The following is a 59,616-nucleotide window of genomic DNA, read 5'->3' as shown; positions in this document are numbered from 1 at the left end:
AAAAAAAAAAAAAAAAAAAAAAAAAAAAAAAAAAAAAAAAAAAAACAGAACAAAAGACCTTGGTCATAAGTTGTTCGCTTTTTGAGACAGAGTTTCCCCATGTAGCCTTGGCTGTCCTGGAATCACTTTGTAGATTCAGGCTAGCCTTGAACTCACAGTGATCTGCCTGCCTCTGCCTCTCTGAGTGCTGGGATTAAAGGCATGTACCACCACGCCTGGCTCATAAATCTTATTTTTATTGTATTACTTTTATTGAGTTTTTGTGTGTGCATGTACTCATTTGCACATATGTGTGAATAGTGAGGGATTAGCATGAACATAGAGGTCAGAGGATGATCTTAGAGAATAAGTTCTTATCTTCTACCTCACTGAGGGAGATTCATTCTTGCTTTTGCTGCTGCACTAAGTATGGCAGGCTAGCTGTCCTGCGAGCTTCAGGGAGATTCTCTCATTTTGCTGTGTGGGTGCTGGGGTTACACATACAAGCTATCACAGCTTGCTATTTAGCATGGCTACAAGGACTGATCTTGAGTCAGGCTTACATTGCAAGCTATAACCAGCTATGCCATCTCCTCAGCTCGAGCCACAATCCTTAGAGTAAAAGTTTCTCAACCATGGATTGGAAAAATGAATCAGTATTTAAAAGCATGTGCTGCTCTTGCAGAAGCCCTGAGTTCAATCCCCAGCATTCACATAGGATGTTTCACAGCCACCTGTGTCAGGCTGATTTCAGGGGAATCTGAGAGCTCTGGCCTTCATGAGCCCCTGTGGTCACATGTACATACCCATCCCCCACCTCACATACACAATTTAAAAATTAATATATATATTTTAAAGTTAATCAATCCTTGCCTTATTCTTATTCTGTAGTTTGCACCTTGGTAGCTTCTCCCATTGATGCCATTATTCTCAAGTGTAGATGAAGTTCTCCAACAGAGAATGCCCCTTTTGCAGGGATTAAGTATTTCCTTCTAATGGACAGCTCACTAAAAAACACAGGAAACCTTACACCAGATTTTTACGTGAATGAAGATCCTTTCTGAATTTAGAATCTTTAACAGGAGCAGACAGAGTTCTTTCTGGAGCTTAGATCTTTTTCTCTAGGGTGAGAATGGAATAGCAAATCACAAAAATCACTGCATTATCCTAACAATGAGCACTGAAGAAATGCAATGCCTGTACCCCTGTCTTGTGTACAGCATGAAGCATGGAGAGTACTTAACATTTCTGAGTGAGAGACATAATTCATTCCTCCGGGTTTTTGCTTCCTTTCACAGGGAGGTCATTTAGCAAGTGAAATCCAGCTGCTAAGAAAAGGGCAGATGCCTGCAAATAGAAAGAAAGAAGCAACCAATCATCCTGTTCCTAATTCTTTGTCATCGGTGCTGTTCATGGATTCTCCAGGAACTGATGTTTTTCTCTGACTTCCTGTTCATATGATTTTCCAGGGATGTATGCATGGGGATGAGGATGGAATGAAGGATGCCTTGTCATGCTTGGGGGAAGAAATGCATGGGTAAAGGTGCACGGCAGTTCTTGAAGTTGGATGAACAACATGGTACAGAGTATAACTGCTGATTTAACTACCAGCTGTTTCCATGAATTTCTTCCCTTACAAGTTTTCAGAATCAATAGCAGTTCCGGCTGTGAGTTAACCTGTAAAAGGAGATCTGGTCTCACATGGATAAAAATGTGCAAAGTTGTGTGCAAAAAATAAAAAATAAAACAGCCTCCAAAATATATACTGTAGGGTCAGTCCTCATAGATAGGGTAGGACACAGTGAGGAATATTTGAAAACCGAGAATAACTTACTTTAATGCCAGCTTTGGTGTCTCACAAATTGACTAGATGTTTTACATATTAAGCTAAGGAAAGAGAAATGTTAGAAAGGCTGAAAATGTTGATTAAAAATTTTTTCTAAGGGATGTAAATAGCAGGGTGGATTACAGGCTGCCTTGTTATTCTGTGACAGCTACTTTGGGGACCAATTTGAATACTTGAGTCAATTGGCATTGTTGTATCTGCATGACATGATGGCGCTGTCTAAATGGCAGAATGCCTGCTGCCTGGAACAGTGAGGTAAGGATGCGCTTGAAGGTGTGTGCTGTGAGAGCTGCCACCTGCCGTGTGCCCTGGGATGCCCAGCAGTTTTCTGATTGATGAGCATGCCCTCCGCTGTGCTTGGAAGATGGCAAAATGGTGTGTGGGGAAAGTGATGGAGTAGTTCAATCCACTTCCAAATTTCCACTGAAATTGGTCCTTATGGCATTTTTAATTCACATCTGGAGGAAAATAAATGTGGCCACAATTATTAACACATTTTGAAAGAAGTAAGTCAAAAGCTGCTTAGACTGCACAGGTGTCTGTTATGAAAATCTCAGCAGAGGCATGTGTTTAGACCCCACAGGTGGGCTGCAGCTAAGAACAGAAGAGAAGATCGGGAAAGAGATGCTTAACTACAGAATGGTAATTTTGCAAGAAAGGAAATTAGTGATTGAGATCAGTGGAATCCACTGGAGTGTACATTGAGAGACCATAAAAAAAAAGAGAGAGAGAGCAGGAAAACCAAAAATAAATGTTTTATATGAGACCCTCAGAGGTTTTTCTAGTGGAGAACAATGACTTCCTGGGTTTTATTTTTGTTTCCAGACAGATTGAGATTGACTAGTCCACCTCCCTGATTCACCATTATACTCCATGAGCTTGCATGAGCTTTTCAAATGAAATCACTTTGAATATAATGCTATTTACTAATAACCTGAGAGCATCTTTTTCTGTCTGTCTGTCTATCTCTCTCTCTCTCTCTCTCTCTCTCTCTCTCTCTCTCTCTCGAAGTCTTTCTGTTACTGTCTCTCTCCCCCTCTTTCTGTTTTGTGGTCTATTTTCCTCCCCCCCCCGCCGCCATGTATGTGTGTTTAAAATTATAGCAATATTTTTTCTAACCATCTATTTTGAAGTTTTCTGTCTGAAATGCAGAAACTTGGAAATCCATTTTATCGTTTGGAGAAAGGTAGTCTAGGTTATAAATAGGCATGCCTTTGGAGATCTAAGTGATAAAAACATGTTAGAATCATTTAGTTTTCAAGTGAAAATCCTACACCTAAGATATCATGCAGAAAAATGGAAGTACTTGGCTTACCAATAATAGTAATTATTATTAATTATTGTTATTTAAAAACAAAGAAAATGATGCTGTATCTTAGTGCCACATTTAAAATCAACTCCCATATTCTATCACAGTTTTCTCACCTGAAACATTTAGCACTTTCTATGGTATGTTTTGCATCCAGTATTCTGTATTCTAATCTACCAGGAGAGACATAATCAGGACACTTGATGAAAAATTTGCGATCTGTACAAAAATATGATCTTTCTATATATTTCTCTCTCTCCTTCTCTGTTTCCCTCCCTCTCTGTCTCTCTTTGTCGCTGTCTCCGACTGTGTGTGTGTGTGTGTGTGTGTGTGTGTGTGTGTGTGTGTGTGTATGTAGAAGGGTGAACAAAGTTGATCTTCTCTCTAAGAAGGAACTATTTCAGTATCTTGGTAAAATATATTCTGGCACCATTTCCTACCAGATATCCAAGGGGTCTCAAATACTCATGCAGAACAGATGCAATGGAATCAGAGAAACGGTCTTCTACAATGTCTGGTGGCTGCAGTGTTCTGAGTTGTGGCTTCTTCATAAAGGTCTGCACAGCAGTATGTAGTTTTTCAGACAGTTTCAGTGCTCAAGTTTGGTTTCTCAATAGCAATCATGAGCATACCACACAGGGGAGATATACAGGCCTCTGATACAGGAAGGAACAAGGCTAGGGATCTAATGGCAAAGACACCCCCATCAGCACCATTGGGTGTGGATGCTACCCATTGATGGCATAGCCCATTGAGAACAAAAGTGCTTAAGATCTTTAGTGAAGCCCATCTTCACAGAGTATATCCCTACTTCCTGGTAAAAAAGTGGCTTCTCCCTAAAAGGAATTTGATTATGTAATTCTGTTTCTTCAAGTGCCCAGAAAACTAATATACCAGCATACATTGTATGTAAAATATGAAAAACTTCCCAGAGGATAGAATATATCTAGAGTGGCTTCTAATGAGGAAGCCCAGAGAGACTCTTTAGACAAAGAAGCATTGCCGAGAGAGTAGAGATGTGAGATATAATTAATGGAGTCAATTTTGTAGAGGAGAAACAGCTTAATAGGCTTCCAGAACCCCACTAAATTAAATTGAATAATTAATGTGATATAATTTAAAAGGTAGGGCTAGAAGAATACTACATTTCATGATTGTCTACATAATAATTTTATTGAACTATAACATCCGTACTATAAAATGTATTCACTATTTAAAGTACAAAATTTAGTACCTTTTGCTATATTTAGAGCTGTGTAAGTGTCAACATTATTTAATCGTTGCTTTTTTAAGAAATTAATTATGAAGTCGGATGCTTCTATATTAGCACAATGCTCAGGAATTTGGTCAATCCATTTATTTTTATTGCATATTTTTGGGTTTTTTTGTATGAATGAAATATTAAATATCGTCAGCAAGGTGATGGGTACCAATGAGGGAGAGCAGCCACTGCTTCAGGTTATGTCAGTTAGGAGCAGGATTTACCGAGCATTGAGTGGTGCAAAAGAACAGGAAGCAAATTAATCCAAGAGCAGAGCTTTTCAGGGGGAGGATAAAGGGGTTAGTAGTGCAAGTTAGCCTGATCAAACGTGCTAAGGCCAGAAAGAAGCCCAGCAAGCCCAGAGCATGTGCTGGAGGGGGAAGTGGGGCTCTGAAAGGAATCTGGGAAGTTGCCAAAGACTGAGGCACCTAGGGACTGGCAGGCTATGAATAAATCTGTTACTCTAAACCCATTGGAGAGTCACTAGATGACTCTCAATGCAAGATATCAACTCTGCGTTTTAATACGTGAACTCTGTGAAAATGTGAATTTTTGGAAACAAGAAGAAAAGCAGGAAGATCAGACAGAGCTTTTGCACTACTGCACTCAAGTTGTGCCAAAAGCTTGGGTTAGGATAGTAGCAGTAGATGGGGAGTGGGGAACTACCTTTCTTTTCACTATGTATTTATCAACCAAACACGGTGACTCACCCTTTACCAAAATTCATCAGTACCCAGTAGTTCATCAGGGGTGAGTGGAGCCACATGAGGCCCTCAGGCACCCATGGCTAAGGACTGATGGGCTCTTATTGTCTGATTGACATGCAGTCACACCTGCTGTGAGCTCCTGATTGCGATGGCTGTGTCACACCCAGAAGCTGGCATTCCTCAGCCCTTGTCCATATCGTCCAGAGCTTACATTCTGTCAACACCTTCTTCACCAATGCTTCCTGAGCTCAAGAGAAGGTGAAGGAATGCAAATAATGTTGCAAATACGCTGCCCAATGAGTTAATATTCTTCTATCAAGTACCCCTTCACTTCATATTTATCAATAATACTCATCACTTGTGGGGTGATAACTCATTGTAATTTGTATTTGTATTTCCCTGATGATTAGCAATATTGATCACCTTATTGTATCAGTTAGGTTAGCTGTTTATGTATCTTTGAAAAAAAGATTATTGTGGTCAATTCCCTGTTAGTTGCGTTGCTTATTTTCTGGCTTTTGAGTTTTATGGATTCCTCATATATTTCACATACTGATCACTTACCAGATTATGGATGACAATTATCTGAAGATTGCCTTTTCATTTTGTTAACTGTTTTGTTTGCTGCCCACAAGCTTTTAAATTAAACGCCATTTCTTGTTTGTTTATTTGTTTGTTTGTTACCTGCGGCTTTCAGACTCTATCCAACAAATGTTCTTCCCATTGGAACAGTAAGGACTTTTATGGTTTTAGTTACAAACATGCCTTTAATCAATTTCAATTACTGTCTTTATTTGTTGCAAGATGAAGGTGAATCTGCATTCTTTTGTTTCTTTGTGTGTGTACAAAGTTTTCCCAAAGTCCCTGATTGAAGAGATTATCTATTCACAGCATTGTGCTTGGCATCCTTGCCCAAGGTTAAGTGGCCCTAATGTATAGCCACATTTATGTACTGTTTATTCTATTCCATTGATATATGTGTCCTATGCTACTTTTTAAATTTATTATTTTTTATTTATTACAATTTATTCACTTTGTATTCCAGCTGTAGCTCCCTTCCTCATCCCCTCTCAACCCCACCCTTCCTCCCTCTTCTCCTCCCATGCCCCTTCCACAGTCCACTGATAGGGGAGGTCCTCTTCCCCTTCCATTTGACCCTAGCCTGTCAGGTCTCATCAGGACTGGCTGCATTGTCTTCCTCTGTGCCCTGGCAAGGCTGCTCCCCCCCCCAGGGGGAGGTGATCAAAGAGTCAGTCACTGAGTTCAGAGACAGTCCCTATTCCTCTTATTAGGACACCCTCTTGGAGACTGAGCTGCAATGGGCTATATCTGTGCAGGGGTACTAGGTTATCTCCATGCATGGTCCTTGGTTGGAGTACCAGTTTCAGAAAAGACCCCTGTGCCCAGATTTTTGGTTCTTTTTCTCTCCTTGTGGAACTCCTGTCCCTTCCAGGTCTTTCATCACCCCCTTCTTTCATAAGATTCCCTACACTCTGCCCAAAGTTTGGTAAGTTTTATTCATCAACTGCAAACATGATGCAAAGAGAAAACAAACAGAAAGTGAGACAAGGTTTCAAAGGTGCAAAGCCTGCCCACAGGTGCGATAATTCTTCTGGCAAGGCTGAAATTCCTAAGCCTCACCCAAATTGAACCACCAATTGCAGTCAAGTATTTAAATATGTGAGACTTTAACTAACAATAAGTTAACTTCAACTCTTTCATTTTGAATGTCTTTTCTTTCTTTTTCTTAGTTAGTTGCTCTGGCTAGGATTCCCAGTACTATGTTGAATGGAAATGAATAGTGTGAGAAGTTATGTTTCATTCTTGATTATAAGGAAAAATATTTTTGCCTTTTCATTACTGGGTATAATGAACAGAACCTTTGAAATTATGGAATGTCTTCAGTTAAGTATTAAATAACATCTACTCTACTCTCAAACAGTTCTGAGCCACGAAAGTAAAAATGTGTAATAAGAGCAATATGTAAAATAGTTACAATGATCCTGTTGCTAATCAACATCTACTGAAGTCTTACCACAAGTCATAAAATATTCTCTTTGATTAGTAGTTTTCAAATAATTTATATAAAAAAGGATGTGGAAGAAATAGGCTCAAGGAGTGCAAAGAATAGTGCTCTGACCATCTTTTATTGAAGAATTATGTCTTCTCCACAAGAAACTACAGTTTTCTCAAAACATCTGAAAATAGATATGTCAGTCCATTTTATAATTTCCAGTACAATCACTTGTGAACTCACATCAAAAGTAATTGATTAATTTAAACTTACATTCATGAAAAAAAAAAAAAAAGATTTTTAGAAAAAGTTGAATTACTTTCCAGAGGAACTAGCATTTATTTCTTCTCCTTACCAGGAAATACTGAGATATTTTGATGCTGCATTTGTTAATGTAGTGGGTATACACACACACACACACACACACACACACACACACACACACACACAAACACACATTTATCACTGAGTTCATAGATAGGTTACCCCCAAAAGATAACATTTTATTTTAAAATCAAGGGATATGCAGCTTTACTTACTATTTTTACTTTAAAAGGCTATCTTTTTTTTTTTTTTAAATGCAGAAACTGTGGTCCTGATAATTTAGGTGAGTATTCAAGATCACCAATCAAATTTGTATTGAGCTGTATTTGAAATTTTGTTCTTCTGACTCATACGTATCTAGAATTCTTCACTCATTTCATTATTCATTCACTAAATCATTTATTTGTCCACACACATATTAATCTACTCATTAAATTTTTATTGAGTATTTAGTATGTTTTTCTCTTGTGACTTTCCTTAGAGAGAAAAGAATAAACCTTTGTTTACTTTGGGTAAGGTACCAATAGCTGACAATAAATAAATAAATATTCTTCACAAGTCTACCTTAGTGAACCAATGTGTTTATTGATATTACTTGGATTCATGGGTGAGGAATTACTAAAAGGAATATTAGTGGCTCAAAATCAGCCAACTCACTGAAAAGCTTATCTCACCATTTGTTAAAAAAAGAAGCTTATTTGACCATTCATAAAAGCTCTCTCCATGAAGTTTTTTTTCAAGAATGTTCTCCTCGCATATTGGTCAACTATGGTTATATATTTTATAATTTATCTCAGGGGCTGAGTGAGTGATTCTCTCCATCAAAGGGCAGGTTGGTGTGTCTCTTCAGGCACCATTTGGCTTTTCCTTAGAATGGTACCACACACTCCCAAAAATGGTTCTATATAAACTCACCTTGCAGAAACAATGAGTTTGTTCATGGTTCTTGCAGGAGAATGGGTGGCACAAAAGAAGACGCTTCACTTAAAACTCTACCCCAGATGTGTGACAGCTCATGAAATCTCTGTCCGTGGAGATCTTTGTCTAGTTTTCAGCAAGGCTCACCCAAGACACTCTCCTCTACCAAAATTGTTTACTGTTTATAGAGCCTCAGAAAAGGACATGTTGAGTGTTCTGCTTTTGTGAGCTTCAGCGTGAAGTACATGAGTAAGTCAGGTTAATCTTAGGAGCCTGTTTCCTCTCCCTAGGAGGGAATGTTTTAATTAGGAAAAGGTGATAACAAACCAATTTCAAATTCTTCTCTAGGCACAAGAAGAATAAAACACAAAACTCCGCCACCACAACCGCCACCACTGCCGCCACCACCTTGGAATTCATGTGGTAACAGGCGAGATAGGCAGCGCAGACAAATTCAGAGGCGAATAAACATTATACCAAGAGAAGTAAGAAGACACTACATAAATGAACACAATTAAATTTTTATTTTCAGGGAAACATGATACTTTATTTAGATTGACCAGGAAATAATCTCATTGAGAATGTGAGTTGAAAAAGTTCCCCATGGAACTAAAAGAATGAGACTTGTGGACTTATGGGTCTCCAGGCAAATAGAATCACAAGGAAGCAGAAAAACATGAGCAAAATCTCAAGGCAGACATGTGGCTCTGATATTTGGGGGAAAGCACAGAGGAAAAGATAGCGGTGGCAGCATGAGTGTGGGTGAGTGTAATGGGAGCACTTGTCAGACATGTCAGAAGGGCTAGTCCTGTGCGGCTCTGAAGGCAATTGGTAGAATTCACGTTCCCGTGTGAGAAAGTTGCTCATGGGCAGCAGTTTTCCTCTCATTTATATGATACCACGCCACCGACCCTTTATAGAACACAGATTCTCTTTTATCAGCAAAAACAGCATTATCCCAGTTACAGAAAATAATAAAGTACATGGCTTTTCATTTTGTGAAGCTGATAGCTCCATGAATGGCAGGGAATATTAACTAGAAAATAAAAGAAGCATGTAAAATTGATTGTGAATCTACCTCAGCACTTCAATACAAGGGTGATGTGACTTTTTTTAGTTATACCTTTGAGGGAGGCATGGAAATACATTACTCAAAGTGGTAAAATAAATAGCATCAAGGATATATCTTGAATGATTGTAGAATCAAAGCAAGATGGCATTAAGTCTTAAATTTTCATGCCTTTATATATTAAAAATGCTGGAAAAACTTAGTTTACATTATATTCCAACAAAATGAAATATGACATTTTAATGAGAAATGCCATCATCCTGGTTGATAAAAGGACAACAAAAAACAATGAGAACAGTCAACATCACTATACCCTCCCCTCCCTATACCCAGTATTTCATCTTGATGTATTTGTCATAGTCTTTTGGGAAGGAAGCAGTGTATGAAGAAAAAAGCATTACTCAACATTTATCTATGGTTGTCATTCTTCTCAACATTGAACAGATAAAGAATGAAATTTTGTCTTTGTGCCTGCTGTCTTTAGTAAGAATCTTTATAATAAGACACTGCATTTCTTTTCTTTTTTTGCATTCTAACTAGTTACCTTTTAAATTAAACATTAAGTCAAGCTTCATTGATATCTGGAGAGGGTGACGTGTGCTCTGTAAAAATCTTCTACTTACAATTCAGTTAAGAAACCAAAATATTTTCCTTGCTACCTGGCAGGACAGTGGCCTGATAGAGGCAAACTGTGTGTGCCTTCTAGACTTTCCTTCAGTATGGAGTACAATCAGTGAGCAGGCAGACAAGCCTGGTAGAAGTAAGTGGCCTGGGCTCCTGATGGGGAGTTCATCTGTAATGGACACGGCCAGTCTTTAGTTCTAGAGCACTGTTAAAGGAGATGAATATGAGAGTGAAGTAAAGCAACTTTCCTGTAACAGGTCACCCAGGATCTCATGGCTGACTCCCCTTTTGATAATCTGTCCCATTAAAGCCTTGGGATGATTTATACAGTCAAATCTGTCACTGGGGAAATTTCATTTTCACCTCTATAGCCAATGAGCTGATGCAGAACATAAAATAGTCAAACAGGGGTTCACTTCTTCTTAAGATTTATGAAACTTCCAAAAAATAAGTCTCCCTCTGCCCAACACTTTCCACTTTCCTCTTATTTCAGTCCTTTAGCAAAAAGTCACAGCTGTTCTCTTATAGAAGGCTGTGGGTGGCAGGTATGAATAAAGAATAAAATTATCAGGACGATAAATTTCAGATTTTAGACCACAATCACACAAGTACACACACATACTATACATAGATGATAAAAAGAGAGAATGAGAGAGAGTTATAGACAGATATATATTATCTCTTAATCACTTAAATATCTGCTAATAAGCACCAAAGATTTGGGTTATAAAATCAAATATTCAGAGTTCTACAGGTAAAACATTTCTAATAAGAGAAACACAAAGTCTTCCGAAAAGATGGTTGTCATGTTGTGGCTATATCTGATAGATAAAAAGACATGTGCTGAGAAATTATTAAATTGCTTTCTGTAAAATGGCAAGCAAGAGAAACAGGCCATATAAATGTGATTCCAGATTTCTATTACTTGCAAGGGGAGGCATAATCATAAAATTATACCCATATGTGTTATTTCAATTTTCCATGTTTGGCTTTCCCCACCTTTACCTGGTAGTATTTTCTGTTCTCTCATGCTGACATTGATTGAATTTAATGTTCACCTTCAAAAGCTGAGGTGTAGACCATTCCATCCCATTTCATAAGTGGTTGGTGGATAACCTAATTATTCAAGATAAATTTTCATGACATGGCGTGAAATTACCCATGAACACACACACACACACACACACACACACACACACACACACACTAGCCTTCATTGATTTGTCATAGTAAACATTTACAATTTATCAAATACTGCATATTGTTTGAATATTTGCTGAGTTTTCTCTATTCATTATATGAAACCCAGCTAATGTTTTATTTTTATATTTTAAATCTTTCTTATTTATGGTGTGTGTGTGTGTGTGTGTGTGTGTGTGTGTGTGTCTGCTTGTACAGGGGTTGATGTTACATATTCTCAATCACTTTTCCATCATTACATTTTTTTCTTTAGATAAGGTCTCTCTGTGAACTTGGAGCCCATCATTTTGGCTAGACTAGCTGCCAGCAAAATCCTGGGCTCTGCCTGTCTTCACTTTCTTGGACTGGAATTGCAAACATACCACCAAATCTGGTTTTTAAGAGGACGCTGCAAACCCACATGCAGATCTTATTTGTACACAGCAAGAACTTTGCCCATTGGGACATCTTTTCATCTCTCCTGCCCTCAATTAATATTTTACCATTTGTAGACTTTCCCTCCAACTCCCCGACTGATCTGCCAATCCCTCTGCTCCACAAGCACACATCACAGCATTATCTCACCCACGGGGTAGGAATACATCCCCTGAGGTGCTCCTGTTTCCTGCCCATACGGCTGTGTTCTCTCACAGACCCTGAAGATGGGACATCTGTTCAATACACCCCTCCCACGTGACAGGCCAAGGGATGCAAACTTCATTCTGGAATAACTAGAAAGACAATGCAGACTTTTATGAAAGGGAGTGACGGGAAAAGATTTGTGTTCCTGAATTTATCCTGTGACGCAGGCTGTGGCATTCATGAGATAGTGATGAATGGAAATAACAACAGTTGGATGATCATTTTAATAATCCAGGATATGAGGAATAGAGTTTCAATTGTGGCAAGGGATTGATATTAAGGAGGTAGAAAAGAAAAAAATTACATTTTAATATCAAAACATTCAATATTTGGAGACAGAATCTACTCTTTCCCTCACTATTCATATTTAATCAAGAAGGTTCTCTTAGGTTTCTGGTTTACATTTTTGAAAAGATAAGGATAATATTTTCTCATACAGGGAAAGAGTACGAATATGAACAAAAGATACATTCATTTTTAAAAACGCTAACCTTGAATTCTCTATTTTAACAACCCCCACCGTGGAGTCTTCAAATAGATGGGAGTGTAACACTATCAGGAGAAAGAACTAATATGGCTATAAGGACTTGAAGTGGAATTTAAGAGGATCAAGAATGATAAATGACAAGGTTGGGGAAGAAAAGCCAAAGTTGAGCTGTTCAATCAGATGCAATGCAGACTCACACAAAATCAAATATGGGCTAAAATCAGGTCAGCAAACATGGTCTAACTATAATAACACTGGTTACAGATATTAGGCTCTTCTATCCTAGGTCATCATTAACAAACTGTTCTCCTGAGGTCTGAACCAGGAAGAGTTCATCCCTCTCATTTTTTAATATGCAGCCCAGATCTGATTGGTAGCTATTGAAGAAGAACTGATATTCTTCAGAGAGCAAACAGCAAAGACCAAAGATTAGGCAGGCTCACTGTTCTCTCCAGTTCCCAGCATGCTCCTCTCATAACAAGCCATTCCTGCTCTCATTTTCCATCTGAAAAATTCAATTCACTGTAAATTGAAACAAATAAAACCCTACATACTACAAATGCATTTGAGGTGTTCGGTGATTTGCCGGCTGATGATATTGAGAGATTGTTTTATCAGCTATGAAGGAAATATTCATCACCATTTTGGCAGCTTTGTCACTCAGATTTGGAAGCATCCTTTAGACTTAACTGAGTAGAAAAGACAGGAGCAAGTTCTTCAAGTAATGGTGTAGAAGTTGAGTCACCTGCGTTTCCTTGTTCAGCTTCTTACATTAAAAATAAAGAGTAGTGAGTAACCCTAACCCAAAAATGTCAATGTCAAGGCCGCATTGTTATCTCATGCCCTGTAAACATGTAGGTGATGATTTTTGCTTTCCCTGAGGCAGAATATAGAAAATATCAAGTCATGCTAGTGACAAAGCTTGGTCCAGCTGAAGTTGATGCTTCAGTACTCTTGCCTAGCTCACTCTCAGGTGAGTGGGAAACTGATCTGAAGGCATTTCTTCTCATGAGGCAGGTTTTGCATCAAACAAACTGACAAACTCATTTAGATGCATCTCTTATACACTGGTTACAAAGTGAGATTTTTGTGTGCAAAGTTCACAGAAGTGTTTTTAAAATTATTGAAAATACATTTACAATCTGGAAGCTATTTCTCAATTCTACAGTTAACGGCACTATGTGGTTTTATACAAAACATGAGTTTCCCATCCACGCCAAATTGTAGTTTAGGCAAAAGTGATAACAGCTACAGGTCACCTTTCGGTAAACAGAATTGTTAATTAGAGTTAGCTAAAAGACTCCTGTGGAACCTGGGCTGCTAAGAAAAGAATTCAGAAACATTGCCTCATGCCAAGCTTAGAAGAACTCTGCCTGGCTCCCATCTATCACACCTGCTGCTGTTTAGCCAGCATGCCTAAACAACTCATTTCGCCAGCTGGTTTCCTGCAGAGCAGCTAGCTACAAGAAGCCCAAAGCATCCTGTTTTGTTTAGCATCCACACCTCATATTCTTCCTTTAGCTACCTAAACTTCCAAATTGCTAAATACTGAGGTCGAAGAAAGTTACCCAGTTTTTGCCTCCGTGAAGACAAACAGTTGCTCATCTTATGATGAGCAAGATTCATGTAAATCCATTTCCAAGGCTGCATATCTTTGAGGAATTCGAAGAAGGATTAAAATAATCGGTTCTACTATTGTGGTGTTATGGCATCACTGTTGTTGCTAAAGAATGCAATGTGTCTGCAAATAAGGGAAGTGACAGGAGTAGGGAAACGGTGAAAGGGCAGGTTTTACAAATCTTCCTCAAAAGTTCTCATGTTCAGCATGTTAAAAGTGGTCATGTGACTGTTTCCTAATGAAAATTTGACAAATGCAATATATATGTTACTTTGTGCTGGAAGCTTTAAAAGTCATATTGAGGAGCCTTTGGTTTTACTCATCCTCCTATCAAACAAACTATTATAAAACAAGAAGAGCAAGAAGTATAATTCCTTGCCACCATATTCCTGTTTAAGAAAAGTGGTTTAAAAAAAAAAAGCATCCTTGTTGACTGATAATGAGCAGGAATGGGAGTGATGACTAAGCCGTTTATTCTTTTAAACCATACAAATTCTGTGACTGTTAAACAATCTCTTTATATCATCAGCCTGCAAATCACCGAACACCTCAAGTGCATTTGTAGTATGTAGGGTTTTATTTGTTTCAAATTACAATGAATTGAATTTTTCAGATGGAAAATGAGAGCAGGGATGACTTGTTATGAAAGGAGCATGCTGGGAACTGGAGAGAACAGTGAGCCTGCCTAATCTTTGGTCTTTGCTGTTTGCTCTCTGAAGAATATCAATCAGTTCTCCTTCAGTTCTGTTCTTCCTATTTTTCACTATGTTTTCATTACAACATAATCTAATTTATAGTGATTGATATGCTTATGAAACATTATAATATTCAAGAACAGAATCCCAATTTCATTGTTGTGGTGTGTTTGTTGTTATCCCATAGAAAGGTGTACTAGGCAAGCCCTCTCATGAATCCAGTCACCTGGGTTGATAAATAGGGCAGTAAATGTATATGCTTAATAAAAATTATTCATGGCTAGTTGGTAATCTGGCTCCAGAAATCATGCATAGCTTTGCTATAAACATCTACAGCTTAGATGGCATAGAGAAGAATGACATGTAGGCTTAGATTCCTCAAAAACCACTTTATTAGGGGTTCTTAAATGCTTCTACCTCCCTTTCCAGTCACTGACCAAAGTTAGGGGAGAAAGATGGTGGTGGGCCTTTTCAAGCATAGTTCCTTGAGGACTTCCACTTTCTGCTGTTCAGATACCAACAGTCCAGTCAAACAATAAACAGCAAACAGCAAGACCAATGAACAGCAGAGGCACTATTTGGCAGAAAGAATTACCACAGATCAGCAAAAGTGCCACGACTCTGCCAGAGGGCCAGGAGAAGTTCTCTGGAGTATTTATCTCTGTGAAGTGGTGTGTAGAAAAAGGAAGATCAGCAAAGCTATGTGAACCATTCGTTGCACAGCATAGCTGGGGGAAAGCATTGTCTCTGTCCGTGGGCTAATATTTATATTCTTCTAGTCCCCACAAGGCTGTTTCCCAGCTGGCAATAAACACAGCTCTTGCACAAGACAGCTTCCAGCAAACATCGAGGCCCTCTCATGTGTCTGTGTTCAGCTGACCAAGATCATGTGCCTTCTCATAAGTTTGTTTTCGACTGAGGATGAACCAAAAAACATTTCCACATACCACATTTAGACCAAAACAACAACAACAAAAATCATACAAGAAATCAAAACTTTCACTACAGTGACCTTGTCAAATTCTGTGATCACAGATAGCAGTCCTCTATTATTTTATAGTTTTACATTAGGTTCTGCTATTGTCTGAAATGTGTATCACAGGCTGCTGTTTTGAATGTTGAGCTTCTGGTTTGTAGAAATGTTTGGACAGATGTAGATGGAGCCTTTTAGAAGTAGTAAGTGGGCTACATCTGTGCAGGGGTTCTAGGTTATCGCCATGCATGGTCCTTGGTTGGAGTACCAGTCTCAGAAAAGACCCCTGGGCCCAGATGTTTTGGTTCTGCTGTTCTCCTTGTGGAGCTCCTGTTCCCTCCAGGTCTTTCTATCTCTCCTTTCTTTTATAAGATTCCCTGCACTCTGCCCAAAGTTTGGCTATGTGTCTCAGCATATGTTTTGATACTCTGCTGGGTAGAGTCTTTCAGAGGCCCTCTATGGTAGGCTTCTGTCCTGTTTCCTGTTTTCCCCCTCTTTCAATGTCTATCTCATTTGCCTTTTGGCAGCTAATTCTCCATGTGTGTTCCTTAGTAAGGGGAACAGGGGCTGTCTCTGACATGAACTCAGTGTCCAGCATTTTGATCACCTCCCTCTAGAGGGAGGGGGCATCCTTATTAGGCCACAGAGGAAGACAATTCATTCAGATGGAAGGGGAGGAGGACCTCCCGTATCAGTGGATTGGGGAGGAGTATGGGAAGAGAAGAGGGAGGGCTGTTGAGATAGGGAGGGAGCAAGGGAGGTGGCTACATCTGGGACACAGAGTGAATAAATAAAAAAATTAAAGAAGTAGTACATGATGAAAAAATAATGGGTTACTGAGGACAGTCCTTCAAATTATGTATATCCAAGTTCAAGTAGTGGACTCTACTTCTTGATCCTCTACAATGTAAATACTTGCTGTCTCTCACTCCAGCCATCAGGGCAGAGACCCACTACCATGCCTTCTTCATTATGAAGGACTGAGACCTCTGAAACTGTGAGACTAAATAAATCTTCCCTTCCTTAAGTTGATTTTTGTAAAGTAATGTGAAAAATAACTATAACAAGCTGTGAAAACTCAGGTCCAACCTTCCTTTACATGTCAATTAATTTATCTGCATGAATATACTTCTGTTAATATTGAATGAAATATATACAAAGAACAACCAGACTATTTGCATTAAATGAATTACCTTCCCCGATGAAATTGAAAGAGAATTTCTATTATTCACATATCAAACCTTTGGAGATTAATGGATGAGTGACATTGCTGAGGTCAGAATCCTTTTTCTTTTTTCTTTAGTCCTGAGCTTATATTCTTCCATTTGAGCCATAATGTTTGTTTAAAGGCTGTTCCATTTTGAGTTGCCACAAACCCCATTAAGGAAAAAGAAGGAATTGAGGAAGAAAGGATGGGGGCTTGGGCTAGTAAGTGAAATTTTTTCTTATAGATCAAGATGGTGAGGTAAGAATTTTCCTCAAAGCCAGAGCAAATTGGTGAAGCTGAGAAGCTGTGAATTGGAATTTTTATGATGGATTAAGATGAGTCCATTTTTTTATAGTGAGTGTACTCTCTCCCAAAAATAATTGTCACTCTTGCCAGAAGAAAGAAGAAAATGAATGTAACATTTACTATTCCACTGGCTTCTGTTCAATCTATGTTGTGAGATGAAAGCTGATGTTCCTTCAGTGTACCTAATAAAATTGTGTGTTGTCCAATACTCAGCAGAGGTTAATGTAAGAGTGTAGAAATAGGATGTACTTTAGGTCAATAAAAATTGTTTATAGATTCTCTGCTAGGTGGTCATGACACTCTAGATACTTTTGTTTTTATGAATGAACACTCTTAGAATGAAGATCAAGAGTCCTTGACTGCACAGCATTTTAAAAATCTGCAGAAATATACTCAATGAACACGTGGCTCATTAACTGTAGCTCTTGCTAAGCACACTTGAGTAGCAGCACGTGCCAGGATTTGGATACATTTAAACTTGAGTTTGTTTCAAGGATTTTCTCTTTGGTTACTCTTTGGCAGCCATCTGATTATGTTCTTAGGTAACTATCTCACTGAGTTTTACTTTTAGATGTTAATAATAAATTTGACATATTAGGGCTTCCAAATAATTTAAATAACAGCAGATGAGCAGCATTTATTATTATTACTCAGATTCCTCACAAGGTCATCTCACCAAGAACAACTGTTTCTATTCAACAAGAGATACTGAAAAGTTTCACTTCTCAATAATATATTCTGACACCATGTTCTACGATGATTCTCATCTTTCTTTACTATGGCAAGGACTCTACATAACTAGCATACAAAGAAAAAAATCTGAAAAATCTCTCTTCTTTCTTTCAATTTCTCTGAGACTTAGCTATTGAGTTTCTAAGTGATTCTTTAAATTATTCTTTATGCCATAGTATTGTATAATTCATACAGAATGCACTCCCCTGTCTTGTATTATTTAATTCTCCAAAGTGTTTGGAGAAAGGATTTTATGTGAAAGCACTGATATACAATAAAGCAGCATTGTTCCAGTGTCTTGCATCTTTAATAAAGTTGCTTTCAAATAGCATTTCAGTAAATGAAACATATCCAAGAATGACAAATTTTTATATATCTAAGGTGTGCTCTGACCAACTTGGGGACATAAAGCATACTATTATAAAAGAACCCAGAGTTTTGTGTTTGATTTGATTTGCCTTTCTTTCTCTTGTTATTTTTTTTCTTCTTCTTCTAAGGAAGATTACCTACTTCTGAAACAATAATCATGAGTGTTAAGAAATGTCTCAGACAATGGCAAATAAATGTACCATTAAGCATGGAGACACTTAGTAGCATCATTCCAGCTCTAGTTTGGGAGATGAAGATATATACACACGAACACGTACATGCATATGCTACAACAAAGAAAGGAAAGAGGCTTTATCAATTTGAATTATTTGTAACATTTTCAGGATTATTACAAGCTTCACTCAGAAAACACGTGCATGAAACAAAGAGAGGATGCTTGAAGGACTTACTTCAGTCTGAGTGAAATTTATGGGATAGTTTCAAGTACCTTGAAGCAAAGTAGCTGAGGAAAGTAAATAGAATGATGAGAGAAAAAAGCAAAGCAAAGGAGCTTTTAAAAGCACATGCAGTATCCCTTCCTGGTGATAAATATGATGTGATGACATTGTTACAAATCAGCCTCTCTCCTTCTTATGCTATGTTGAATAGCTGATATAATAGGAAATAATCATTTGCTCCTTCATGACTATTATGAAAATGCAAGGCTTGTCTTATAGAGGAAAAGAAATGTTCCTTTCTTCATCGCGAAAAATAAAGGGTACCACACAGACATTTTTTCTCCTATACAATCAGTGATGGGAAGAAAAAAAAGTGTAAAATGCCAAGCAGTATTGGCCTGTTTTTCATATGGAAACATCTAGTGTTCCAAGTTCAAGCATCTTCTACTGATGTTGTCCAGCTCTTGGAAGGATACACCCAGAAGGCAGACTGGTAATTCATGAGGCAAAATACATGTTACAACAATGAATGTGACTAAGAGGTTGAGAGCTTGTATTCAGACTGTTTGTGTTGCTATAACACACCATAATGACCAAGGTGACTTGGGGTCATTGTGTATAGGAGATCACAAAGTCCCTGTTCTCACAGATAGAAATAGAGAAACCAGAACTGGTACACACATAGACTGCTCTCTTCAGCAGGAGAGATTTTGCTCATGTTTAGCCCAGAAGGCTTGGAACGGATGTTTAATATCCTAGTGATCTTTTGTTATTTTGTAGAGACAGGCTTCACCAAGATTCCCCTAATCCTGATCATTGTTTCTTAGGCAACAGGACCAATCCTTATAAAAGAGGTCCTATGTATTTTGAACAAGTTTACTTTTATGTTTATTACAAACAATTCCTCCCTAAGTTCTTATCCTGAGCATTATTTCTAGTCAATAGAGCCCATTCTTGTGGAAGAAGTTACAAGTACTTTACCTGACAGTTTCTATGTAGTCATACCCTAAGCTTTATTATGATAGTTGTCATAAGCAAACCTTTTATATAGAAAATAAGCTGCTTGGGGTCAGACTCCATATGATTTAATCAGCCAAGCTGATTAGGTTGTGCTGAACCAGGGCTCTTCTTTGCTTTTCACAATTCATTTCTCTGCCAGCAATAGAGCTTACAGGGACACCCACAATAATTCTTTATTTCTCAAAATTCTAGAATGCACAGGAAATGTACAGTGTCACAGCCTGATGAAGATTGTTTCTAAAGTTTGCAAACTAATATTTATTCTCTTCTTCTAAGGGAGAATAATGGAGCTCTCTGGTGCCTTTTTATTTTATTATTATTATGATGATGATTATTATTATGTGATTTATTCACTTTGTATCCCAGTTATAGACCTCTCCCTCATCTCTTTCTGGTCCCACCTCCCTCCCACTACTTCCCCTATCCCTCACCCCTAGTCCACTGATAGGGAAAGTCCAACTCCCCTTCTATCTGACCCTAGTGTATCAAGTGTCATCAGGACTGCCTCATCCTCTTCCGCTGTGGGCTGGCTAGGTCAGTCTGCCAGCAGGAAGTTATCAAAGAGCAAGCAACCGAGTTAATGTCAGTGATTGCCCTTGTTCCCCTTACTAGGACATTCACATGGAGACTGAGCTGCCTATGGGCTACATCTGAGCAGGTCCTTGGTTGATGCATCAGTCTCTGCAAAGCCCCCTGGGCCCAGCTCTTTTGGCTTTGTTGGTCAACTTGTACAGCTTCCATCCCCTCTGGGTCTTTCTTATCTCCCACTTCTTCCATAGACTCCCTGTACTCTGCCCAAAGTTTGACTTTGAGTCTCTAAATCTGCTTTGATACCCTGCTGGATGGAGTCTTTTAGAGGACATCTGTGGTAGGCTCCATTCTTGTTCCCTCTCTTCTACCGCTTCTGCTGTCTATCCTATTTCTTTTATGAATGAGAATTAAGCATCTTTCCTAAGGTCCTTGTTGTTTACCTTCTTTAGTTCTGAAAGTTTAGTATATTTATCTTATATTATTGGTTAATATCTGCTTATAAGTGAGTATATACCATGCATGTCTGGAATACTACTCAGCCCTTAAAAACAAGGAAATCATGGAATTTGTATCCAAATGGATAGAATTAGAAAAGATCATCCTGAGTGAGGTAACTCAAAAGCAGAAAGATATTCTGCTTACCATATCATATACTGGTGCCTCATTCTAAGCACACCTATTTCCACATTACCACCAAACACTTTCACTTCCGGGATACATTCCAACCTGTGAAGACAGAGGCAAAGATTTAGTCCATTTAGTTTCTAGTACAATTTACCTATTTAATGTGTTTGAGAAAGACTGCACCTACTTATACATAGAAAAAGAAGAGCAAGCCTACTTTTCTATTCCATTTTGATTTTTGGTTTCTTCCATTTCCTTTGTTTTTTTTATTTCATAAGCATATATTTTTAGTTTTGTCAAGTTAGCCTGTAAGTTTGAAGAAAAAGTAGATTCTTTGACTACTGTTTAAGACAGGGGAAAATGACATCGTAAAAGGCAACCTTCATGCTGGTTATATGCTGGAACTCTGCTGATTGTTATGACACATCAAATACCATGATCTTTAGGAGATAGATTAAGACATTCATGATGGGTAGAGATATAACTCAGCAGTTGAGAGCACCTGCAGCTCTTATAGAGGACATGGGGTTAGCTTCTAGCATTAACAGGGTACTTCACATCAATCTCATCTCTAGTTCCAGAAGATCCAAGTCCCTATTCTGACCTCCAAGGTCACCAGACCCCAATGTGCTACAGACACACACATGCAGACAAAACATTTGTATCTGTGACTTTTTAAAAACTTAAAAAAAAACATTATTCTTTTTATCTTATAAAACATTAAAGAAGACTTTGTGAAGTAATTCTTTTTCAAGATGGTATAATTAATAGCTAACAAGTAAGTTTTAAATCTAAGTATGCTTGTGCAAATGAGGTGATATTATTTTCAAGATAAGAGAATTGAATCATAAAGTCATCCAGTGCTACTAAATGAACCTCCTTTTTTATGTCAGAAATAATAACCATTTCAGAAGCCTATTTTCTCTTTCCATTCTTTTTCCTGGCCTTCCTTCCTTATCGTTCAGTGAATGAGAGAATACAAAGAATGTGACTAAGTTGGCTGTCATAGTTCCTGCCTGCAGTAATTTAAGTGTAAATTGCCCCATGAAATTGGAAAATCTAAAAGAAATGGATAATTTTCTTGATACATATTACTTACCAAAATAAAATCAAGATCAGATAAGCAATTCAAACAGACCTAGAACCCCTATTGAAAGCGAAGAAATCACTCACAGCCAAAAAAAAAAAAAAAAAAAAGCACAGATCCAGATGGCTTGAGTGCAGAATTCTTACAGACTTTTAACGAAGAGTTAATGCCAATACTTCTCATATTATTACACAAAACAGAAACAAAATAAACAATAATCAATGAATTTTATGATGTCGCACTTATTATGATACTCAAATGGCATAAAGACAACAAAGAAAGAGAATTACAGAGCAATATCCCCTGTGAAAAAAGATGCCTTACAAACCATGTCTATGAACATATCAAAAACATAATCCACCATGATCAAGTAGTCTTCATCCCAGAAATGAAGGGATGACTCAAGATATATAAGCTAATAAATTTAACCCACCATATAAGCAAACTGAATGACAAAAAAAAATCATTAAATTCAGAAAAGTTATTTGACAAAATCCAATACCTTTTCATGGTAAAAGTCCTGGAGCAATTACATCTAAGGGACATACCTAAGCATAATAAAGGCAGTTTACAGAAAACCCATAGACAACATCAAATATAATGGAGAGAAATTAAAACAAATTTCACCAAGTCATGAAGAAGACAAGGTTTTCCACTTTCTCCATGCCTACTAAATATAGTATTTAGATCTCAGCTAGAGCAATAAGACAACTAAAGGAAATGAATGATGTACAATTTAGTGACTCAGACCTGATAAACACATTTAGCAGAGTAGATGAATAAAAACTTAACAAAAATCAGTAGACCTCCTATATAAAAATGACAAACAGTTTGAAAAAATAAGGGAAATAGCCTTTTATAAAAGCCTCAAATAATGGAAAATACCTTAGGGTAACTTTAACCAGGCAAGTAAAAGAATAGTATGGTAAAAACTTTAAATTGTTAAAGAAAAAGTTGAAGAAGATAGAAGATGAAAAGATCTCACATGCTCATAGATAGGTAGGATTGGCATAGTTTAAAAATGGTCATCTTATCAGAAGTAGTTTACAGAGTCAATGCAATCCCATCTAAATTCCAAGAAAATTCTTTACATATCATCAAAGGACAATTTTTAGCTTGATAAGGCAAGACACACGCGCGCACACACACACACACACACACACACACACACACACAAAATAGGATAGCTAATACAATGAGTAATAATTTTTCCAAAAAAAATTTTGGAAGTATCATTATCCCCATTTTTAGGTTATGCTATAAGGCTATTGTAATAAAAACAGCACGACATTGTCACACAAACAAACATGATGATCCATTGAATCAAATTAGAGACCCAGTCATAAACCCACATACCTATGGACACCTGACTGTTTAAAAAGAAGCCAGAAATGCACACGGGGAAAAAAGACAGCCTCTTCAACAGATAGTGCTGATCAAACTGGGTAGCTGCATGCAGAAAATGCAAATAATTTCATATGTATTGCCCTGCAGAAAACTCAACTTTAAATGCATAAAACCAGGTACACTGAACCTTACTGAAGAGAAAGGGAGGAATAGCTTGGAACTCAATGTCACAGGAAAAGATTTTCTGAACAGAACACCATTAGCATAGGCACTAAGATCAGCAATTAATAAATGGGACCTAAGGAAACTGAAAAGCTTCTGCATAGAAAGAATACCATCATTCAGACAAAGTAGCAGCCTATAGAACTGGAAATGATTTCTATCAACTACATATCTGATAGAGGACTAATTTCTAAATATGTAAATAACTCCTAAAAGTAAATATCAAAAAAATAAATAACCCAATTAAAAAATGAGGTTAGCAGGCCACAGAAGAAGACATTGCAGCCAGTCCTGGTGAGACCTGCTAGACTAGGGTCAGAGGGAAGAGGAGGAGGACCTCCCCTATCAGTGCACTGGGGGCGGGGCACGGGAGAAGAGGAGGGAGGGAGGGAGGGCGGGATTAGGAGGGAGAGGGCGACAGCTGGGATACAAAGTGAATAAACTGTAATAAATTTTAAAATAAATTTAAAAAGGGGTACAGCTCTAAACCATCCGGCGCCTTCCTTATCACTGCAGGGACACTCGCATCGGCTGCAGTCGTGACTGAGCAGATGACACTTCATGGGATTCTTAAGGGGCCATAACGCTGCATAGCACGGAATGCCACCACCCCTCAGTTTTGGGACATGATCCTATCTGCATCTCGAGACAAGATCATCATCATGTGGAAGCTGAGCAGGGATGAAACCGACTATACCGCAGCAAGCTCTGCGAGGTCACTCCAACTTTGTGAGTGGTGTTCTCTCCTCTGATGGTCAGTTTGTCCTCTCTGGCTCCTGGGATGGAACCCTGGACCTCTGGGATTGCACAACCATCCCACCATCAAACGATGTGTAGGCTATACCACAGATAAGCTGAGTGTAGTCTTCTCCTCCGACTCCGGCATATTGTCTCTGAATCCCGAGAAAAGACCATAAATCCTCTGGGTGTCTACAAGTACATTGTCCAAGATGCGAGCCATTAGGAATGGGTGTCTTGTGTCGGCTTCTACCCCAACAGCAGCAAACGAATGGTCTCCTGTGGACGGCACAAGCTGGACAGGTTAGGGAATGTGGCCAGCCACAAGCTGAGTACCAACCACATGGGCCACACTGGCTATCTGAACACAGTGACTGTCTCTCCAGATGGATCCTTCTGTCCTTCTGAAGGCCAGGATGGCCAGGGTATGCTGTGGGATCTAGTGAAGGCAAGCACTTGTACACCCTAGCTGGCTGGGACATCATCAATGCCTTGTGCTTTAGCCCCCATTGCTACTGGCTCTGTGCTGCCACTGGCTCCAATATCAAGATCTGGGACTTGGAGGTCAAGATCACTGTAGATGAACTGAAGCAAGAAGTTATGAGCACCAGCAGCAAGGCAGAGGCTTCCCAGTGTACCTCTCTGACTTGGTCTGCTGAAGGCCAGACTCTGTTTGCTGGCTATACACACAACCTGGTTGTGAGTGTGAGTGTGATAATAGCATGACTATTGGTACACGCTAAAAGTTTATGGCGGAGTCTTAGAATAAAACTGGCTTTCTAAAAACAAGTGGGGTACATATCTAAACAGAAAATTTTCAAGAGAGGAAACTCAGTTGCCTGAAAAACATTTAAAGAAATGCTCAACATCCTTATCCCTACTTTAACATTTCACCTTATCCATGTCAGAATGGCTAAATTCAGTAAAACAAGTGACAGCTCATGCTGGTGAAGATGTGGAGCAAGGGGAACACTCCTGTATCGCTAGTTGCAGAGCAAACTTGTCATGCAACTATAGCAATCAGTTTTATGGTTCCTCAGGATGATAGGAATCAATCTCCCTAAAGGAGATATTGCTGTTGTGCCTGCACAGAGCCTTCACCTTTAGGTTCTAGCACCTCTGTTACAGTAAAGCGATCCACTCACTATCAAAAGAGAAACGTAAACAGCAAGCCAGCCATAAAAGCCTTTGCTCTACAACAGTGTACTACCTGCAAGATACGCTAGGGCAATAGTGGTACAAAGCCTATGGGAGCAACCAACCAAGCTCCAAGAGCTGAAAACTGTACCTGACACTATTTGGGTGATCAGTAATCTGAGACTAGATAGCCAAGGGATCTAGGTAAAAACAAATAATACTGGTCTGAAAAATAAAATAATATAGTGATAAAATTACTCATAATGATATTCTGCTATACTCATAGTTTAGTGTCTGGTTCAACCAACATCAGAGAAGCTTCTTTCTGCAGCAGATGGGAACAAATATGCAGACCCACGACCAGATATTATGTAGAGAGTGAGAGCCCTTGGAACACTCAACCGTAAATGTCTTCATTTAGGGAAGACTTCATCAAATGCCCTCATCAAATCCCTCCCTCTCAGGGATCAGGGAACCCTGTGGAAGATGGAGGGGAATGTAAAGACCAGAGGGGATGAATGGCACCAAAACCAAACAAAAATGCTATCTAAGTCAGCATTATCAAAGCTCTTCCTCTAAATCAACATGAGCAAAGCTCATGTTAACTTACATTCAAAGGGCCTGCAGGAATCTGCACTAGATCCTCTATACTTCCAGTTCAGCATTCCTATGGGATTCCTGAGTGTGTGAAAGAGTGGGTCTCTGACTCTTGTGCCCTCTCTTGGGCTCATGTCCTCATCTTGACCTGTCTGGTTCAACTTCAGTGTGATAGTTTTTGTTTTATCTTACTATATTTTATTTTGTTATATTTTTAAAAAAATGAATGAATGAATGAATGAATGAATGAATGAATGTAAACCAGCCATGAGGTTAAAGGCTAACAATGGTATTGTCATTTACATTTCCTGGAAAAGGGAAAATATGTTTTTTTTTTTTTCTTTTTCCAATGTAATGATCCTGGGTGTATCAAGCACTCCAGGGCAGATCTTATGCTCAGGAGCAGTTGACCAACAAATAATGATCACGACAGGGTTTTATGTTGTTTTGGTTTGGTTTTTGTTCGTGATTTTATTTGGTTACAGTTTGGTGGTTTTTTGTTTTCAGTTTTGTTTGTTTGTTTGTTTGTTTTTTGAGGGTATTATTGTTTTCCCCCTTGGTTTTGGGAGTTTTCTTGTATTTTATTTTCTCATATTATATATTCTGATTATACTTCCCTTGCTCTCCTCCCTCCCAGATTCCCCCTTCCAGGTCTACTCTCTTTCTGTTTCTCATTAGCTTTCTTGAAGCTGGAGTTACAGGGAATTGTGAGCTACCCTGTGGATGTTGGGAAATGGGTTTGGATCTTTTGAAAGAGCACTACCAGCATTTTTAAAAGGATTTATTTATTTATTTTATGTATATAAGAGCTCTTTCTGCAAGTACACCTGCATGTCAGAAGAGGGCATCAGATCTCATTATAGATGGTTGTGAGCCATCATGTGATTGCTGGGAATTGAATGCAGAACCTCTGGAAGAGTAGACAGTGCTCTTAATCACTGAGCCATCTCTCCAGACCTTCTGTCTCTCATTAAAAAAGAATAGAAAAGAATAAACTTCTAGGAAATAACTGCCAAACCTGACAAAATAAAACATATTAAGATGAAATGAAAACTATCATATCTATAGGATATCTCTATTTAAACATCTATGTTTATACGTGTAAGTATTTTAGGAAACTTCAATCGTAGTAGGCTTCCATGTGACTTTTTCTAAAGGTCCTTAGTGTTATGTGTCTCTCACTGTACTCCCTCTCTACCTTGCTGTAGATTTTTTAAATGAAGAATTATGTTGTTAACTATTTTTTCTGTATGTCTTTTATTAACATAATATTTTTGAATTATTTTCTTATTTCAACTGTAAAAATATCACAAACTTCATGACAAAAAATATATAAAATTATTTAATTCTTACTTATAGATATTAGATGTTAAAACAATTAGTCTTATATGCTAAAATCAAGGTATCAGCAAACATTCTTCCCTTCACAGGCTGTTCCTTGCCATATTTATCTTCTATAAAACACTTGCATGTTTTTTTGTTACCCTTATTCAAATTCTATAGCTAGCAGTAGCATCTTTCAGTTTCTCATTAGAAGTAGTGGTACATGGAAAGAGGAGGATCACTAGTCCAAACACTTGTCTACCTGAGACTCTGTCTCAATGCATCATACATCATACACATAAACATACACGTCATACACATACTCCTATACATCTGCTTCATATACACATACATACTCTACAGAGTTTTCATCTTCCATCATAACTGCTGGTAGATAAGGTTTCACTTCCTTTTCAAAGTCCTTAAGTCATCTCTTCTGATTATTTTTTGTCATGTAACATAGCATGCTGACAGGTTTTAAGGAAGAAAATGTGTACACCCTATGAAGGGCCTGCATTATTATCTCTGGTATAGTGACATAGCATCCATATATTATCTAGTAAGTATAGCACACATATTTGTGATTATTATATATTAATGGACAACATAAAGTACAGTTAAATTTTAAATAAAAGTAATAAATACTAAACAATTGATAGAATGAAAGAGTAGACAACAGCAATTGAGAAATTTAAATGAAAAGAAGATGTAAGAATGCAAACTTATTTAACAGAAAGAAGAAAGTTTAAATGTGAGTGCCTGGACTGGAATGATGGCATCATTATTGAAGCTTAATCATGTTTATATACAGAAAGGTCATGGATACAACAGCACTTATAAATACTTAGTGTGTTTAATAGTGTGCTAAAAGCAAGAGGAGTCCTTGAAATTTTATATAATCAGCTACCAAATTATTAGAGATAGCTTCTTTCACTTTGGTTAGTCATACACAACTTCATTGTGTGCCAGTTAGGACTACTTTTGGAGAATAATAATTGAAAAGTATATGGAAATCAGACGTTGAAAGGCATAATAGTGTAGTTTTCTGACAATCAGAGTTGTACAAACATTCTACATACAGACATAACCTCACAAAGCACTAGGTAACAGTAACTTTTATTTGTCTGTTTTAAATGTTGTCTTTGTTGCTTACTGCCTCCATCTGCTCACCTAGGCCTGGTTCTGGAAGCTTCTAGCTTCCATACAATCTAATCTAGGCCTAGAATGTTTTCAGTCTCTGAGACTTAATTCTGAATAAGCTCACCTTTTCTAGCTCTTTATGAACTCTGGTTGACTGGTTCAACTCAGCTGTTCTGGCTCAAACTCCTCTCCAAGCTGAGTGATTAAATCTGGCTTCTCTCAGCTTCTGACTGAATTGCTCTGCTTGAACTCAATATGTCAATTTGTACTAATCTTTTGGCTCCTTCTCACTCTCTGGTTTATTCTGTTTCCACCTTTATTTAGCTTGTTCTCTCTGCAACCTGTCCCTGCACAACTGTCCAGTAAAACTGCCTGTCTCTCTCTCTCCCCCTTCCTCTCTCTTTCTCTCCCTCTGTGTGTGTGCGCTGCTTTCTTTTAAGTCACCTTTCTTTCCTTTCTGTTTTCTTGAGAGTTGGGCATACCCTAATCGATTAAAATTCTATCTGGTTTGTCAGTTTATCTGCCTCAATTGATCATCGCTTTCAAACATGACTGCTTCCTTCTCCCTACTAACTTTACCTTCATTGTTTGGGATTAAAAGGGTGTCCTAAGAGTATGTCTCTATTCCAGCCAAGAGTAGCCATGTTGTTGCTGAATTAAAATCTTTCTACAAATGGGCCCAATGCACATGATACCTTACAAAGGAAGATAAATTGGTTAATCTTCAAAAAATAAACACAGAATTTCAAGATTCTTCAATGAGCTTGGTGTAAGCATGGGAGGTATCACACTTTCCAAGCATATGTGAGGGGCAGTGTTCAATCTCTCAGTGAACGTTTAAGTGGCCTGCTCTATTCTAAGATTATATATGTAGTTACACCAAACATTTCAGTCAAGATTTCAAGGATTCAGCTTCAGCATTCAACCCATCACATGGAGAAAAGAAATAAATTTTAAAATGATACAACAGTGCTAGAACTTCTGCTCGGATGTGGCCCATGGTAGCTCAGTAACCAAGTAGTTTTCCAAAGTAAGGGGAACATAGACTATTTCTAACAGGATCTCAAGGGCAGGCTGTTTGACCCCCCGCCCCAGGGGAGGAGCAGTCTGTTAGGCCACAGAGGAGGACTTTGCAGCCAGCCCTGAAGATACCTGATAAAACAGGGTCAAATGAAAGGGGAGGAGGTCCCCCCCTATCAGTGGACTTGGAAAGGGGCAGGGAGGAGACCAGGGAGGGAGTGTGGGGTTGGGGAGGGAATGAGGGAGCCGGATACAGTTGGGACATAGAGTTAACAAAATGTAACTAAAAAGAAAAATAAACAGACAACTTTAAAGGTTTAACATTTCATTTTAATAAATTCCAGGAAAGAAGAAATTACAACAAAAGAAATAGGCAGAAATTATGTGAAAATTCTTGTCCACATGAAGAAAGCTTGTTTAAATTTTAGCTACAACATTTAAAGAATTTTCAAGTTTGTGTGTTTTCATTACTGAATTAAGAAAACAACCTGAACAAATTGATAAAAAATAACCTCTCTTTGGTTAGATTAGTATAAAAGGTAATTGGTCACCCCTGAATCTGAAAAACAAAACAAAACAAAACAAAAACAAAAACAAAAAACAAGCAAATCAGAAAGCCCAGTTGACAAATGAGAGCTGTTCCATCTGGAGTAGAGGCTGATGGAGCCATAAGGTGAGTGAAGACATATGTACAGAGGCATTTTAACAAACTGTTGTAGGGTATGTGAATGACTGTAAGAGTCAGAATCACCCAAGATCACCTCACCCTTAAAAAGAACACTAGATATTTATGTCCATCTCTGAGATTCTCATCAGGATAAGAATGGATATGATGTGATAATCCAATAGAGTGGCCTTGCTGGCTCAACAGAAAGAGGGCAAGAGTCATCTGTCTCAGCCAAAGAGCAAATGTTCCTAATAGTCAAGGATGGTTAATCATTCAGAAATCAATGAGTGTAATCTATCATATCAGAAGATTAAATACGAAAAATATGTGCTCATATTGATTAAAGCAGAAAAATACAAAACTAGATATTGATAATAAACACTAATCTAATGTAGGAGAAAGGGAAACTTTCTCTATTTGATTACAAGAAACTACTGAGAACACATCTGTGTTTGTACTATAGTAAAACTGAACACTAGCTTCCTAACATTATGTACGAGATATAAATAACCATTTCCATTCATTCTTTTTAGCATTATAGTGGAAATCTTGATAAAATAAAGCAAGGCCAAATCAATATAAAAATATTGAGAAGAAAGAGACAAAACTTTCTCATTTATTAGATCCGAAAGTTTGAACCAAAAAAACAGGAATTAATAAAGTCAAAGAAGTTAAAAAGATGCAAAGCTAGCAACAAAAATCCAATTGCTTCTCTAAATACAAGTAATGGAATAGTAAACATTTAAATGTAAAAAGAACTTTATTTGTTATAGCATCATTTTTTTTATATATTCAGCAGATAAAGGAAGAATAGCCAGGGATTCATCCAGATCTTATAACATTAGATGCTGATCATTGAATCCATCTTTATGTAAGAACTAAACACATTCTGAAAAGCAGAGCATAGCATACGTACAAAACTGTCTTACAAAGCAAACATCCTATGGCCATATTAGTTGAAAAATAAAGGATGAAAGAAAGGTTTTATTATGCGTCCCTGTTCTCTGCATGTTTAAAGGGGGAACTGAGCAGTATTTCTCAGACATGTGACAAGGGAGCAAGTTCTTGAGGGACCATCTTGAATACACAATCAACATCACATTCTAAATAGTGTATGGTGAAGGGAAAATGCATACTTATAAACTTCATCTCTGGATTTACTGAAAATCTCAATAATAATTCAAGAAAATAAAAAATTTAAAAGCGTAATTTAAAAATTAATAAAAAAAAAACATGGGCACAGTGGCACATGCTTATAATCCCAGGACTCAGGGATCACTGTGAGTTTTAGGTCAGCCCGGTCAACAGGCAAGTCCAGGACAGTCAAGACAACGCAGAAAAACCCTGTCTGGAAAAAAAAAATGAAAGAAGAGTCCAATACAGAGAGAAATGAGTGGGCAATTGAAGAAAAACATGAGATAAACCTCACAGTAACCTCTTTTTACCTGATTCTTCTCAGTGGACTCAGGTTGTTTTGTTTTGTTTGCTTTGCTTTCTTTTGTTTTCAGAGCACCAGTTATGAGCAGTAATTGTAGCTCAGGCTATGGCATGGGATGTCAGAGTCCCACTGGACTCTCACTGGAGCAGAGTTAATTCCGTTCACATCGTAATAATTTTATAAAGGAGTTATTTTCTGTCAAATTGTTACCATTTCATTGTTAGGAGACATTTTTACACAACCAAATAACAGAGATAAAGCAAAAATCTTAACGAGATCCATGTACTCCATCGCCTGTATTTGCTTTGGTGTGAGCATGACATGCTTTGTGTTTTACCTCCAGTTGGTCAGGTTGATACACTTGCACTGGATTTGAATTTCATTCTCCTTTCCCTTTAATTTTCATATACTAAGTGAAGACTTTGCCTTGGAAAGAGGTTTTTATCTACATCATTGATTTAATCAACACACACAGACACACATACACAGAGGGAGGGAAAGAGAGGAAGAGGGAGATGGGGGAAAGAAAGAGCTATTGTAAAATAGTTTTCATTTAATTATTATTTATATATACTACATATTCTATATATTTTTGTTATTATTATTTTATTGAAGAATAGTCTTTCTTCGTTTATCATCTTTTCCAGTCTTCTGTGGATAAAAGATTGTATAGCATTTCTATCTTGATATGCCATAAGATTTCATCACTTTTCGTTTGAATGTGTTGAGCAGAGTAAAATATCAGTAGACTGCCAATCAAAAACTCTGACCTAAAGCGCTCAGTCCTCTAGTGCATGTAAGATTTCTTCTAATATCTGCAGAAAGAATGATCTTAGAGCCCTGAGAGAGAGAGAGAGAGAAAAAAAGAGAAATCTTCTGCTTGGTGTTTCAATATCCAACAACTCAAAACCATCAGAATAAGCTGTTGTGTATAATACAAGCTATCACAGGTCACTGAAATTATCCATGGGATTTTTGAACTGCCAGGGTCCCTGGTGTGCTATACCTAGGGGATGAGCAGGCTATATTCTGCTAGATAATGCACTCGTGATGCTCAGCTTTGGTACCCAAGCTAATGATAGATCATTAACTTATCTTTGTATTTAGAACCTGGCTCAAACTGACAACATTGGTACAATCCTATCTGCTGCACAGTGCAGAAGAGTTCTGTTGACAAGCAGAATAATAGACCTGATATGACCATTTATGACAAAGAAAGTAGAAATCCAGAAGAAGGCTGTAAAATCTGAATGCTGTCTTTTTTAAGTTTTAAACAGTCACATGTTGTTAAGCATTTGATATGTCTAAAATTGAGTAGGTTTCTCAATGTGAACTGATGCAGATTGCTGGGATTGCTTTGCTAACGCCATCTAACACTGCTGCTTGAAGTCTGCAGTGAAATTGGATGGAAAGCCCTGTTTCAATCTGTTCCAATATTCCTCTACATGCACATGAATCCTGTGTAGGATAAATTAGCCAAAGAGAATGGGAGCTGAGTGAGCAGGTCTGACAGGCAGTCTTCCTGACTCACATAGCAAATCCATATTTACTCTTCCTATTTGTAGCTTTTCTCATAGAAGTGGACTCGTGTGTAAAAAGGGATAAAATGGATCCCATAACTAAATTGTTCCTTGGAAAGAATGACAATAGAAGGCAGTGATGGATGGATAGCCCAACCACATACACCATGGCAGTGAGCATCTTATTATGTACAGCATTGCTCTAATATTCTCTGCTGATGATAATTTGATGGCAAATTACAATCAATTAGCACAAAATTTCTTCCTTACTATGCTGGTGAGCTGAGGAAGAGTTGACAAAAGACCCTTCTAACTCTGTGCTCTGTCGTTTGGCCTTCTGCGAATTGAATACTTTTTCATTACTTAGATTTATAATATAGAACATTTTTCTGTCTAGTGATGTATCTACGGTGTTTTGCTATTTCACATGTGGCCTAGAATTAGAAATGTTTATCATGAGGCAAGATCATATACACATGGCATTTTAAAACCCCATTACACATCTCTGGCATTAGAATATGCATTTTACCAGTATCCCTTAAGGGAAAAGGGTAAGCATGCTTGCAGATTTGAAACACTGATTTTCTAAGTGTAAGTGAAGAGACTTAGCAAAGCAGAGCAATAATGCTAACTTACCACACTTCGTCTTTGTACCCTTAGTCCAGCTTTTACTTTGTGTTTTGAAGGTCTCAATGAGAACTTCAAATTAATGTGACCTTAAACTAACGTGATGATTAGCTGTTCCAAGGTTTTGTACTGAGCTAACTGATGCACCTCAATTTGCAGACAAGGAGTTTTCCATCTTATGGTACACATACCAGTCTCTTTTTGCTTCAAATCATCCTATTTCTTTAATATATTTACATTGACTCCTTGCTCAAACGTGATAAACCCCCATTTGGTTCCCTGATGGCATCTCTAGAGAAATTCTACTTTCCCCACCACTTGCTTCACTGCACCAAAGCTCATACCAAAGTTTGTCAGTCTCTCTGACAAGATCCACAAATTCCTCCTTGATATGGTTCTCTCACTCAGCATATTTGCATGGGGCACTGACAAGAGGAAGGGTGATGGATTCTGTGCCAGCATCCTGGGAGATATAATTGATTCTCTTCTGCCTTCAGGCAGTAAAGAAATATCTGTACTGAAAGCTTTGGAATCCAGAAGCAGAATGAGGAGCTAGGTTATTTTGATCATGTTCACCTGGAAAGGGAGTCTGAAGTACATAAGAGCTGTCTTTCCATGTCTATGGGGCTGCCATGTGGGAAAGTCATTCTTAATGACTCCAGAAGGCACAATAAAAATGGAGGTCAATTTAATTTAACATATACCAGGCATAACATTCTTAAATAGGCACACTCAGATGTGAAAAAAAAAAAAACAAAAAAACATAATGCTTTTTATTCTTCTTGTCTCTATGGAGTTCAGCATGATCTCTTTATGGAACTCTGAGGTGCTGGATATGGAAAGTACAGTCCTAATCATTTCTGTACAGACTCAGATACTTTGGTAGTTTTTGTTATTACAAGTTGAAAGTTAAAAAGTCATCTTTTTCTTTCATCCCATACCTTGTGTTTTGTAGAATGCTTGCTTGAAAGGAAATATCTGTTCTTCCTCTGTCGATGAAGGTATCTGTCAAATTTAAGCTGATCTATACTGTATTTTGGTCTCTAAACAAGTGTGCTCAACAGAAAACATCATCTTCACTGGATGTGCAGTCCTATGATCTAGCTATGGTGTAACTCTACAGCATACATGGGTCCTGTGGCTTTTCTTGTATGCATGGAAAGATATGGCTGTCTCTGAGACTATAGCAACATGGACTTATGGGTTGCCTTTTATCGTTAGGCATCAGGGAACTTGTTTGGTTCCTTCCAGAATTTATAGGCATTCTCCTAACCAGAATAAATTGGAGAATCTTCCCTTTCCAAGTATATCCATGTGTAAAAGACTTTAGACCATACCTTAAAGTGGTATCTATTTATTGAAGGTATATGTGAATATCCATCCAAAAATAAAATGTAAGCCATCAGCCTATCTTTCATTTTTTAAAATTATTTTTATTTTTATTAATTACAGTTTATTCACTCTGTATCCCTAGTGTACCTCCCTCCCCCTCCAATCCCACCCTCTCTCTTCCCCACCTGTGGCCCTCTCCCAGTCCACTGATAAGGGAGGTCCTCCTTCCCCTCCCTCTGACCCCAGTTCATCAGGTCGCATCAGGACTGGCTGCATTGTCTTCTTCTGGGCCTAGCAAGGGCACTCCCCCCTAAGGGGGAAGCAATCAAAGAGCGAGCCACTGAGTTCATATCAGAGACAGTCCTGTTCCGATCACCATGGAGCCCACTTGGACACTGAACTGCCATGGGCTACCTCTGTGCAGGGGTTCCAGGCCATCTCCATGAGTGGTCCTTGGCTGGAGTGTCAGTCTCAGAAAAGACCCCTGTGCCCAGACCTTTTGGATCTGTTGCTCTCATTGTAAAGCTCCTGTCCTCTCTAGGTCTTACTATCTCCCACCTCTTTCATAAGATTTCCTGCACTCTGCCCAATGTTTGGCCATGAGTCTCAGCATCTGCCTCAATACCCTTCAGGGCAGAGCTTTACAGAGGCCCTCTGTGGTAGGCTCCTGTCCTGTTCCCTGTTTTCTCCCTCCTTCGATGTCCATCCTCTTTGCCTTTCTGAATGGGGATTGAGCATTTTAGCCAGAGTCCTCCTTCCTGATTAGCTTCCTTAGGTGTACAGATTTTAGTATGTTTATCTTATATTATATGTCTAATATCCAATTATGAGTATATACCCTGTGTGTTTTTCTGCTTCTGGGATACCTCACTCAGAATAATCCTCTCCAGTTCCCACCATTTATCTGCAACTTTCATGATTTCCTTGTTTGCCACTTAGTACTGTTTAATGTGCTTTTATTTTTGAAATTAAACAGTATTAGATGGCATTTTAGAGATTATGGTCAAGGAAATTTCAAGTGTTCTGTTGTTGTTTTGGTTTTTCGAGACAGGGTTTCTCTGGGTATCTTTGGTTGTCCTAGACTCCTTTTGTAGACCAGGTTGGCCTCTGCATCACAGCAATCGGCTTGTGTTTGCCTCCCAAGTGCTGGATTAAAGGGATGTTCCACCACACCCAACTCAGGTTGTTTTAAAAGATTAGATTAAATCAGTGGGCTCTAATCATAGTCACCAATAAAATTAACTAGAGAGTTGTTGTAGTAAATAAAAAAAAATGAACTGTTGGGCTATAAAAAATTTTTTATTAGTCCTAAGATTATCACAGAGGCATTAGCTAATCCACTATCACAAATAATAAGACACAGACACTGGTTAGATTTTATAATTGCCTTATTTTTCTTGAGCCAGGCAAATATTTCTATCTAGGCTGGCTGTCTCAGTAACTTCACCATTCATCTCCCAGCCCTCATTCAATTCCATCCACCTTAATCATCCTCATCTGGTCTACCTTCCAAACATCCCATGGTACTTGCTTATATTTTTCATCTTTTCACACTATTATTACTGTTCTTACTCACAGCCCACGTGGTTTCTTCTCCATGCTAACCCATCCTAGCATCCTCCTTCTTCCTCTTTCCTGGACCGTTTCCTGTGATTCTTTTGAACTCTCCAAGCCCAGGAACTTTAGCCATGCCTAGCCATTCTGCCATGCCCAGGTATAGGCTGTGCAATCAACCAATCATATAGAATGACTTAGGCAGGTTTATACAACAAGGATAGGTTCACACAAAGATAGGTTTAACAAGATCTTGAGAGCTAGTATCAGAACAACCCCCAATAATTCTCCTTTTTTATCCAAAAAAAGGCCATTTTAATACAGGAAGAATAATTATGAAACAATCGTAAAAACAAATAGGTAAGACTATTAGTCTAGTCTAAATGTATTTAACAATCTTGATGAAAATATCTATTTTATCTAGGAGGGTTTAAGGTTTTGTACCTAAGTTATTTTTATTATAGTTTGTATCTCTCAACCTAAAAATGTCTACTTAGATAAAAACATCTCTTTAATTTTAAGCAACTAAGATAATTGTAAAACTATGTCTATTAGTCTTCAACTCCACCAGAGACTTGAGAAGGAGCAAAATTAAATACTTGAGTAAATAGGAAGTACATGTTAGCAGCTTTCAAAATATAGAAAATTGACAGAGACAGTTTGCTGCCTAAAAGACTACACTAAACTCATTAAACATTGGAGCATCACCTTCATTTTCCTGGCTCAGTATATCTAAGAGACATGTATGTGAAGCAGGAATTATTTAGGACTTGTTTACCTGGTCTTGGCAGAGTTTGGCAGCTGACTTGTCCTGCATTTAAGCTTGCCCATTTTAGTAGGATTCTGTCTGTCATGAAGCAAGGGCATTTTCTTTGCCTAGGTGGGGCTGGTTTGCCACATTGAAGCCATCTGCATATGGAGGTTCTTCAATGCTCATCATCTTCTTTGAGGTAGGCTGGGTGCTGCCAGAGATGACATGTCTCATTGTCAAAGAATCCTTAAAATAATAAAAACATTTTTAAATGCCATATTCTGTAGGTCTCTGAGGTTTTTGAATACTTATTTATCTAGCTTTATATATAATCTATCTATAAAATCATATCTATTTGTTAAACCTAGGATGTATATTTTTGTGATAAATTAAGCTAGTGTCTGACATGACCTATGAGTTGAATGACTAACAATTAACTTGCATTATCTAATATCTTAAACAGTTTGTAATAGCAGTTTTAAAAGTATTGGAAATAAACCTTAAATTTTAATCAATCTACTAAAATGTATTCCAATGCATCAAAAATAGGCTTACTTTTGCAAATATACAAAATCCTATACCAATGACTAAAAAATAATCTTATTTGAGAATAACAAATAAAGCCTTCATTTGAGTAGATTCAATAATCTACCTTTTGTCTTATACTTATAAGATATTCCTGTATTCTTTTTTTTCAACCCCTATCTCCATACCTGAGAAAGAGAAACAAAAACCGAGAAATCCCTGAGTCTAACCTCGTTTTCTCTCTGAATAAGACCATTCATAACTTATAACCAGTGCCAATGACAATAACCATTTGTAGCCCCCGAAACAACCAAAAACCTACCCAACACCCCTTAAGGGAAATTGGACATCCTTATCATAGATTTCTTCTAGCTGAATTTTTGGACGCAAAGAAATACTGCTTCGGGGCCCAAAGGAAATTGGAGAAAATGGTTAATTAAGCTAGCAATAACATTTGTGGTTCAGTCTCTAAATGTTGAGAAATTCTAGGCTTAATAGAAGTCCTGTTTGGAACAGTCTGAGCTGCTGGACCAATTGATATCAGTAGCTTTCTACAAAGCTTTCTTGGGAGCCGGCTTTAATGAGGAACAGCGACTTAAGCAATTGAAGCTGGAACAAGCAGGATGCTGGAACAAATGTGTCAGCATCTCACCATGCTGAATGGATGAATCCTGTCAAGTTTGATCCAGCATCACTGATGTCTGGTTCTTTTGTTCTGAAAAGAATATATTTTCTCAATAGCATTATACAGTTCTAAAATCATAGATGTATGATATATGAAGGATGCACAGGTCAATTAAGAATGTTTCTCTGCTCTTTGTGTGAGCAGAAGAAAAACATCTGTAAATCTTTATTCATACCATATGAAAAGATGGCATGTACATGTCATGGGGATTTAGTATCCAAGAAGAATGATGGCCTATGCATAGACATCATGTCTCAGTCAGTTTTTAGAACTATTCCCATGTAGCAGGATCAGCAATATAACTTACCATTATTATTGAACACACAATCATTATTATGTTGAAATTAAAACAAGGTTGTATAGGCCTAAATATCCTCTCTGGGCTCTTGGGTGTCTGTTGTGTTAGGTCAAGCTGCTACCTGTCTTTTAAGAGTAGGCCTCCCATTAGAAAGACAAGCCAGTTGCCTTGAACAATAGAAAAGGCATATGTTTTAAATAAACTTTATATAAACTTGTTTTTAATTTAGAATTTAAGTATACCCTAGACATCAGTTTAGAGGATTAGGCCTGGATTTTTATATATGTTGTTGCAGCTTTTTTTGTCCTATCCCTTTTTTTTTTAATATGGAATGGGCAGTTATGCCTTTATAGCCAAACTTTATACAAACTCCCTTTTACCTTTAGAGTTAACCTAAGTATACCCTAAGCATCTTAAACTCCCTTTTACCTTTAGAGTTTACCTAAGTATACCCTAAGCATCTTGAACCTGGGTTTTTACATTGGTTGTGGCTATTTTGGCTTACCTCCTTGTTGATATGTGATAGAGAAAGAGACGGATGGAGAGAGGAGGAAGGAGGACTCCATGATGGGTTAGGTGGAGAAGAACCCATGTGGGAGAGGAGAAAGAAGTCTGAGGATGGCATGGATAGATAAAGATAAATACAAGCAAGTATTTATAAAATTGTGGATTAAAGATAGTCCAGATGAGAATGATTAAGGCTGATGGCATTGGATGGGGGCTGAGAGGTGAAATACCTGTCCGGCCCAAGGTAAATAAGGCAGTTATAAATTTAACAGGTGTCTATTATTTGTGATAGTGGGTTAGATAATAACTTCATGATAATCTCAGGGCTAAAAATAATAAACATTATATAACCCAACACTCATTTTTTTTCAGTTTACTACAACAAATTATTTACTTACATTAGTTCAGAATTTTGGATCAGCAGCGGTATTGGTATTTCTGGTTTCTATATAGACTTACTCAAATTACTAGAATAGCACTGACAAAGTTCTCATTATCTGGAAGACATTCTCTGGTGCTCTGATGAACATCCACCTGTTAACTCAGAGCACAACTTTATGGAAACTCAGAGGACTGAGTCCTCTTATTATGGACACTTGAGAGTTTTAGTCTTGATATTACTCCCTTGGATTCCCACAGCATTAGATGCTTCTGCTTTTATAGAAAGAGGAAGGTTCATGAATGAGAAAGATCAGAGTTGTACACTGTAAAAAAGGAGCCAGTGCATAATCAGCAGGTTTTGCTGAAATATTTTCCCTGCTCAGTGCTTCTGGCCAAGAGCCATTCAGAAAACAAACCCTGACATGTTGTAGCAAAGAATCCCTCACCTCAAGAGGAAACTGGACATAAAGAGGTATCAAGATCAAAGGACAGCTTTGATCAACTTTAAAACACTTAGCTATTTCCTTGGCCATAATCTATAAAGTGCCACGTAGTACTATCTAATTGTCTTATGATAGAAAAGGCAATACACTTCGAAGTGTTACATTTTATTTTTGGATGAATATTCAAAGATACTTTCAATAATTGGTTAATGTTTATAAAGTATTGTCTAATATTTTTTTTTACCCATGGCTATACTAGGGAAAGAAAGATTCTCCATCTTATTTGGGTTAGGAGAATTCTGAGTTTCCACTTGGAAGCAACCAATCAAGTTCTCTGATGCCCAAACACAAAAGTCTTCTCTCAGAGGGATTTCAGATGCTCGTGTAAGGTTGCATTTGAGGGATGTGGATATGGTTGACAAATTTAAACAAATATGTGTACATGACATCTGTGAACATATTCTCTTTGACAATAGAAATGGTGTTTCACTCGACTGCTTTTGCTGTTACACAGGTTATTTGAGATTATACTTTTGTTTCATATGTATAACAATGCACTGAATCATTCATGTATAATTAGTTTTCTTAGAAAATAAACAAAGCAAAAAAGATACCATTAAACATTTTACTTGAGCAACTTAAGCCACAAATGCTACATAATCCCTTGCTGATACTTTCACTGATGAGTAAGTACTGTGTTTGTTTTTGGAAAAGAAATACAAAACCTCTTTGTAAACCTGGAAAGAAAAACACTTTTAGGGGAAAGACTGAAACTGTGAGCAAGCGGGCAAACGGTCTTGGTGAGAACTTGTAAAGATGGGCTCCAACTAAATGTGTTGTCCTTTTATTTCCATGAAATGTCCTGAGCAGAAGAAAAGTCACTGCATACTAATGAGCAAATGCTGCACTAATAGGAACTGAGGAGATGGTTCAGTCAGGGAAATGCCTAATTTGCAAGTGTGGGCACCTGAATTCATTTCCTAGAACCTATGAAAAAAGCCAGCCATGTTAGCATGAACTTACAATCCAAGTTCTGGGAAGCTGAGACGAACAGATCCCTGGAGCCATCTAACCAGACAGCCTTCTTTATTTGGTGAGTCACAGGCCAGAAAGAGACCCAGTTTTGGGTTTGGGTTGTTGTAGTTTTACAGTGTTTAGGGTAGACCAGGCCTTATGAATGACATCTGAGATTGTCCTCTGGCATTTGCAGGCATATACATACATGCACAACTACATAGTCACTGAGTCTGTTCCTAAGTACAAACAATTGTTGAACAAATATGGATCTCCTGTCAGAATCTAGTTGTAATTATTGACTTACAAAAGTCTGAAGTTCTCCATAGAACATATCTTCCCTATGACCATTCAAGTCACTGGGGACACTTCCTGTTTCTCTATGCCTGCTCAATATTATCACTCTGAAAAGCTTTTAGCAGAAATGATGGTGCATTGCGGTCCATTCTGGGAAGACTCGTGCATCTTCATGAGCAAGAAGAGAGCATCATGTAGTGTGTTTAGAAAATGAAAATTACCCTTCCTCATGTTTAGCCACTAAAACCTCCATAGTGTAAAGTAATAGAAAAGGAAGCCTTATCATCACTTCAGCTTTTACTGCCTTTTAAGTAGAAAAAGGTCCTAAGTAAAACAGAAGCACGAAGAGAAAGAGGCAGATAATAAAAATCAATTTGAATCATGTACACATGTAAGCACCTAGTTCCACTTTAACCATTACAGATCCAAAGCAAGAACCACAATCCTTGTTAAAGGAAGATCACTTAAAAACTGGAATAAGGGTAGGAAAATGGATAGCAGAAAATGACTAAAAACAATGTCAATCAATCTATTGCAAATGAAAGAATAAGATAAAAAGCAAAATTAACTTCTAAAAATCTCTATGTATGTTTCTTTATATTCTTTAACTCATGTTCAATATAAGTCATTGCTAGATTCAGATTGTTATCCTTTGTCAACTCCAAAGAGAAAATATTCTCTACTAGGGTCAAAAAAATCAATTAACTTGAAGCAGCTTTTACAAATAAGTATATGGGTGGTTTCTCAAGATTCAACCTCAAATTGTAGTGTTAATATTCTTTTATGAGAAACAAATAATGATACTTCCTAGGATCATTGTAAAACTAAAGCTGGTTATCTAAGGAATTCTTATAAGATACCACATATAAAATACTTCCACAGCTATTTAACATTGTTATTTCTGCTGTTGTTATTATTAGCTAGCACTCAAGAGATGCGTTACTTCATCATACAGCAATTAGCTCCCTTTGTGTCATGAACCAAGAAGTAAAGGTGAGGTCCCTAACAACAATGATAAACAAACAATAACCAAAATGTGACATTATCAGAAATGTTCAGATAGTTTCGGCTATGGTAACAAACTCAAATTTTCATGAATTAAAACAGCCCAGATCCAATCTCAGCCTAATGTTGCAGGGCTCTAATCCAAACTACTCAGGAGGTGGAGGTGAAGACTGCAAGGTCATAGGCTGCCAAGGCTACAGGAATTCAAGGTTAGTGTTTTACCTTTCTGTTGCTGTGGCAAAGTATGCTGACAGATGCGGCTTACAGGAAGGATTATTTGGGCTTCCGGGTTCAGGCTATAGTCCATCATTCCAGAAAAGTTGAGCATCAAGAATATAAAGCCGCTAGTCAGATGGCATCCACACTGGAAAGCAGAAAGTGACGAGTGCACACTGACACTCCTCAGCTTCTTGACTTATGTGTTCTAGATGCCCAACCAGAGAATGGTGCCACCCATAGCAGACAAACCTCCCCACAAGAATTAAAACAATCAAGGGATTACCCTTAAGTGCGCTCAGAAGCCCTTCTCAGTTCTGTGAGGCTGACAATTAACGCTAATGAGAAAGGCTAGCCTGAGCATCCTAGTAAGACGGTATCTCAGAATAAAAAACTTTTAAAAAGATGAAGATGTAGATTAGGGGTGGAGTGTTTTCCTAGTGTGCAATAGGCCTTACACACCAGAAAAAAAAAGTAAGATCGATTTCTTGGCTGTTGCCTTAGGATTGTGCTCTGCATCATTTTTCTGTGCTCTAGACTGAGGCAACTGCTCCTTCTTGCAGTGATGTGGGTGGTTACAGCCGAGAAAGGAAGAGAACAGAAACAAGCATGCGCCCTCCTTAACCCTTGCTCTCAGAAGCACTGAGCACGTCCATTCATGTTTACTTACCGAAATGAGTCATCACTGGGGTAACTGTAGTGGTCTGTGTAGCCAGATGGAGAGAAGCCAGAAGTCTCACTGCCAACCCTAAAGCAGTAGTAAGAGTCAGTGTCTGTATGCTAAACACCACATGACAAGACTCACGACATATGCTGCTACACATCTCTGCACTATCACAATTCCCAGTGGACCACTCCACCAATTGATCTATAATATATTTCAAGGAAACTAAAACTCGCAGTGGTTGGAAGACTAAATCAAATGCTGGAGCTGGTGGGTAACACAGGCAAAGTCTAAATGGTGATTAAGCTCTACATTTCTCTAGTCCTGTGTGCTCTTGAGCCAGTTTTATACTGATGCCCTCCTTGTTCAGGTAACAATAGCTGGCACTTAAAAATACTGCATTTATTTATTTTTGGGTGTGTGCATGTGTGCCAAAGTATACATGTGGTGGTCAGAGATAGACTGGTGGGAATCAGTTTTCTGCTTTCACCATGTTGGTCCAGGGGATCTAATTCAGACCTGTCTGGCAAGTCCCTTTATCCACTGAGCCATTTACCAGCTCACACCTGATATTTTAATTCAAACATGTTTAGCATGCTGTGATGGCTTTTAAAACTTTATAATGAAATGTTAGCAAAGTATTCAGCATTAACAAATAATTGCTTCCAAGTCCGGGCTAATCAACTTCAGGGCTCATAGCCACTTGCTTTAATACTTCAGGTTCTAGACTATGGGTCATTGGAAATGAGAGTTATTCAACCAATGGGAGCTGCTAATGTATGTTGGCAAATGGAATAACATTTCTACACTTCTTGCAAACCTTCCTCTTCCCAGCATCACTTTGAGAGAGGTGAGAGTATCTCCACTTTCAGAAAAACAGATATAAAATGATTGTGTGTTTTGTCCAATTTATAAGGCTGAGAAAAGCCAGAGGCAAGCTCAGTGCTGGCTCTGCCACCTCTTGACGATGTACCGTGTGTGTTTACCAACCACATGCCGCTTCCTCCTTCTAGACTGAGTGTTATGCCTGTGGTTTGAGATGGTTACCTTGGATACCGAACCACTTTTCTCTCTGTGTACACGTAGCATTCTGTTTCCTTGGATCTTGAAATGCCCAAGTCACTTTCGAAAAAGTGTCCTGTGAAGACAGCCACATCTCAGGGAGCATTTACAGGTCTCCTCATCACATCTCTTATGAGCACCTCCATAGGGACGTCAGTAACAAGTGCCACTGACGTCAACCGCAGGCACGCAGTGCTTCAAGCATCTGTAACAAACGGCATAAGAAGAAGACACATGGAGATCCATATCAACTTCTCTTTACTAATCTCATCACAGATAATATACAATGAAGGTTGGTCTCCATCCATGAGGCGTGGAGAAATAATACAGGCAAGGGACTTAGAATGCAATTCTAAGTTATAGTACTGCACCATACATTTAATCTACAAAGATACCTAGAAATGACAAAAATGTAGTCACTTGTGAAAACGTTTTGTTTCACGTTTGATTTTATCCTGATATATGTGGTCCCCCTTGTCTTTATTAGCGTTGGGAATGGCAGACTAGGCCGACAGCTTTATCTTCATCCACCAGCCAGGTTTAAAAGTTGAAGTCAGCCAGAATTGAAACTTGAGCACACATTCAGGATGAGCCAACTATTGGTGTACTAGAAGGATTTTCATTCGCTAATTACTTCCAATAAAACAAGAACTGGCATGCCCCACTTTATCACAGTTGAGGTTATGCACAAGAGCTTTTATTGATGTGGCTGTGTGGCCTTTTTAAGAATGCTATTGCTTTCAAATGTTTTAACTAAGTTAAAATAACCCAGTAGAGGTGATCAGCTGTATGACAATATTGGGAAAACAAAAGCAGGCAAATCATTAGTGGGCATTTTGAATATAAGGATGTTCCTAAGCCATTTAAAAAAAAATATCTATTTGAAATTTATACATGAAGTTGATAGTAATTGATTATATATTATTTTTGATCTTCCCTGAATTAATCTAATTCACTTTGGGGTAAGCAGAGAATTGCCTATAGACACTACTTGGCAGAAAAGAACTTTTTGAAGGTAGTTCAATACATGTTTAAACATTTGAAGTTTGTTCATTTGTACAATGAGTTGAACTATAGCCTGAAGTTTGCAGTGTACAAGAAGCAAGGGTAAGTAACAGTGGTTACAGTATAAGGCTTTGTGCTTTTAATCTTGACTTTGATGCTCACTGACTCTGGATTAAAACCCTATTTGTACATTGGGGATTTAAGTAGTAGAAAGCCTGTAGGGTTTTAATGAGACAAAAATAACATAATTAAGCACCTATAAAAATCTATATAGAAAACAGAGCCCTGTAAATGCTATAATAAACCCCACAACATTTTTTTTCTCAGTGTCTTAAGTGACAATCTGTGTTTTCTACTTTTCAGTAGGCATTTGTAGAGAAAACACTTTCTAAATAGCCCATGTAAGAAAGAGAAAAATCACAAGGGTCTGTTAACAAGAGCTGATGTTAGCATACTGGTTGATCCTAAGACCAAGGATAATGGCTAGCTCCATCCACATGAGATGCTTGTTTTGAAAAACAATTTAAACGTTCATGTCATTCTCCTATAAAGAGAGAGATGTTTGGCTAAGCCAAGCCCAAAACTTCTGAGAAAGAAGAAATAGGAGGAGGTCTTTGAATGTTTTTGTTGAGTATTTCATAGCTCAGGTAAATAGAGAATACCAAAGCATCAAAATCACAGGTAATAGAGCTACTATGTAGACCTCCATTCACAGCAATGCCAACTGCAACAGTACCTGCAGGATCTGAATTGGGATCCTTGTTCCCCTTCACCCAAAATGGAATGGAATGAGGGTAGAGTATGTATACACCCCTCTATCTATCTATCTATCTATCTATCTATCTATCTATCTATCTATCTATCTATCTATCATCTATCAATCAATCAATCTATCTATCCTCAGAAAATTCTTATTCTGTGTCTGTTTCCATCTCCTACTCCCAACCCCCTGAAAAATAAAAACTGGACCCTGTTTTGGGGAATGTCAGTGTGGTTTGGTTTCATCTCAAACACAGAGCAGTAATAGGTCACTAAAATTTTAAAGATAGAGAATTTTTTTTTAAATTATGGAAGTAAGACAAGTGCATGTTTTTTTTTTTTTTTTTGGTTTGTTTTCGGGTTTTTTGTTTTGTTTTGTTTTTTGCTTTTGCTTTTTGTAACTACATGTTGGGGATGGTGGTGAGGAGAGAATGAAAGCCAGGGGACGTTGCCTCCATTGTATTTCTGATCTATTAAGCACATGTTGCTCCATAAAATCCTTATATCACTGTGTCTCTGGTTGAAGCATCCATGAAATCTAAAGCATGAGTAATGGTCAGACCCCTCCTAACTCTGTGGCCTGACTCTGTGAGCTTGCGACTTGGAGTCATCATCAATGACAGAATATACTGACCTAAGACAGTGATGCAGATTTGCTTCCTTTTACCAGGCTGTTGTAAATGTGCTGATGTGTGAAGTGTTTAGCATAGTATGTATTAATAAAATCAAGGTATTAATTGTCATGCTGTGAAAATCAAGTTTAACACTTTTATAAGGTCCCTTCAATGATTGCAAATGAAGCCCAAAGTTAAAATTTCCTGTAAGATATTTTGTTCCTATCTAGAATATTAGCAGTAGCACTGTAGAGAAGAATGAAAAAAAAATGTGCTAATTTCCCTCAAATGATATTCTTAGAACTATTTTTTAACAGGAAATCATTTTCTTCCACTCAAACCCTAATGAGTATACTTCAGTAACTATTAAATTATGACAAATCCTTTAGTCACTGTTAATTTGAACAGAGTTTTCAAATTTTGGATTATTACCCAAAGTATCAAGAGTATCTCTACAGATACCCCAAATCAACGTTAAGCTATGAACTATGAATCAGTAACTACTTTCTCTCAGCATATTAACACCAGTGTCTCCATCAACAGTTTGGGCACCCTTGTGGAGTGGAGGGTCCTGCCTGCTGGTCATTGTGTGAAGTTACAGGCACACCTAGTCTGGAAGATCCCTAAGCTTTTGTCATACTTTACAGCAAATACATTCACATCTTTCTTTCTATTGTGAAATACATAAATGTTAGCTGCATTCACTCTGCTCTGTCATAGAACCCCTGCACTCACTCCTACATAACAAGATCATGGCTGCTATTGATCACCTCCTAGCTCTTTCTTCTGCCCTGGTGTCTGTGGGGCTCACTGTCAGTGCTCAACTCTTATGCCATCAAGTTTTTCAGAACAGTAGTTCTTTTCCTGTCTTTGACTTATTTCAATTAGCACAACATCTAGGACTACTCATGTCACAAATGACAAGACTCCCTTTATCAGTGAACAGGGTTCTACCATTTATTTACATATACTTCATTTTCTTTATCTACTTCAGTCATTTTTGTCGAGTCTGTGTCGGGGCTGTTATGAAGAGTGTGTGCAGGTATCTTGTAGTGCAGGTATCTTATCCGTGTGTTGACTTAAATTTTTTGACAGATTGACAGTAGAAGTTTGATGGAGTGTATTATAGTTCACATTTTAGTTTTATGGGGTCTTTCTTCTTATTAAATTTATTCTTTGACAATTTCTTACACATATACAATGCATTCTGAATATGCTCCTTCCAAATTCTCTTATCTTCTCTCCACTCACATCACATCAAACTCCTTCTTCCTGATAAGTTTCTTTCCCATGTTCATGTTATTTCCCATGTTTTGTTTTATACTGTTCTTCATGTGGTTAGACTAAATTTCATTGCCACCAACAACCAAACAGTGTTTTTCTTTCTTTAAAACTTTGCTAGCATTTGTTGTACTGAATCTTTTTATAATACCAATTGTCGCTAGAGTAGGGTGGTATTTTATTCACCGTATAAATAAATCAAAATGTACCCAAGCTGGCTGACAGATATCTACTTTTTTATGAGTTTGGATACATCTTGAACATTCTTTTTAATTTTTTTTGTTTTATTAATTACATTTTATTCACTTTGTATTCCCCCTGTGGTTCCCTCCCTCCTCCAATCCCAATCCCTCCCTTCCTCCATCCTCTGCATGTATGCCTCTTCCCAAGTCCACTGATAGGGGAGGTCTTCTTTTCCTTCCTTCTAATCCTAGTCAATTAGGTCTTATCAGGAGTGGCTGCATTGTCTTCTGTGGCCTGGTTATGCTGTTTCCTCTTGGGGGTGGGTAATTAAAGAGCAGGCCAATCAGTTCATGTCAGAGACAGTCCCTGTTCCTATTACAATGGAACCCACTTGGACACTGAGCTTCCATGGGCTACATCTGTGCAGGGGTCTTAGGTTATCTCCATGAATGGTCCTTGGTTAGAGTATCAGTCTCAGAAAAGACACCTGTGCTCAGAGTTTTTGGTTCTGTTGCTCTCCTTAATGTTTCATTTTCATTTGATCAGGAAATACACCTAGAAGTGAACACATAGAGACATTTAGTAGCATTTTCCCATTAATTAGAATGGGAATGTGCGTGCAGAACGCACAGAGGACTGTGCAAGCTCTCCTACGTGCACACATTTATGCACACACATAGGGGCATCTTATAGCTCAGTCTACATCATTCCTTGGAGACAGTGTATCTGACTGAATAGAAAGTTGATGTGTCTGCTCTACTGGCTGGCCAGCAACACCTTGGGACTATGTATCTCTGCTCATTTGCATTACAAGAATGCATATCCACGCTGGGTTTTTATATGGGTGCTGGGAATTTGGACATTTGTTATTGAATATGTGTCTGGGTATTCTGAATACTGTATGATAATTGTGGAGGTACAGGTCCACATGCTTACGAAGCAAGTAATCTTACCAACTGAATCATCTGCCTAGACCTGCATTAAATTTTCAACTTTTCTGAAATCTTGTCTTTATGATATTTTTTTTCTTGAATTCTCTAGTTCATTAAGCGTATTTACTTTTGTGTTTAATACTGTATTAAACCTAATCAATTTTTTAAATTAACTTCCGGCATTTTATTTAATTAATTATCATATGATTGCTCTCAGTTTTGATAAAATTATCCTTCTATCATCTTCTTTTCATTAAAAAAATTAAATCTCAGTTAAATTGTGCATCTAAAAATTTCTATATGGTCCTGTATTATAGAAACCTACATTTGGTTCTATTTCCACTATGTTGTTTTTTTGCTTGATTTTACCCCTTATTATCTACTGATTAATGATTATCATCACTGAACCAGTCTCCAAAGATATGTATTCTTTTGTATAAAAAAAAAATGTAATTACCCTTTTTTCAGGAGTAACAATATTTTCATGTTATAAAATTTGTGGAGTTCTATGCACACATGTGAACCATAAAGTCTGCTTTACTGATAGAAAATTAAATGCTGCCCTAGGATATTCTAACTGGGGACATAGTTTAATTTTTAAATTGAATAATTGCATTTAATTTTTTCATGGCTTCTGGCCTATTTTGCCTCAATTATAGCTACACATATATACATTCCTCAATATATAAATAAAATATGCTCAGTCTGTATATGTTTCACACGTACACACACTCACACATAAACATTCACACACTCACATATACACACATACTTACACACATACACACATAAACTCACATATGCATACATACATATACACACTCACACACTCTCACACACATCACTTCAGGACTTACAATTTGGTATTAGATAAACAATCAGGGGTCCTTCCCTGGGGAGGACTATTTTACTTGATCTCAGCATTCCATAGTTGTCTGTAGTTCATTGTCCATGATTGGCTCCCCATGAGACTTTCCCCTTTTATGTTAGCAAATCTGTTGATGGTGTCCTTATTCTAGTATTGTTTAGATACCCATGTGCTTTAGCCTCTCTGACATTTCTAGAAGACATGCTCTCACAGCTCTGACTCTTACAATCTTTCTATCCACATTTTTGAGACTTTTGCAGAAGTTGTGTGGTAGACGGATGGGTTGGAGATGGATACCACGTGATCACTGGTTCATTGCATTTTGGTCATTTATAGTTTAGTATAACAGTCTCCATCTGTTGCAAAGAAAAGCTTCTTTGTTGAGAGGCGAGAACTACACTTTTATGTAGGCATAAGGATAATATTTAGAATGCAGTCAGGAATTATTCTAGTTTAGAAAGTGGGTGTTTGTAGATTCTCCTCTAAGATCCTTGACCTCAAACGTCTGGCGCGGTTGGCCAGATTTCAAGTACCAGGCATGAGTTCTCTTCTGTTTGGGCGTCTTAAGTCAGTGAGTGCCAATGTTGCACGCTTAGGGTTACTGTGCCTTGCTGGTCACTGCTATAATTCTCAGGCATCACAGCTCTGTAGGACTATTGGTCGTTTCTCTCCTTTGGAGACCTGCATGCTCCTTCCCCCGCTTTCTGTTGTTGTTGTTGTTATTGTTGTTCACATTTTCCAGCAGGTTGAACTTCATGTGCCTGCACTGAGCTACCCTGGCCCTTTCCTAGTCCAGGTCCACAGAGAACAATGGAACAGAAATTTGGGAAATGAGTGTTGCTGATGGTCTCTTGACAAGATTGTCAATTTAATTAAAATTAAAACTTACCTCATTTTCCCCTTATCTTATCTCCCTTCAGCACCTCCATGTACCCCACCCCTATTCCCTCTCCAAATCGTGGCCTCTTTTTCTTTAATTTCCATGGATATATATTTTAATTTAAATTAAATTCCAGCCACAGGGAAGGGAATTTTCAAAGACTCTTGGATGCTGTCTTTATGCACAGAGAATATCCTGTCCTGTCCCCAAAAAACCTCTGTATATAGATTAAGAGACAATGATGCTGATCCAGAAAGCTGTTTCAATGACTCAGACCCCAATCTGTCTGTGAGTCCTGGTTGCTGAAACACTGGCCATAGTAGGTGGTTTCATTTTCACATTCTCAAAACCTGGATTGCTCCAGGACTCCAAATCCTAGCTGATCTATCTTCCCTTGTTGTCTTCTCTGCACCAGAGACTTTCAAAAGTCCAGCTGAGCCTTCTGCCTCCATCACTCTTCTTTTATCCTGACTTCTTGTTCTACTGCTGCCTGAAGACCCTAAGTCACAAGGTGGTTTGAGAAGAAAAGTCATGTTGAGTATAAGTCTTTCCCATGCCCACAGTGTCTTCCTTGGTAACTAATTTCCAATTTTCGTATTCCAGTGCTATGAGATTAATAAAATCTTGCCTTTAACACTCTTGATCCTCCTCCCTGCCCAGTGCTGTTCAGCAATAACAAATACCTTGAAGCAAATTATGACACAGATGTCTGGCTTTCCACACTGCAGCACTAATATTTTGAGGCTCAAGACCTTTTAACCTTGGCTCTTGCTAATGTACCTTCAAGTATTGGTTTCAGGTTCCATTATAGTGGTTCTCCGTACACTGGTGTGGGTGGGTGGTCCTGAAAGCAGCAGTTGCTCTCCTTTTTAAATTTCATCATTCAGATTCATATAAAGTTGTTGTTAGGATAATGAGCCCAACTGATTGTAACAATCATACCTTTGTTCCCTTACTGTGACAATCTTGTCAAGAGATCATTGGCAGCATTGGCTCCCCAAAGTTCTGTTCCCTGTGGACCTGACCAACAAAGGGTCAGCAGAACTCAGTGGAGAATCATGAAGTTCAACTCACTGCTAAGAAGGCCTGAATATAACAAAATAAACTTTTATAATATATATATATATATATATATATATATATATATCCATTTGATTGCAAATTTCATTTTTCCTTGTTTTTAATAACTGAGTGGTGTAGATGTATCACTGTTTCTCTATCCATTCCTCCACTAAGGGACATCTAGGTGGTTTCCAGATTCTGGTTACGATGCAGCCTTGCCAGGCTACAGAGGAAGAGGATCCAACCAGTTCTGATGAGACTTAAGCTATGGGCAGATGGCAATAGCAGAGAACGCCCCTTTTCAGTAGACTAGGGGAAGAAGATGAGGGGAAGATGGAGGGAGGGTGGGACTGGGGGAGTTGAAGGAAGGGGCTTCAATTGGGATATATAATGAATGAATTATGGAGAAAAAATTTTAAAAATTGTAAGTGAAAAAGTTTTTAAAATAAAAATAGAGCTCTAGGTATTGAAAAAAATTAAAATATCAACTTGTTTCTTTCAGTCTCATTCCTGTCCGGAGAAGTTCTTTATATTCCTGAAGTATTACTTTTATAAATAAAATTTATGTGAAATTCATTCGTTATTTCAGCTTGATTTAGTTTCTCTATCAGAATATGATTAAATAAACTCATATCAAGCCATAAAGGGGCTAGAGAACTGGTACATCCAGTAAAGAGTTTGTCCCACAGTCATGAGTTCCTGAGTTCCAATCCCATGCACCCACATAAAAGGTCAGGCGTGGTGAGACATGCCCAAAATCACAAGTCTGGTGTGGTAGAGACAGGAGTATCTCCATGGCCAGTCTTCCTGAATCAGTAGACGACAGTATCAGTAACAGCTTCTCTCTGAAAAATTAGGTAGTTTGTGATGTTGGAAGAAATCCAGTGTTGATGCCCTGGCTTCCTTATTCATGCATCCACACACATGCGCATACATGCACATGTATGCATGAATACATTACTCTCTCTCTCACACACCCTACATAGAAGTATACACATAGACACATACCCAGATGTGCATATAAGATCTTTATGGAGTATTGAGCAAAGTCAAGAAAAATGGGAAAATGGATAGAAATAGCCAACAACTGATCTGAATTGAAAATATTCCACATCCAAGATTTAATTTAAGGTTGACTTGATGAAAGCACCAGATAATGCCTTGCTAAAATTCCCTAAAAGATTGCCTTTGAATAAAAGGCCACATTCTCAACGGTTAAAGGCTCCAGAAGACTGCCATACAGTTTTATATCAGGCTGGAGAATGGAGGGCAACCCCGTTAGATGAGGCTTGGAAACACTGAATTTACTTTGAGACAATTACATCTGGCAGACTTCAGATGATTTTGGCCTAGAAACAGAGTCTTTCATCACAATACTGTTCAAACTCAACATGACTCAACTTTCTCTTCTCTTACTTTCTGTTACTTCCTATTACTTTTGTAGATAAGTGTGGCCAAAATGGCTAAATACATATAATTTCCTCTTGGTTTATGTTTTGCTTCCTTATGCATACATTCTATGCACTGACAGTCCAGACATGCTTTGTAGAGTCCACTGGGTCTATTCAGCACCCTAATTCTTGATGGACATGACTATATTTCATTTTTTAATTTATATATCTACATGTCCATGAATGAAACTGGATGAGGTTTTTCTTCCCAATGATATGAATTCTTTCTGAACTTCCGTTGACCTCGTAGGGCACATGTTCAGCCCAGACTTCTACTTAGTCTGGGAATGGCCCCTGGTAGTGCTGCTGGGTACCTAACTTCCTGATCTTCAAACAAGAAAAACTGAGTTTGACTTTTAAATAGTTATGCGTAGCAGAGACAGAACACATTGTTGCATGGAGCTGAAGCATTGCAGCTGCTACTCTGTAAAGGAATAATAATAATAAAGATTACCCTAAATCTTCTTTCATTTCTCTTTGTGCTGAATCATGATCATCCCTTCTGCATCAAATTTCCAACACACATGCAGTATGAGAAAATAATAAAAATCTGGCATTTCTCTCAATCATGTAGCCAGAAACTAAAGCTGCCTGACTTAGTAACTCTCTAGTTCTTCATATATTTGAACGTTTCAAGAAAATTAAGATGTCTTTCTCTTGCCCTACCTTTCACCTTTCAAGCCCCACCGAAGCATATTATTCATTGCTTGGTTTAATCAGAGGCTAACATTTCTTCCTCAAGAATTGATCAGAAAAATGGGAAGGCCAGCAACAGTGAGGCCCCCAGGCTGCAGACAAGCCTGGTTTCTGCCTTTGTCACGTTTGTAGTGGCCACAGCACCACTGCGCAATACCACAGATATAGAGGGCCAAGTTCAACGCAACTCTTTCACTTTTTCTTGGGATCCATACTTTTTCTGGTTTAATATTTTATTGTGAGAACCAATGTTTGTTCCGTGTTAGAAGATTTACTACAGTTTAAGGATGAAGATGTAATAAATAGGTGAATGATAAAATCCAAAGCATCCTATTGGGTAGTGAGAACATGTAGGGAAGGGCATTGTGAACCTATTTTATATGCCTAGGATGAGTCTAAATTCCAGACAGCACAGTCCTTCCTGGTTCAAAATGTGACCTTCATTTTAGTAAATGCAAGACATTTTTTGGCCTTTCAGAAACAGAAAGAGCACCCAATGAATGTCCCCAGCTAAAGGCTGTGCCTACCTTATCTCTTTTCTTTCCTTTATTATGCATTGCCTTCGGGGATAACACCTTATGCAGCAATTTAATATTTATTTGCAAGCAGAGGTTTTGGAAATCTGCCTTAACTTTAAATCCTCATGTCAGGAATAAAGAGGTCACAGGCAAAAGATTTAGGCGACCATTTCTCCCACAGGTTTAACCATAGGTTGCCTGAATTTTCCCCTACTGTTTGCTTTACACACTGGCTATCTTTAAGGCACTTCATTCGTATGCCATTGTTAAACAGATTTATGTTTTCCATCATTTTCTTGAGCATGTGCAGATGACTGTAAATTTCACAACATTCTGTATGGAGTCTGTTTAACCAGCTTGTTAATGCAGCACAAGAGGGTAAGTGCCTGTCCTCTAGAAATCAATCCCAGCACCCAGAGCTTACAAATCTCCCAGTCCATAGACACAAAAGACTTCATGTAAGGCAAGCACAGACACCTTACCATGCAGAAGATGTGAGAACTTTTTAGTGAAAGCTGCTGAAATCAATCTAATGTCATGGCTTTTGTTGCTAGTATTATTTTTAAGTATGCGTTTTTCTGAATTAAACAGGACATTACAAACATTTCATAAATCAAGTTTATAACTAAATAAATTTTTAAAAACTCCTTTAATATACATATTTATCAATAAAGAAAAGCTTACATTACTCTGGAAACCTCCCTCTACATTTTAACTTTCTCATTTCACTTTTATGTTACTAATTTTCATGAACAATAAGTACCCACAACTACTAAACACATTGATCATTTTGATTATTTTAGCCTATCTTTTAACTCTCATACACATGGGATTATATAGTATGGCTACTCTTATGTCACATTAATTATAGTTAATATTGTGTGACTCGTACATTTTTATTTTAATAGAACACAGTTCTCATTCAGTTCATTTTATTATAAAAATATATCAAAATTTATGCACTCTAATTTTGAACATTTGAGTGGCCTTCAGTTTGTAAGCTGCATATAAACAATCTTATGTATTTTAATAAATTTATGTATTCCAACTTCTTGGAAACAATATGAACACAGAAACGCATACATCATATATAAAATTAAATATATGTGATCATCTTTGGTAGACCTTGCCAAATTTTTTTTATTTCTTTCTATCTATCTATCTATCTATCTATCTATCTATCTATCTATCTATCTATTATTTTGTCTTGTTTTTTTCAAGAAAGGGTTTCTCTTGTTTAACCTTGGCTGTTGTGGACTCACTTTGTAGACAAGGCTGGCCTTGAACTCGCAACAATACGCCTGTCTGCCTCCCTGACTGCTGGGATTAAAGGCATAAGCCACCACGCCCAGCTGACAAAACATTTTTCAAAAGTGGGGACACACACAATTGGCATATATGAATTTTATTTTTAACCTACAAGTAACTGAAAAAGTGGTTACAGATTCATCTCTCATTGGAAGAGAATGAGATATCCAATATCCCTGTGACTATGAAGTTGAGGATCTTATCATATAACTTTGATCATTCAGAAAACTTATTTTTTTATGATGGGTCTATTCAAGTTTTTTGTCCATTTGATTTTGTTACTTTACTTCAAACATCTTGCTACGTGAAAGGTTTTTAAATTTTGATGACTCTTTTGCTGTATCAGTATTATACTATAATTTGAGCCACACAGACTGGGAAAGCAGGCATGGGAATACAGTGAGGTCAAAGATGTGTCCAAACACTGAAAAATCTCATCCTGAGAATGGTAGAAGTAGGGCCACTTCCTCCCTGCTTGCATGCCCTTCAGCACTTACGCTGGCAACCCCAACTCTCAAGGTCCTCATAGGTCTTCACATAGGTAGCACCTAAATGCAAATAGAGCATCAGCAGCCTCCCAGCTACAACCAATGAAATACATTCACTCCAAAAACCTCTTCCCATTCCCCGAGGTTCATATAATACTTGCTCACCATGGAATAAACACACACACACAAGCTGTTTCACTAAATATTGTCTAAGAGTTGCTTTTTCATTGGGAGAGCTGTAATGCTAAAATTCATCAGAGAAGGCCTTCTCCACCTGGCACCCCCTGCTAGACTGGAATCCTGCAGACCCCACTAGTTCCAAAGTCTGCTTCATTCTTTCTGGCTCAGTGTTCGAGGCCCCCGGACACCCTAAAAAATGGAGTGGAACTCAGAACCACACTCTAATTTATCTGGTATATTTTTATTAAGGAAGTTTTTAGAGTAATATTTAGTTTTGCTTTATTGCCTAATACCATATTTTGTGACCTGTAATAAAATCTCTCCTAAAATACAGTGTCTTGAAAACAGTACACAGTTTTTGTTTCACCACATACAAAACTCAAAATGTATTTTAAGACTTTACTGTAAGACAAAAAAGAAAGCTTGAATTAATAGAAGAAATATAAGGGAAAATTGCAAGGCATTGTTAACAATGATGCCTCTCTGGGGAATATTCCATTAGCCTAGGAAATAAGATGGAGAATCAAGAAAAGTGTCTACATCAACTCAGAAGCTTCTGCACAGCAAAGGAAACAAAAGCGTGAAGAGAAAACCTGCAAAGCTGGAGAAAAATCTGATAAATGATGGGTTCAAACAATATCAAAGAAAAATTATCCTAAAAAAAAAAATAAAACAGTAAATCATCACGATGGGCAGGTAGCCAGTGAAGTACAAATGGCCAGTAACTGTATGAACATGCTTAACATCTTTGGTTCTTCGGAACACGAAAATCAAAATTACATTGAGATTCCATCAGGCCAATTTAGAATGTTATTTTTTTAAGTGTGGTTGAAGATGTATACTAGTACAAATGTGATGGAAAACGGTATGAAGGTTCCCCCAGATTGAAGAAAGAAGACTTATTTTATCCAGCTATAGCTCTCCTGGATATTTACCCAAAGGAAGTGAAGCCAACAAAGGCTCCATACGTGTGTTTATTATGATATTAGCCTGTGGTGATTTGAATAAGAATGACCGCCATAAGTTCATATACGTGAATGTTTAGTCACCAGGCAGGGACACTATTCAAAAGAATTAAAAGGATTGTGTGGTGTGGTCTGGTTTGAGAAAGCATGCTATTGGGGAAAGGCTTTGTGGTTTCAAAAGCCTTTGACAGAGCTAAGGTCTCTGTTTTGGTCTGTCTGTCAGGATGTAGTTGCCAGTTACTGCTCCAGAGTCATGTCTATCTGGCTGTGTGCAGCCAACTCCTGCCATGATGAAAATGGGCTAAACCTCTGAAACTGTAAACAAGCCCAAAGGAGCATCCTTCCATAGAGTCTGCATCATCTCCTTCTTCCAAGTTCCTGCCAAGTTTGAGCTTCTTCTCTGACTACCCTCAGCGGTAGACTGTTACCTGGAAATGTAAATGAAATCAACCCTTTCCTCACCAAGTTTCTTTTGGTCATGGCGTTTCATCACAGCAATAATAAACTTAACTCGGACACATTCACAACAGGGAAGACCTAGGTTGCAGTTAACAGATAAAGAATATTAGATATATGTCCAGAGTGGACTAACAGTCATCCTTAAAAAATAAAATGAAGTTGGAATTTTCAGGGAAGTTGATAGGATGGGCAGCAAGAATATTAAGTAAATGGACTAACACCTATAGACAAGAATGGCATATTTTCTTTCACATGTATTAAATTATAGAAAAGATAACAGGGGATGAAGGATTACTACAAAAGGAAAACTCACCACAACAAGGTGCAGAGAGAGGAGAGCAGGATAACATAGATTGGAGAAAGGTGTTCGCATATGGACATAGGAAGCAAAATTCATTAACTTGTATAAATTCATTGATATTTATCAATTATTTCAATAAACCAGTCATCAATACAGAATTTGAATATGACAATAATATTAAAACATTGGAGTTAGCTCCCCCCTCCCCCCACCCAGTAATGAACCTTAACTCTCCCTTAAGAAATGTTGAGAACTTTATTTCTGGGTCTGTTTCCATAGCGTTAAATATGGGAAAAATAACATATAATCATCTTTTTATGAGCGCCCTTGAGACCCTCAGAACCTGTAGTAGCCAGCGTTCTGTAGCTGTAACACTGACCTGGGTTAAGTGCAAATAGATGACAGTGGTATAGCAACAACCGATCTTAGGCACCATAGAAATGTAAGTCATGAGAGTAATCTCCTCCCCTGCCCATAACTGTCATTTCTCTCCTTCGGAAATCATCGCCTGTGACAGATGCTCAGTCTTTGTAAACATTTGACAAACCAGAAACCCTCACCTGAGTCAGTGTCAGACTGGCCGATAGACATGGCAATGGAGCGTTGTTAGCTATGGAGTTAGAGATGTGCCGGGCCCACTGTGGACGATACCACCCTTAGGCCAGGTGGCCTGGGGTGTAAAAAGAGAGTTAGGCAAGCCAGGGGAAATAAACCAGTAAACTACAGTCCTCCATGGTCTCTTTTCCAGGTTCCCAATACTGCCTTGAGTCCTTCCATGCTAGGCTGTTGCATAGATGTGTAAATTTTCCCCAAGTTGATTTTGGTCAGTGTTTTATCGCAGCAACAGAGAAGCAAGCTATGATAGTTTCTAAGAAAAGTAAATTTTAAGATCCAGTAGAAGTAATCGTACCATATGGCGTACTTGTGAGAAAAGGTAAAGATTTTCCCATTTAGGCCATGAATCTCACAATAAATAACAATAAACTGTCAATAATATTAGGGGAAAAAAGTTGTAAAAAGAGACTGGGAGAGACATGCAATCTCATCACTTGGGAAGCAGGCTGAGGCAGAGGGATTTCAAGTTGGAGGAAGCCTGGGCTATAGTGAGAGCTTGTATGCACATAATATATTAATAGAGTTATGGTAGAGTAACTCTGTAAATAAATAAATAAAGAGATAGATAGACAGGCAGATAGATAGATAGATAGATAGATAGATAGATAGATAGATAGATAGA

At 37.9% G+C, this 59,616-nt stretch overlaps 1 pseudogene; it reads left to right on the top strand.

Moving 5' to 3' along the window:
- The first annotated feature begins 5,250 nt into the window (after positions 1–5,250).
- Positions 5,251–24,952, top strand: LOC129665204 (receptor of activated protein C kinase 1-like; annotated as a pseudogene).
- The last annotated feature ends 34,664 nt before the right edge of the window (positions 24,953–59,616 follow it).

The sequence above is a fragment of the Psammomys obesus genome, unplaced genomic scaffold (genome assembly GCF_907164565.1).
Source record: "Psammomys obesus unplaced genomic scaffold, mPsaObe1.curated_primary_1811, whole genome shotgun sequence".
Taxonomy (NCBI): Eukaryota; Metazoa; Chordata; class Mammalia; order Rodentia; family Muridae; genus Psammomys; species Psammomys obesus.
The sequence above is the reverse complement of the archived record's forward strand: the minus strand, read 5'-3'. Positions and strand labels throughout refer to the sequence as shown.